Raw genomic sequence first — 72,089 nt, forward strand, 5'->3', positions numbered from 1 at the left:
GTGGCACGTTAGTGGACTCTGTCCAGAAGGCAGAGTTCACAGAGAGGAAGAACAAGACGACATAAGGCATGACATCCCAGATGCTGGCCCTGGGAGGGGTTTTAGGGACCATCTCCTCATTCAGTGTCCTTGTATTACACAGAAACTGGCCACAGAGAGAGGCTCCAGGACTGGCCAAGGCCGCCGGGACCGGTCCCCGGCTCTGCACTCCCAGGGTGCTGTCCCGCTCACAAACCCTCACCGTCCATTCCTTTTTGGAGTGGGTCCTGGTGGCACTCCTATGGGAACGGCATGCAGGGAGGTCTAGGTGTGGCCCGGCCTCCGGTAAGGACACATCCAGGTGACCTGCCTGCTGCATCCCTGCTGTCTGTGACACACCCAAGTCCCTTTGCTTCCCGGAGATGGAGCAAATGACAGAGGCTGGCTTGGGGACACACGGTGTGCGAGCTCTTTCGTCCACCTGGGTCGCCCTCCGCAAAGCCACTGCTCCGGGCTTCCCGCGCCGGTCCCCAGGCAGCCAGGACTGACGCGGAAGGCGAGGAAGGAAGGGGCTGCGGCCGCGTGGTTCCTTCTCCAAGGACACGTGCGCCCTCTCCTGCTGGAACGAGGCAGCGCGGGCCCGGCCCCCCTCAGAGCCTGAGCTTGGAACCCGCAGCGCCCGCGCCCGCTGGAGAAACCGGCTTAGAAACAGCCTGCCGCCGCCGCCGGGAAGGCAACCAGAGGCCTTCCTGTTTCGGGGGTGCTCTGAGGATTCAGGAGGGAGTAGAACCTAGGAGGAGAAGGAAGAGGGGCTGCCTGAACTCTGGGAGGAGAGGGAGGGGATCCTTGCATTTGGGATTTAGGACAAAATACTTACATTTGGGATTTAGGCTCCTTCCCATCCTTTGTCCTCTCCACGAAGTTCCTCTCTCCCCAACCACGGAACTGTGCCCATGAAGTGAATGGCCCGATAAGGAGCCAGTGGGAGCCGCAGTGTCTGGAGATTTTACTCGGCCATCCCTCGAGCCCTGGGAAAAGTTATAAAATGGCAACTTTGAGCTTGGCTGAAAGCGTGGTGTCTCCGCAGGAAGAGTAGAGGACTGGGAATGAGGCTTCCTGGGCTCTGCTTCCATTTCAACCACTCTTTTCCCCTGTGTTAAGTCACGTGTCCTCTCTATGGCTCAGTTTCCTGGCCTATTAAATGGGCCTTTCATGTCCTGGAAAATTCACTGAGGGACCAGATATGCTACAGCATTAGCAAACGGTGGTGCCATTGCCCTGCTCTGGCTGGGTTGTCTTTCCCCAGAAACAGGCAGTGGTGAGAGGAAGGTGGAGACAGAGCCACATGCCATCACTCCTGCTCCTCGCCCCTGCTGGGACTCCCACTGTGCAGTGTCTCCCTCTTGCCTCTGGAAAATCCCACAGACTCCATCCTTAAGTCAAGGCAACCCTGAGGATGTGCAAATAAAAATGCTGTTGGTGGTGGGGGCAACATATTCAGTGAAAATCCACCAGGGACACTGGCTGGGGCTGGAGCAGGATAGGGGTTAGGGGAATCCTGCTCCAGGAAGGCAGGAGGGAGCAGGGACAAGGTCCCTGCCGAGGATCCCAGCATGAGGGTGTGGCGGTGACAGGGAAAGGAAGCCTCTCTCTGATTTTAGAATATCCGTGGAGCCAGCCCTGAGTTGCTTTCCTTGTCAGAGAGATCACAAACATAGGCTTTGGAAAGAACTAGTGAACGAGCTGTAAGGTCAGCTACTGACCCCTTCAGCCTCACTGACCTCATCCAGAAATCGGGGCTGTAAAACCTATCCCAATGCAAGTAAACCGCTTCACCCAGTAAGCAGCATAGAAGTGCACAAAATTATTGTTGTTATTATTACCGTGATCATCATGGTCCCATCAGGCCTAACCCTCTAATTTTCTGCGTGATGTTCCCTTACTTGAATTTCTGTTTCCTCATCAACAATTATGCTTGTCCCTCCTTAGCGCTGGGGGTTGTGGTGGGAAGGAGGAAAAAGGCATCCCAGGTGCATGTGCGGAGGAATGTCCCCGAGGGACCCGAAATGCTATTATTGAAGGCTAAATGTTCCATGGGTAATAGCTGCCGTAGCGATCTTTGCATCCACTTGGTTTGAATGGGCACATTACTGTAATGTCCCAGCGCCGCAGTCAGCACGAGGAAGGTTGAGCTATTTGTCACGAGATGCATGAGCAGCATAAAGATCAAACGGTGGAGGAGGGCGCATGTGGCTCACCTGAGAAAACAAGGCTAGTGGCTTTGAATATGGCTGGAATCCATCCATAGCCACCTGCCTCGGAAACCACTGCCTGGGGCTTCCTGTGGGAAGGACAGGAGAGAGAGGAGCAGGCGGAGAAAGAAGGCAAGCATGAGGAGGAGAGACACAAAGGCAAGCCACTGGACACCGTGAGAGAATCCAGCCGCAATTCCAGCTCCAGGGGCATTACAGATGCTAAGACTCCTGTCCTCCACCTGCAGCTTCGAGAATACCACCTGCCCTCCAGCAAGTTTCCTGCCTCCAAACCCTCAGATCTGGACTGAGCTCCCTGTTCTTGGTGTCAAGCTGTTCAGGTGAACAGGTCCAGGCTATTTATCCCCCTGCTCTCCCATCCATGGGGACAGAGCATACCACGGCTGCAGGTCTCCAAGGTTCCACTTGGAATAGATGTGAGAGGCGACTGTCCCTGGAAGGACTAAGGAGGTGGCAGGAGATGGAAACCAGACAGGCTGGACAAAAACACTTGCAGACCCTGATCAATATGCCCTCCAGGCCACCACCAGCTTTTAACTACGGTAAGGCTTCCCCTGTCGGGCCCCTCTTTGGTCTGGTAGCTCCTCTCCATTGTCCCCCATCAGCTCCTCCGCAGAATTTCACTTGAAATTGATTCCAATATTGGGAGGGGTCTGGGAGGAACATCATTTGGCTGAAATCAACCCCCCACCGCCCCGTGGGATAACCAGACATTCATCCTCCTTTTTCTTTTCCTTCCAACCCCTGGGGAAATCTCTGGGTCTTGGTTTTGTCATCTGCAGATTAAGAGCAGGAGTCCATGCTCTCTAAGGACCCTACTCACTGCTACTCAGTGACCCAAATAACTCACTTCCTCTCCCAATATCATAGGTGGCACGGATTCACACTCATGCTCAACATTCGGTCCCATTTATCAGCCTCGTCTCCACACGTGGTGTCGTTTTGCCCTGCTGGCTAGCAAAGCCAGTGCCTTTCAGCACTGAGAGTCTGATGGCTGCCTCCACCCTCCTCACCCTCCCACTTACCAGAGGAGGAGTTCCTCCCAGCTCCCCTCACCGCACTGGGTGCTTCATGCCACTCTTTTTTATTATTATGGCAAAATATGCTTAACTTAGTTTTTTATCATTTTAACCATTTGTCAGCATACAATTTGGTGCAACTATCACCACTTTTTTATCATCCCCAGCACAAACTCTGTACCCATCCCCAGATAACCTCTAATCTATTTTCCGTCTCTATGAATTTCACTATTTTATGTTTCTCATATAAATGGAATATGCAGTATTTGTCCTTCTGTGTCTGGCGTATTTTGCCTAGCACAATCTTTTCAAAAAGTATGTCCACACTGTAGCATACATAAAAATTTACTTTCTTTTTATGACTAAATAATATTTCATTGTACGGATATACCACAGTTTATTTATCCATTCATCCATCAGTGGACACATGGGTTGCTTCAACCTTTTGGCTATTGTGAATACTGCTGCTATGAACATTAATGTGCAAATATCCCTGCCTTCAATTTTTTTTCAGGATCTACCTAGCAGTAGAATTGCCAGATCTCATGATAATTTTGTATTTACAGTTTTGAAGACCTGCCAAACTATTCACAGAGGTTGCACCATTTTGTATTCCCACCAGCATTGTATGGGGGCTCCAATTTCTCCATGTCTTCACTAACACCTGTTATCTTCTGTTCCTTGATTATAGACCCCCTGTCTATAGCCCCCCTAGTAAGTGTGAAGTGGCTTCATTTCACTCTTCCCTCCACACCCAAGATCTTTGTACTTTTGTCTGTCAACTCTAATCTTAATAGCACATTAGGTACAGATAATGCAGTTGAAGGCTGAAGGCTCCTGGAAGGCAGGAACCATGTGTGGCCTCCTCAAGGTCAGGTTCTCATGTCCTCAGGCCACCAGGTGGGGCCCAAGGGTGGTATGTCAGTGGGAATAGCCATTGTCTCTATGAGCCAGTCTTGGTCACAGTTGTCTGCCTTAGACTGCAAGGTCCTGAGCCCAGCTGTGTCAGTCCTTCTCCTTGGCAGAACACGGAATGCCCAATGACTTAAGAGTAGTGTCAGCCAGGCGTGGTGGCTCAAGCCTGTAATCCCAGCACTTTGGGAGACTGATGCAGGCAAATCACAAGGTCAGGAGCTAGAGACCAGCCTGGCCAGTATGGTGAAACTCCGTCTCTCCTAAAAATACAAAAATTAGCCAGGCGTGGTAGCAGCCACCATAGTTCAGCTACTCAGGAGGCTGAGGTAGGAGAATTGCTTGAATCCAGGAGGCGGAGGTTGTAATTAGCTGAGATTGCACCACTGCACTCCAGCCTGGGCAACAGAACGAGACTCATCTCCAAAAAAAAAAAAAAAAAAAAAAATAGGGAGAATAATAAAGGAAAGTTTAAGTTGGAAGATACTGAAACTAAAAGGACAGGACCCAAAGAGTGAAATGGGAGAGGAGAAAGATTAGAGGAGAGAACTAATTCCAGAATCCAATCTCCAGAGAGGTAAATTCTGCAAGCTTCTTGGCAGTGCCTGATTCTGAGGCCTCGTAGACCTGAGCTGGGAAATTGAAGAGATGGTGCAGCCCAGCTTCACACCACCTTCACTACAAATCAGCTGCAGGAGGCTGAGAGGCACAGCTTTCCCTGGGGCTCTGCTGGACTCCAAGGAGCCTGGGTGCCCCCAAGAATTTCAGTTGGGGCCCCAGCAGACTGTCTAGCCATTGTCAAGACAGCTGTAGCTCTGGGCACCACCAAGGGGGCTTCTCATTGCCTGGCCCTGGAGGGCTGCAGGCTGCCCCAGGAGAGGGGCCCTTGGGGACTTGGCCACAGTGAAACCTGTGTGGTCCTGTTAACCAGTGAGTGGCTTTGTCCCTGCTTCTTCGTGTCCAGACAGCCATGGAAAAAACAAAAGAGATGCTCAGAAGCTCACTAATAAGGCAGGATAAGGGAGATGAATGGAGACAGCCAGAGAGTCCAGAGAGAGGACTGAGAATGGGCACACACTGGGGCAAAGGGGGAATGGGAACACTGATCAAAGGTAAATTCAGTGTGTAGGTCTAAATTGCAACGCTTTCCCCTCTCTGGTGCCTTCTCACTCCCTCTTCCTTCATCTCTCTCCCAGTTATTATCAAAGGAAAATGTATGAAGGGCTCGAGGCATTGGATATTCCCTGTATTTCAATCTAACTTTTTGCAGTCTCCAGTGAACAGCTCCGCTGCCTCTGCCTGTCAGGGAATTTAAATTGCAGATGGGATGGTGAACTCTCGCCCAGAGCAGGAGCAGCCCCTCTGGTGAGCACCAGCATTGCTTAGCAACTAGGGCGGCCCAGAAAAACTTCAGGAAGCAGCAGAAAGTTCCACTCTGGAAAGTGCCCTTGAGTCAGGGCATCGCCTGGGAACAGGGAAGGCATTTCTCAGAAAGGAGCAGCAGCCAGGTAAGAGATCTGCCCATGCCAGGCTCAGGGTTTCGGCCAGGGGGGTACAGTCAGCACCACTCTGTGCGTCACCATTATGTGTCTCCTTCTCTGAGGGACAGAATGCCTGCCGGCCTCCAGGTAGCTTTTGACATTCATTGTTTTGGAGAGAGCTTTCAAATGCATGGTGTCTTCCCTATGTACTCCCCTCGCACCTCACACACCAACAACAAATAGAGACGGGAATAAATAATACCAATGCACGTGCACACACACACTCATATGATTTGGCTGTGTCCCCACCCAAATCTCATCTTGAATTGTAACTCCCACAATTTCCATATGTTATGAGAGGCACCCAGTAGGAGGTCGCTGAATCATGGGGCGGGCCTTTCCCATGCTGTTCTTGTGACAGTGAATGAGTCCCATGTTATCTGATGGTTTTATAAGGGGGCGTTCCCCTGCACAGGCTCTCTTCTCTCGTCTGTCACCACGTGAGAGGTGCCTTTTGCCTTCTGCCACGATTGTGAGGCCTCCCCGGCTACGTGAAACTGTGAGTCCATTAAACTTCTTTCTTTTGTAAATTTCCCGATCTCTCAGGTATGTCTTTATCAGCAGCATGAAAACGGACTAATACACAGACATAATCACAAGCTTAGATAGGTAAGAGCTTATGCTGCTAAAAACAAAATGCCAGCAAATACCCACAGCAGGTCAAAAGGAACAAACTTGTTATATCTGCTCCTTTTTACAGCTCAGTTCTCGGGATGGTGTTTCATTAATTATGGCCTTCCCTCAATAAAGTGTTTGCTACATTTAGCATCCTTGTCTGAAGGGCAAGAATGCCCCAGCTGTGCCTGAGGCCATCATCAAGACATGCTTTTACAGTAGAGCTTGAACAACATGGGTTTAAACTGCACAGTGCCACTTAGACGTGAATTTTCTTCCAACTCTGCCACCCCAAGATAGCAAGAGCAACCCAGTTCCTCAACGTGAAGATAACAAGGATAAAAATGTTATGATAATGAATAGTAAATATATTTTCTCTTCCTTAAGGTTTTCTTAATCATAATGTCTTTCCTCTAGCTTACTTTATTGTAAAAATACCATAGAAAGTACATATAACATACAAAATATGTGTTAATCAGCTCTTTATGTCATTTTTAAGGTTTCCAGTCAACAGTGGACTTTTAGTAGTAAAGGTTTTAGGGAATCAAAAGTTATTTTTGGATTTTCAGCTGTGTGGGGGTGTTCAGCACCCCAAACCCCATATTGTTCAAGGGCTGTTGAGAAATGCTAAGTGTATGATTGCTGCAAAATGCTGAGTGTATGATACAATATATTGTTTACCAGGAAGAGTAGCAGCAAGGAAAACCTAGCCACACAAGTGGAAAACTACTTGGGGCATTCTAAAGTAGCAGAACAGTATACGTATATCATATACCAGTTAAAACAATTCTTTAAGCATGGGATATGTGGCCCTGCCCCCGTGGCACCCTCATGGAGAATACTTTTTAGTTTGTCTGTGATCAGTGGTAAGTGGGCGCCAGCTGCCTACCTGGTTTATTTTTTTGTCATGAGAAAATACTGAACATCTGTTTGTTAATAATCATCACCTGTTTAGAAAGAATAAATATGTGGGTCAGAAGCTGTTCAGGGCCCTCAGCCCAGAATGCAGTCAGCCCTGGAGACTCTCAGCTCGGAAGGCTGCTGGGCCCCTAGATAGTCCCACTTTGCTGTCCTGTCTGAGTGTTTGCTTCTCAATTCCTTCAGCACCACCTGGGTGGAGGTCTGTACAGCTGAGCTAGTCTCAGTAAAGTATCAATTGTACTTAAATAATTGGCTTTGAAAATAAAAATGTGAATAGTAATTCAATGTGAATGTTTGGCAAAGTCTGCATATTCTGGTGTTCTATCAATTTGGAGCTATGGTGTACCTTATACACACTCTCACAGAAAAACACCCCCATGTTAGACACACCCACCAACCCTGGCCTGTGTCTACAAGAAAGCTAATATATTTTCTGCATTCCTGTTTTGAATCATGTCTTACCTAAAAAAGATACATTGAAGTCCTGCTTCCCAGTACAACAGAATGTGAATTTATTTGGAAATACCAGGTATTGATCGACTTACGACCTATTCAACTTACAACCATTCGACTTTACGACCACAATCGCTAGCCATGACTGCTCTGCGTCTGGCAGCGCAAACGTTGCCCAGCTGGGCGTACGACAGTGCAGACCAGCTTCCGGGAGCACTACCATCTCTGCGTGCACCATTTCAGCTGTACATATAGCCTACTCAACTTACAACCAAATCGTGTTACGACCGGTCCACAGTCCCGACCGTGGTTGTAAGTCGAGCACTAGCTCTATGGCTATTGCAGATGTAACTAGTTAAGATAAGGTCATACTGGAGCATACTAATACAGTGGTATTAGTCTGTTCTTACGCAGCTAATAACGACATACCCAAGACTGGGTAATTTATAAAGGAAAGAGGTGTAATTGACTCACAGTTCTGCATGGCTAGGGAGACCTCACAATCATGATGGAAGGCAAGGAGGAGCAAAGCAATGTCCTACATGGCAGCAGGCAAGAGGACATGTGCAGGGGAACTCTCCTTGATAAAACATCAGATCTCATGGGACTTATTCACTATCATGAGAACAGCACGGGAAAACCCTGCCCCCATGATTCAATTACCTCTCACCAGGTCCCTCCCACAACACATGGGGATTATGGGAGCTACAATTCAAAATGAGATTTGGGTGGGGACACAGCCAAACCATATCAACAGTCATGTGAACATACAGGGACACAAGGAGGACTCCATGTGAAGATGAAGGCAAGACTGGAGTCACGTAGCTGCTGAAGCACCAAGGAGTAGCAGCAATGCAGAGCATGGCCCTGCCCACACCATTATTTCAGCCTTTGGCCTCCAGAATTGTGAGGCAACACATTTCTGCTGTTTTAGGCCACCCAGTTTCACCCTAAGAAACACACAGTCCCTTTTTGTTATTCTTTGGGAGGGTCCAGGAAGGTCCTGTCTATAGACGGTGGCAACTTGCTGTGGGTTAGAAATGAGTCTGCAGAGGAAAGAGCTGGTCTTGCAGATTGAGCTTCTGGACGCAGATGCTCAGATGGAGTTTGAAGGATTGAAAATCTTTGTGACTTGGGGCAGATAAATTGATATTGACTTTTTGGTTAAACTGTTATTTTTCATTAAAAGTTTGCTCGATTGACAGTTCATGGCCCTTCAGTGGAACGTGGGGAAGCAGTGCTTTTCGGAGGGCTCAGGTTGATGCAGGGCCCAGCACCTTTGCCCTCATCTTGCTCAGATGCTGCCTGGTGCAGCTGTTAGCTTGTCCTGCCTCTGCAAGGGAAGGAACATCCTCCAGGGCTGGTATCCTCCTATCTCCCTCTCTGTATCCCATAGAGTGCTATGCACTTAGTAAGAACTCAGCAAATGTGTGGCAAATCAGATGCATGGGACATAAGAATATAAAAATCATGATCTGCTCAAACACTCCTCGTGAGGCACCTGTAGAATTAGCACTCAAATCCATTCATTCCTAATTATTATTACTGCTGTATTATTAATTCCCCATTTGACCTAGGAATAATCCCGTTTTTCCTTTTGAGTCATTCAGAGTATTATATTTGCATAAAGCTAACGTACCTGATTTTATCTTCCTGGAAATCTCACGAAGTAGTGTGGTGGGTTTGATTACCCCACAGCTGAGAGACTGAGCCAAATGTGTGATCTGAACACAGACTGACAAGGAAAGCTGCAAGGGGCGTGGGCTGAGAGTTGGAAGAAGATGGTTCTAGACTTGCTCACCAGAGTGCAAGTGACTTCACCCCACAACAGGGTATCAGAGGCACCAACCTGTTAAATGAAGGCATCAACATCTTAGACTTTCTGCATGGGACTCTTTGACCTATCTCCCCACTGTGGTAGAAAAGTACCCCTGAGATCTCCCTTTCTGTGGTCAGTAGAGATCCTCCCATCCCCACCCCACAACTGACAGCTCTTTCAAGGTCAGCTTCAACTGAGCCACATCAGAGGACTGAGAGGGGCACAGGTTTCAGAGGCCTGGTCATTTTGTCCTGATAGGCAATTCACACTCCAAAGCTTCCGAAACTTTTGGGGGTCTGAGTAACAAACTCAATTCAGCTTCTTCCTCTTCTCAGTCCTACCTCCTCCTCTTCCTTTCAGAGGTATTGATCCCTCACAGCATCTCAGAGACCAGACACCATCCCAGCATCTGCATCCAGAAGGCACAACCTGCAACACCAAGTGTATTAGTCCATTCTCACACTGCTAATAAAGACATACCTGAGACTGTAATTTATAAGTAAAAAGAGATTTAATGGACTCACAGTTCCACATGGCTGGGGAGGCCTCACAATCATGGTGGAAGGGGAAGGAGGAGCAAAGGCATGTCTTACCTGGCGGCAGGCAAGAGAGCATGTGCTGGGGAGCTGCCCTTTATAAAACCTTTGGGTCTCATGAGACTTATTGGCTATCATAAGAACAGCCTGGGAAAGAAAAGATCTGCCTCCATGATTCAAATACCTCCCACCAGGTCTTTTCCATGACATGTGGGGATTATGGGAGCTGCAATTCAATATGAGATTTGGGTGGAGACACCACTAAACCATATCCCCAAGTCTCTCCTCTGCAGACTTTTTCAAAAATTGTGATTAAATAGACATAGCATAAAATGTACCATTGTAACCATGTTTAAATGTACAGTTCAGTGGCATCAAGTACATTCCCATTATCCGTCTCCAGAACTTTTTCATCTTCCCAAACAGAAACTCCACACTCACTAAACAACTCCCCATTCTCCCCTCCCTCCAGTCCCTGGTAACTTCTTTTCTACTTTCTGTCTTTATTATTTTGCCCATTCCAGATACCTCATATAAGTGGAAAAATACAGTGTTTGCACTTTTGTGAATAGTTTATAGAGCATGTCTTCAAGATTCATCCATGTTGTAGCATGTGTCACTGTTTCCTTCTTTGTAAAGTCTGAATAACAATTCTGCATGTTTATTGATTCATTCTCCCATCAGTGCATCACTAGACACCTGGGTTTCTTCCACTTTTTAGCTACTGTGAATAATGCTGTGTAGACTTACTTCATCTCACACCAACTTACTGTAGCCTTATACAGATGGGCCTTCCTAGCCTCCTTTAGGAAGAGTAGGAGCTAAAAGGAAAGGCAGGCATAATCAGAGTTTTCCAGTGATGTGATCAAGCGGGGCAATTGTTCCAGCCCCTTATTGCCTCAGTGTGATTAGCTTCACAGTGTCCTCAGACCAGATGTAGGCAAACAGACAAGACAATATTTGCTTTCCGAGGAGAAAAAAAAGGTGCACAAGATGCACAGGTGAATGACAGGAAAGCCATGGGCCAGTCCAGGAAAGATTCATGCTCCTGAATCCTTTCTGGGATCTCTTTCTCCACAACACTGTCTGTGATGTTCCTTGAAAGGGTAAGCAGAAGGTGAGCATCCCACTCTGGGCTTTGCCTTGCCCTGCACCCTACTCTACCCTAGCCAGGGAGAGCCCAGGAAGGTTGATATGTCAGAAATAATAACCCCGACCTGAAAAAAATGATTGAATGCAGTCATGCAACAAAGCTTTTTGGATGCCTAACGTGTGCTAGGCTCAGTGCTAGGCATATACCACCTAGCCATTGAGGCCACCCTTCCAAGAGCTGAGGAGTTCCCAGCGTAGGTCTCCAAATATAATGGGGCAGTCCCAACCAAGCACAGGACAGGTACCCAAGGTTGCTGTCCTCTCTGGGGTGTAGACTCTGCTCCTGCTCTGAAGACCCTCACTCCTTGACTTCCGAGCAATTCCCCATCCATTCATTCCACAGTTGTCTTCTCATCTGCCAAATGTTGTTCTGGTGAAGCAAATGCCTGTCTGAGAATGGTGAAGAATGATGCCCAAATGGATTTTAAAAATGCGCACACGCACACACACATACACACACACACACACACACACACACACACACACACACACACAGTGAGAAATATTGCTCAGGGATGAAGATGTGCCCTCATCTCAAAACTAAAAAATAGAGCCTCTGACCAACTCCAGTAGGAAGAGAAGCACACCTCATGCCCTGCCCATGCTGGGTCAGTGGTCGGCAGTGTAGGAGTGCTAACTCTCGCTGCTCTCTTCGTAGGAGACCTTAGGCCAGTCAGCCGTGAGACAGTCCTTACCTTCAGAGGGCCCCTCAACTGCATCCCTTAGCACCAAGTGGCCCCTGATGAAGACTGGAGACCACCCATCCAAATAGGATCTTAGCCGCCAGTTGTCACTCAGGAAGGAAGGAAAATACCCAAACTGAAGGCATGTGTGCTTTCCTTCTGTGCCAGAGAGCTTGCTGCCTGTCACAATCCAGATATGATGTATAGGAATAATAAGGCCCCTTGAATTACCCATTAAGTGCTGTCAGCAAATCACATGATTTCTTTTTTAATATTGCAAATATCTGGCCCCTGGAAAATGATGATGATGCTATCTCCACTCAGCTAGATGATAAACACAGTTCCTGTGCCAGGGAGCCGCCGCCCCTCCTCCAGAGCTGTCTCAGAAAAGGCAAGGAAGGATGGAGAGAGTCTCCTGCAGCTTTGAGCTTCAAGTCTCATCCTCGTCTGCCACAAACGCCCCTACCTTGCACCTCCCTCCAGCCAATGTTCCCTGGCTTTCCTGACAGCATGGCTGACGCATACATGCCACTTCCTCTGAGTGGTCTTCCGTGACTGCCCCACCTAAAAAGGCACCTTGTGTGATTCTCCCTCCAAGCACCTGTTTTTCATTCCTAGCATTATACCTGTTTGCTTGTTGAATGTATCAGTTAACAAACAAGAAGCCCCGTGAGGGCTGTCTTGTTCATTATACAATCCATGGTGCTAGCAACATTGGTGGGCACACAGTATGATCCCAGTAACCATTTGTTAAGTAAACACGGCTTGATGGAGCCACACTTCCTAGAGCAGTCAGGGCTTCTCAAACTCCATCATGCAACAGAGTAAGCCACAGATTACTAGACCACACCCCCAGTTTCTGGTACAGTAGCTCTGGGTGGGGCCTGTGAATTTACATCTCCAACAATATCCGAGGTGATGACAATGTTTCTGGTACGGGGGCCCCACTTTGAGAATCACATTCCTGAGAACTGTTCATAAATGCAGACACTCACTTCCTGCTCTCTCGCCTTCTGGCCTTAATTGTCAGAGTTGTCCATGTGACTATAAGGGACAGATGCAAAATGCTGGGCTCTTCAGGTCCAGTTTGTCCAAAGTGAATAAAAGTATTCTTATCCCTAATAGTGGGAAGGTAACTTGAGGCCAGTAGATGCAAAGCGAGGTGAGTTGCTCAGCAAGTCCTGGCAGATACGGCACAGGACTCCGCATACAAGATACACAGTTTCCTGTTCCAATCACTGAGCTGCACTTTTCTGACACCAACTGTAGAAATGAGTTGGCTTCTAAGTGGCTTATTAGAGAACAAATTATTCCCTGTTTCGCTACTTTTTCCATGTGAGTTAATCTGCAAGTCTAAAGTCCAAGCAGGTGCCAGAGTTATTCCTGCAACTGGCACCAAATTGCATTCAGAAAGCACAATTAGCACTTCGTTAATGTGCCTCAGAACGGGATAATCTACATTTTACCCAAAAGCAGCCTCCATCCCCACTGCACTTTACCTTAATGTGCCAACATACAGGTTGCCTGGCTAGCGAGGCCTTCGCACATCCCACCATTTGCCAGGCAGCAGTCTTTACCTCTTCACTGGAGCAAGGGAGGAAGGGCCCACACTCTGCAATTCAGGATCCAAGAACCACTCTCTATTCATCTTCTCTTCCTCCTCCACTACTACTACTTCTTCTTCTTTTCTTCTCCTTCTCATTCTCCTCTCTCCCCCTTTTCCTCCTTCTCCTCTCTCCTCCTTCTTTTCTTCATCCTCCTCTTCTTCCTCTTCCTTCTTCTCCTTTCTCTTCTTCTCCCCCTTCCTTCCTCCCCTCCTTCCTGTTTTTTTCCCTGCTTAACTATTCAGTCCACAAACCATTAGGGAGACCTAGAAGAGTGGGCACCTGTGCTAGAGCAGAGGGGAGATGCAGTGGCCCGCAGGGGTGTTGGAGACCAACCGTATATCGAGGCTGAGAGAGACGCATGAGAGAGCAGCCAGGGCTGAACCCAGCATGGCGTGTGGAGGCTCCACTGAGTTGAGGAGCTTGGGCAGCACGAGACGGTGAGCATGGAGTGTGGAGACCTGAGGAGCGGGGAGGGCTTCTGCCTTAGGGCAGAGGACAGCCCAGCACAGGCTAGAGACCAAATTGCATGAGGAGGGCATCCATGCCAGGAAGGAGTGATGGCAGCAGCGGAAGATTGGTTAAATGTAGGGAGATTTATCAATTAAGGAAATATGTTCAAGATGACTAGAGCCAGGATTCCTGGCGGCAGAGAGGAGAGCCACAAATATAAAAAGGGAAAAAAAAAAAAAAAAAACTAAAGTGAATCCTAAGGTGTTTGAATTTGTGGTATCTGTGTGAACTTGGTATTTTTAATAAATAGATAAATAAATACATAAATATGAATGCAATTCTATGTGTATACATACGTATATGTAAACATACACGTATATATTTCTTCACTCTGTCCCCCAAGAGGGCCTGAGGGACACTCCAGCACCAATGAGCACACTTAACCTCCTGGATCTGAGTTTCTAAATATCATTCACCTCTGCAAGGAACCAAGACTCTCACAGCCAGTGCAGGAAAGTGCTAGATGAGCCTGGAATGTCTCACTGTGCCAGAAGTAAGGACGTGCTCAAAGAGTGATGGAAGATGAGAAAAGCATACAGAAGCCAGCTTGGAGGGACTCCTACTGGCCAACTCAGGCAGACAAACCAGAAAAATGAATAATGAGGATCACACGTTGCAATCCATTGAACACGGTATGAAACCATGAGCTCATACTGATAAAAATAGATAAGTGAACAAGGCTGGTCTCCAAGCATCTCCACACACAATTGCTTACAAAGAGGAAAAGAGTAGCTCAATGGTGGAGATGACTGGCAGACACTACAGCAAGCGAGTGATCAAAGTCAGCGTCCCTCATTCCAAGACAAAACAGAATCATGTCCCGCCTGATAAGATGCAATGAGAAGTTTCTGGGAAACTCTTGCCACAGTTGTATGGTCTGAAATTAATCATGAGGAAATGTCCAACAAAGCCAAAGTGAGGGGCATGCATCAAAACAGTTGGCCTGTAGTCTTCAAAAGCATCCAGATCCCAAGCATTAAGGAAAGACTGGGGAACTATTCCAGATGGAAGGACACGATACAGACGTGACAAGTAAATACAGTGTGGGATCTTGGACTGGATCCTTTTGCTATAAAGATTATTCCTGGGGCAACTGGGAAAACTTAAATGCAGGCTGAGGGTTCAATCAATTCTTTTCCTGCCTTTGATGGTTGTCTTCTGGTCAGATAAGAGCATGTCTTTGTTGACAGGATACATAAACTAAAGTATTCATGGATGATAGACATCACTTCAGCAACATACTCAAACTGTTCTGGAAAAACAGCGTTGTTTTACACTGTACTTGCAGCTCTTCTTTATGAATGATGTTTTTTCCAATTTAAGAAGCTATCACTGTGATGCCCAGCCAAAGGCTTCAGCCTCCTTCAGCCCACATTATCTGGCCATGCTTGTGATGAGGTCAGTCTGCTTAAGAGACGCTGAGTCAGCCTCACACCACAGTACTGAGGTCATCACGGTCGTGCCTGTCATCTAAAATATCCTGCATGGGAGGGGGAATTGAGGGGGAAATTGGTGGACTCCGTGCCCTTCTGGAGCCCTGCATTGATTTCAGGAAGGATTCAGGCCACAAGAATTGGGAAGATAGATGTCTCTGTCACATGGGCATTGGGTCGGTGGTCACAAGAGCAATGTCCCGACTTCCGGTCTCATGTCCAGCCCTGGCAGGTGCTCTGCTCTCAGGGGTACACCCTGGGTAGCTTCTGCCTCCTCCTCTTCCATGTCAGGAATGCTGGCAGAGCCAAGCTGTCTACCCTGAAGCATGGGTTGAATGGTGGGGGCATGTTCCTCTCAGGGCGTGGAGCTCCTGCCTAGGACAAGAAGCCCTTCCAAGGATAAGAAGACTTCCTGTGTAGTTGTGAGTCTACATCTGTCACCATAGTGCAAACACAGCAAAGAGAGACTCATGTGTACCCAGGAAAACGTGGCCAGGGTGGCGAAGTCTCTGAAAACCATGTCATGAGAAGTGAAATCAGGTGAGATGGACCATCTGCCTTCAAGCATGTGAGGGGGTGACCCATGAGAGACACAAGACCTGTCTTGTATAGCTCCAGAGTATGAACTAAAACCAACAGTGGGCGATGGAAGGAAGTGGAGTTCAGCCCCACATAAGGAAGGAACTTTCCAACACTGACTCTCCAAAACATCCCAGGTAGCCCACACAGCCTTTTAATTTCTGGGAACTCTGCTTACTCTACTTAGGTATTGTTTCTGCTGCACTGCATGCTGCATGGTACTGCCCACTGATAACCCCGCTCTGTGGCATCATCTGCCCATGGTGGAAAAGCCAGCAAACATGCCCTGGCCAAAAGCAGGCACAAGCAAACAGAGTGCTAGCCTGGCCGTGCCAAGCCTTGGCATCCATGTTGGCTCTGTGGCTAACTCACTAGGAACCTCAGGAATATCCCCTTCAACTTCTCTGCCTCTGGAATCCTATCTGTTCTATTTACTTCACAGAGTAATGGAAAAGAAACATCAAGATAATGGACATGAAAGTGCTCAGGAAAATAAGAAGTGCCTTCAGCCTATAAAGGTAAGCCTCTGTCATTAGGATCAGGTTTAGAAAACAATGTGTGAACACAGGGCTGTAAAGCAGACAGGTTCTGAGACACACCTCACCTAGCTCCATTCCTCATTTTACAAGTGAGAGCACCATGGGATTCACATCACAGCGACTCACAGGACAGCAGCGGGGCCAGCCAGGTTTGATTGGGACACTAGAAGCCCCAGCTCATACTTAGATGACCACCCAGTGGCCATCTAGCTGCCGCTTGATTACCTTTGTAGACAAGGAGCTCACCTCCTCAAAGGCAGCCCCTTTCACCTTTGATAGGCTTAGGTGCTTAGGAAACTTCACCAAAACATGAGGAAGGGGAAGAAATCATGGTGGCCTTTCCTCTTCCAATCATTGGTGTCATTGATGCTAAAAGAGCTCCTTAGACTGCATCTACCTCCTTTCCTATACAATGTGCATTCAGTTGGCATGTGTTCTCTACGACACTTTCTTCTCCAGCCTGTGCATCCCTACTTTCTTGGTCCACGCCTCACTTGAGTCTGTGCTGGTTACCCTGCAATCAGCATACTTGAATTTTTCCAGAACTGGCTCCCAGCTCCCCACCCAGGTGGCCATCTTGTCTTTGGCAGTTGAACACGTGTATGTTTAGGACATCACCTGTCACCTTCCTTTTGAGCAGCTTCCTGTCCACAGCTCTTTAACTCAGCAGTAAGCCTGGGTGTCAGGCCTGGACGAGGAGAGCTCCACCTGCTCCTCATGTACGGTTGATCCTTAACAGAAGACAACAACCTTGAAATGACCCAGGAAGGTGGACCCAGAGTCTGAGGCTTGACTGGGACACTGGCCAGGGACCCCCACTCCAGCAAGGAAGCCCCCTGCATGTGTGAAAGGCATAAAGAGAGGCCCATTGCCATGGTGACTGTCAGGCAACCTAGCCTGCCTGAAACCCATGAGGAAAAGCCTCCGGGAAGGATCGTGAGATGCAGGAATTCACCCACAACCACTGTCAACCCTCCAGGGGCATTTACTGAATCAAGCAGTGCCTGGGCTGTTTCAGCTGTGGCCCAGAGAGGAGGATGGGGCAGGGCTAGCATGATCCATCCCACAGGGGGAAAGGAGTCCTTCGAGGGTGTGTGTGTGTGCATGTTTGTGTGCATGTGTGTATGCTTGTGTATGCATGTGTGTGCACCTCTGCATGTGTGTATGTGTGCTGACACATTGAACTGACACAGAATCCTTGTCTCCTTGGCCAAAGCCTCTTTCTTCAGGTGCCACGGTGATGTGAAGCATCTTAGAGCAGCTGGGGGGATATGAGTGAGGCTGAGGGAGACATTCCTCCTCCATGCCCCCAGAGTGCTCTGCCCACGCTTCCATTAGCACTAATTACATTGTGCTCTAATTCTCTGTTTACACATCTGGCTCTTCCACCAGAGCAGCTCCAGCACAGGGGCTGTGTCTTGTTTTTATATCCCTGATTCCTAGGACCATTCTTGACATATAGTAGGTGTTCATTAAGGGTTGCCTGAATAAACAAATGAATCTCTGCCAAGGACAAAATCAGAGTGTCTGACTTAAAATGGCAGCGTGCAAGGTCGAGGTTCAAGTCTCACAACAGCTCTGTGCAGCTCCTGCCATGTGTAGGGTACTGTGCTGGGCATATGGCCTCATCTTCAGGGAAGTCACATCCAGTGACAGGGACAAGGCAGAGGGACATCCTGCAGACCTGGTCACAAACTTATCAGCCAGAGATGGGTGATGAGTGCCACTCAATGACAGAGCTGTGAGAGGAACCCAGAAGACCCACCACCAGGGTGCCTACTGGATAGGTTACCAAGGAAAGGCCTGGACTTATTTCATGATTATTTAGTTGTTTTTCGTGTACATGGTCCAACTACTCTTTTTGATGCATAGGTTCACACATTTTTGACAAATGCATAGAGTTGTGTAACTGCAAAGAAGATAGAAAACATTTCCATCATTGGCCAGTTTTTTTGTTGTTGTTTGTTGTTTTTATGTATTTATTTATTTTAGATGGAGTTTCTGTCACCCAGGCTGGAGTACGGTGGCATGATCTCTGCTCACTGCAATCTCTGCTGCCCAGGTTCAAGCGATTCTCCTCCCTCAGCCTCCCAAGTAGCCAGGACTACAGGCATGCGCCACCACACCCGGCTAATTCTTGTATTTTTTAGTAGAGACAAGGTTTCACCATGTTGGCCAGGATGGTCTTGAACCTCTGACCTCATGACCCACCCACCTCAGCCTTCCAAAGTGCTGGGATTACAGGCGCGAGCCAACACGCCTGACCTTGTTTGTTGTTTTTAAATAATCACTTTTATCTTATCTGGTTCCTTTTTTACTTCATATCCACTTTAGTGGAGACATGCAACTGAAAACTGAGTCCATTTGTTATAATAACCTCATCAGATTTATCTGGCCTTTAAGTCCTATTTGATGTTTCAAAGCAAGAGAAGAAGGGAAAGGAAGCAGTAAGGTGAGATTTGGCACCAGGTCACGTTGAGAGAAGGGCAGTGTTTTGCTCCAGATTCCCCATCTCTGAGCAGAAAAACATACTACCCAGGGAGGGAATCCTGTGAGGATAAACCTTGCCATGTACCCCAGGTGCACTCCTGGAGAATAATGTTTAATTCCAATTCTATCAAAGAGCCTGTCCATCACTGTTTCTGCTGGTCACCAGTCCTCGCCTCCTCTACTCCCACCCATGCATTTCCTAAAGTTTCAAGTAAGCAGAAAATTGACCAAACCATTTTTAAATAAACTTAAATGTAATGGACAAATTATTATTATTTAGGGAACCTTGAAAAATGTTTTTATATGAATAAATATCTTTCCAAAAGAATGGTTTTAAACCATAATGGACGGAATTTGTACATTCACGTGAGGTTGCTCTTTGAAACATTTCTGTGGGATGTTGTTGGCTTATTCCAACTTTGAGGCTATTACCCGGAACACTGTTGGAACTTTGCTTCTGAAATTGCCTCCAGAATCAGTATACAAGACATACAAGAAAACTGGCCTCATTTTTCAAGTCACATATATATTTTACCCTTCCCGGATACTTGTGAGAGCTGCTCTCCACTGATTTTCATTAACTTAATGTCCAACCTGAAGGTCAGGAATAGAACAGCCAAACATCATTAATTTGGAATTCACTATTTTGGAATAAGAAATAGTTCAAACAAGTAAACTTCAACCATACAATTGCTTTCTTTGAAAGAAGTATTTGTCAACCAAACTAATCATATATGCAAATCAAAAGGCAACTATTTAAAGCTACTCAAAAGAGAATAAACTGATTAAGCATTCTCAAGTGCATACACCCTATATTAAGGTATCCTTTACCCAACATATATGTAGGCTCATTACAAACTGTCTTTATTAACCAGTCATTCCTTCGTGGGCCTGCAGAAAGCCTTTCTTCATTGACCTGTTTCCTGTCACTGTCAATACTTGAATGTAATGACATTATATCTCTTTTAAAAGATTTCATAATTGAAAATTGTCACTAATTTATACCAAGCTTCCACAAATTAGTCTGAATTAAAGAAGTCTGATTGTACTAGGTTGACCCTTGCACATCATTGGTAGGAATGCAAAATGGTGCAACTGCTATGAAGAACAGTATAGAGGTTCCTCAATAAATTAAAAATATAACTACCATATGGTTTAGCAATCCCACTTCTGATTATCTATCCAAAAGAATTAAAATCAAAATCTCAAAAATGTATTAGCACTCTCATGCTCATTATAGCATTATTCTCAATAATCAAGATGTGGAAACAGCCTAAATGTTCATCGACAGATAAATGGATGAAGAAACTATGATATATACAGAGAATGAAATACTATTCAGCCTTTAAAAAGAAGGAACTCTGCAATATGTGACTGTAGCCTGCAATATGGGTGAACCTTAAGGACATTATGCTACACAAACTAAGCCAGTTGCAGAAAGCACACAAATGATGTGTGTTTCCACTTACTCAAAGTATCTGAAATAGTCAAATTCACAGAATCAGAGAGTGCAGTGGTGGTTGCCAGGGACTGAGGCGGAGAGGGGAGGGAAAGGGGGGTTACTATTAACAGGCATAACATTTCAATTGAGCAAAATGAATAAGCTCTACAGATCTGCTGTACGACATTGCACCTATAGTCAACAGACTGTTTTGTATACTTAAAAATGTGTAAAGAGGGTAGATCTTGTGTTGTGTTCTTACCACATGAAACAAAATTGTAAAAAGCACACACACAACTGCTGCAAACTGGGCATAAAAGAGCACTATATCCAGACTAAATAGAACTTAAAAGAATACTGCTGCTTCCCCATCATCTACATTCGTGCCCTCTGCTTTAGACCTGTTTGCCCTGAGAAGTCAGTTGGGCAATCTAAAACTCACTTCGGGGACAAAATACATCCTTCCTGTCCATAAGTGTAATCCACTCGAACCCAAGAGATTCTGACTGTGTGAGGAAAAATTCCAGCCTAAGACTTCCGAAAGGACTGGGGATGAGAGGAGGGCAAATTCAAGTTTAATAGAATGAAACCTCGGAAAATGGACAAATGCAAATTAGGAGAGAGAAGCAGAAATTCTTCACATTTTAAAAGGCTCCTCATTAACTTATGTGATAGCATTCTGAGAATTTGTTTGAGGAATGCAGGGATGTGTAGACTCGAGAGTGCAAGAATGACTCTTCTCTGCTTCTGGGCAAGAAAACAGATTTGCACTGTAGCTAGAAGTATTACTGATGAGTATTAAAAACTTCCTGGATCGTGAAGGAGCAGGATAGCATCACACCATGAAATTTCTTTGTCTGGAGGTATTATAGTAGAGGAGCCCACTTTGAGAAATCAGGATTAATTCTGTCTTTATTCGACATTGTCCTCCTTTGCCAGAGTCTCCTGTGGCTGGATGGTAGATTAGTCCCCATGGCCACACTGGGCCTCTTTGAAGTAGCTGTGGCCACTGGGACGAATGAAGATGAGCATCAGACAGTAGATTGTCCTGCAGAGCTGGGGAGCTCCAACCAGCCAAGAAGACATTTCTCCCAGAAAGACCCCTTTTACGGGAGCCATGTGGTGTCACTGCTTGCAAGCTCTTCCGACACATATACTTCCTGAAACAGGGGGAGGAAGAGCTACCTGAGAAGGTCTCCTCTGCAGTGTGAGGTGGAGGGATGTAGGGGGAGTGATGTACACTTAGTTTATTTTTAAGCAAGTGACATACAGACATGGAGAATGAAAATGCAAGATAGGTTTGAAGCTGCAACCTTTCTCAGCGGAGCTGCTAGGAGAGGAGCTGTCCACAGAGCAGCTCCATTTCCCTGTGCCCTGTGTTACAGCGGGGAGCACTTCCCACTCCTGTAAAGCCAGACAAACCTGCCACTTGAATCCCCATCTCCCGGTGACGTGGGCACATAGTGGCAGTATATGGCAATAGAATTAATGTGGCTCTAAAGTAATTTGAAAATGCCAAGAGTAGCGAATTATCACATGAAAATGCAAATTGTTCCTTATCTGGACTGTTCCACAGATGCTATGATTCATCATTGAGCATTCAGCTGTATTTCCAAGTAAGATCTCAGCAAGAGGGTAGAAAGGCAGGGCTGAGGCACGTTCTGCCTGGAGAGATTTATAGCTCCTTTTATCCAGATGTAAAGCACATGAAGTTGGGAGAGAATATTAAACCTATAAAATCTCAATCTATCATGGAGTCCTTATTTGAGGAAGGCCAAAGGACACACAAGCACACACTTAAATCCTCCAAAATTTCCTCTCTTCAGACATGCATATACCTTGTAGACAATTCACCCTTCACTTTACCTTCTTTCCTGCGCCAAGGCAAATTCTTCTAGCCATCCACCCACCTACATATCCATCCATCTATCTACCCACCCATCCATCTATCCAGAGTTTCTCTCATATATTTACTCATTTTTAGTGGGTGTATTGGCAAATCCATTAAGCCCTTACTGCTGGCCACAGACACAGTTTCTGATTAAGAAAAGAAATCCAAATGGGCTTTTTTTTTACTTTCTCTTTTGCTAGCATTTGTAGCAGATGCTTGTTAAAGGGGAGATGCTAAACTTGAGAACTGAATCGGAGCCCAATGTGTGAATGAAAAGCAATTGTCTAAAAGCTGGAACCCAGGGGAAGACATCCCTTAGCCGGGTCAGGAGGTAATACTGACATAGTTCTCTCTGGGTGCCAGCACCGTTCTAAGTGTTTTATGAATACTATTTTATTTACTGGGATCAGAAGATGAGTGTCACCCTGAGTGAAAATCACTGGTGGCTCACACTTCTACTTTTGGCAAGTATTAATATCATGGAGAAAAATCCTTTAAGCTCAGGATATGTCCTGGGGGGGCCAAATCTAGGGTCTTTTGCAGAGCCTCTGCACATCCTAGTATCAGTCAAAGTTGGCTCCAGGAGGCTGCCACAGAATGGGTGGCTTGCCTGAACTCCCCATGTTCCCAGATACCCTTGTATCTCTTCCTTGCAATCTGGGAAGCCTGACCAGCAAGCGACCATGCAAAAGGCTGCTCCACAAATGACTTCCCTGAGCAACAGTGTTGCTGAAACAAAGAGTTCCTGCAGGGGAATGGTGGGCAGCAACCCTGCAAAGGGAGCCTGGGGCCTCTGTCAACTGGAGCCTTTAGAGCAGGGTTCCCCACCCCCAGGATGCAGACTGGGGTAGGAACCACTCTGTACAGCAGGAGGTGAGTGAGCATGACCTCCCAAGCTCTGCCTCCTGTCAGATCAGCGGCAGCATTAGATTCTCACAGGAAGGTGAGCTCTTTTGTGAACTTAGCTTCTCAGATTGCAAAGAAGGATATCTGGGAGCATGGGAAAGTCAGGGAAGCCACCCATTCCATGGCAGTCTCCTGGAGCCTACTTTAACCAACACTAGAGGTCAAAACATTACCTGTTCCAGGCCTCTCTCCTAGCTTCTGGTAGACTCCTAGCTTGTGGAAGCTGAACTCCAATCTTCTCACCTGACTCTAGCTTGACTTCATCTTAACGAACCACATCTGCAAGCACCCCATTTCCAACTAAGGTGCCAGTCTCAAGTGCTGGGGCTTAGGACTTCTACCTATCAATGCGGACACCATGCAATCCCATAACACAAGCTAAGGGATTTGGACTTTATAGCAAACTGTCACAGGGCTGCAGCCTCCAATTACAAGCGCCTGCATATAAAACTTGGTCTTTCAAAAGCCCTCTGCCACCAATGTCTAAAAACAATAACGAGGGACTATGTCAGAGGCCTCCCACCCCTGCTTCCTGTGCACATTTCAGCAGAGAAGACACCATAACTGGTATTCCCAAAGCTCAGGTGCCACTGTCAGAGCTGCTTTAAGAATCCTTGTCATACTTCCCACCCTTTGGTGCCTTTGATATGTAGTTTCAAGAGAAACACGGAAATTGCTCCTTTTCCTAAACACTCTGGCTGTCCTCCCAGAAGAAGCTGCACGGAGGGGTTCTGAGTGTTTGACCATCCTTCTCATGCAGACAGACACAACCTCCCAGACTTCTGCATGTTCCACTTTGGCCCCCCACCCACCAGGACTGCCCTGCAGATATCAGTAGTTTTCTGCAACACGAGAAGCAGAGAGCTGGGACTAACCATCTCTAGAAAGCCACCTAGGACTTAACAGCATCTAAACCAAGCAGAGGAGGCATCTGGTTCAGATAGTATTAAAGATAAATTACACCTTTAATGAGATGTAATTTACATAAATAAAGTTCACCAAATTTTGGCATATAACTCAGTACATTTTGACAAATATACATGGATACGTAACCACCACTACAGTCATGACACAGAGTATTTCTATTCCTTGTGCTTCTTTTCGGCCAATCCTCTCCTCCTCCCTCCCTGGCACTGATATGCTTTCTGCTGCCATAGTCTTGGCTTTTCAGAAGGTCACATAAATGAAATGATTACCTATGGAGACTTTTGTGCCTGCCTTCCTTCACTTAGCATCACGTTTTTGAGATTTTTCACCTTGCTTATGCCAGTAGCTCATTCCTTTTCACTGCCGAATAGTATTTCATTATGTTCATTTGTCACAGTTTATCCATTTACTCATCATTAGGCATAAGGGTTATTTCCAACTGGAGTCCAGTAAGAATACAATTGCTATGAGCATTTGAGTATGTCTTTGTGCTGACCTATGTTTTCATTCCTCGCAGATAAATACCTAAGAGTGGGATTTCTGGGTAGAATAGCAAAACTAAATTTAACTTTTTAAGAAACTGCCACAAGATGCGGTAACTTACACCTGTAATCCTAGCATTCTCGGAGACCAAGGCCAGCAGATCACCTGAGATCAGGAGTTCCAGACCAGCCTGGCCAACATAGTGAGACTCTGTTTCTACTAAAAATACAAATATTAGCTGGGCATGGTGGCCAGCACCTGTAATACCAGCTACTTGGGAGGCTGGGGCAGGAGAATCACTTGAACCCGGGAGGCAGAGGCTGCAGTGAGTGGAGATCATGCCACTGCACTCCAACCTGGGTGACAGAGTGAGACTCCATCTCAAAAAAAAAAAAAAAAATGAAAGAAAGAAAGAAAAAGAAACTGTCAAAGTGTTTCCCAAAGTGGCTGCACTAAGTGCTGCAGTCTCAGCAGCAAGGTATGACAGTTCACATTGCTGCACATCCTCATCAAACCTTAAAATTATCAGTTCTTTAAATGCTAGTGATAGTGGTAGCTCATTGCAGCATTAATTTGCATTTCCTTAATGACTAATAATGCTGATCATCTTATCATGTGCTCACTTGCTATTTATATATCTTCTTCGGTGACATGACTGTTTAAATCTTTGCCCATTTTTTATCATGGTGTTTGTCTTATTAATCAGTTTTAAGGATTCTGATCCATGAACATAATACATATCTCCATTTATTTAAATCTTTCTTAATTTCCGTTAGCAATGTTTTATATTTTTCAGTGTGAAGGACTTGCACATTATTTCTTGCACTTGAGAAGAATATCCAGTCTGCTCTTGTTTGGTAAAACGTTTTATAAATATTAATGAGATCAAGTTTGCTAATAGTGTTTATGACCTCTAGATACTTGCAGATTTTTTTTGTAGAATGGTTTTATAAATTTTTTGAGAGAGGACTACTTAAGTCTCCAACTGTAATTGTGGGTTTTTCCATGTCTTCTTTCAGTTCTATCAGTTTTGCTTTGTGTATTTTGAACCTTTATGTTTAGGTATATATGCATTAAGGAATTTATTTTATGTCCTCTTCGTAAACTGACCCCTTTTATCATTATATAATGCCCTTCTTTTTTTTTTTTTTTTTTTTTTGAGACGGAGTTTCGCTCTTGCTACCCAGGCTGGAGTGCAATGGCAGGATCTCGGCTCACCGCAACCTCCACCTCCTAGGTTCAGGCAATTCTCCTGCCTCAGCCTCCTGAGTAGCTGGAATTACAGGCACGCGCCACCATGCCCAGCTGATTTTTTGTATTTTTAGTAGAGACAGGGTTTCACCATGTTGACCAGGATGGTCTCGATCTCTTGACCTCGTGATCCACCCGCCTCGGCCTCCCAAAGTGCTGGGATTACAGGCGTAAGCCACCGCACCCGGCCAATGCCCTTCTTTATCTATGGTAATTTTTCTTATCGTGAAGTCTGACTTGTCTCATATTAATAAAGCCACATAAGGTTTCTTTGTCTTAGTGTTAGCAAAGCATAAACATACTTTTGCTTTTGGCCTATCTTTGTATTTGAAGTGGGTTTCTTATAGGTAATATGTAGTGGGTTTTGCTTTTTTATATCCAATCTGACAATTCTTTTATTTGGAATGTTTAGACCATTTACATTTAATGTAATTATTTACAGGATTAAATTTAAAACTACCATCTTATTATTAGTTTTCTATTTATACGTTCTTTTTCTTCTTGTTTTTCCATTGTTTTCTTGCTGTATTGTGAGGATACCATTTTACCTCCAATATTAGCTACACCTTCTTTGTTTCATCTTTTTAGTGATTACTCTAGGGTTTGTTAAGTTATCCCAGGCTGCCCTCCAACGATATGATCCTCCTTACATATAACGTAAGAACCTTACAGTAGTATATTTCCATTTCTTTCTACTATTCCTTTTTGCTGTTGCCATACATTTATTTCACCCAATGCTATAAACCATGTTACATTGTTATTATTTGTATGTAAAACAATTGTTTATTAAATCATGCATTTAAAAATGAGAAGGAATTTGTTTTCTATCCATCCACATATTTAGTATTCGGAGAACTCTTCGTTCCTCTGTTTAGATCTAAATTTTCATCTGTTCTCATATTTATTCCACCTAAAGAACTTACTTTTATTCCAATTCTGGTGTACTGTGACATATTCTCTCGCCTTTTGTTTTTCTGAAAGTTTTCATTTCACCTTCATTTTAAAAGATAATTTTAACACTAATGAAAACGAGACTGTCTCAAAAAAAAAAAAAAAAAAACTAACGAGCAATGGTAAGTCTTCTGCTCTTATCTGATGTATCTGGGGAAAACAAATACATAAATAAATAAAATATATTTTTGCTAGAGAGAGAATTCTAGGTGGAGAATTGCTTTTTTTTTCTATCACAACTTAAAGTGTTGCTCCATTATATTCTGGTTTGTTTAGTTGATGACAAGAAGTCTGCTATACTTTTATCTTTGCCCCTATGTACAAAGCATGCTTTTGGCTACTTTTACAATTTCCTGATTATCTCTGGCTTTTAGCAATTTGATTACAATGTGCCTGGATGTAATTTTCTTTATGCTTTTTTGACTGGTTTTGTTGATAATATTGGATCTATAGGTTCATATTTATCATCAAATTTAGAAAATATTTGGCAGTTATTTCTGGAAATATTTTTCTGTCCTACCCTTTTCTCCTCTCCTTCTGTAACTACAATTACATGCAATAGGCCACTTAATTATATACCACTGATCACACACAATTCTGTGTTATTTTTTTGAAGTGTTTTTTCTTCTGTGCCTAATTTTGAATTATTTTTATGTTATTTCTTTAAGTTCACTGATATTTACTTCTGTAGCATCTTATCCACTGTCAGTTCCACTCAGTGTATTTTTCATTTCCGTTGTGTTTTTCATCTCTAAAAGTTTCACTTGGCCCTTTATTTTTTATATGTTCTATTTCTCTCCTCCCATTCATAAGTTTCTATACTTCCTTGGATATACAGAATATTTTTATAATAATTATTTTAATGTCTTTGTCTGCTAATTCCATCATCTTTGTAATGTCAGAGTCTATTTCTACAAATTGATTTTTCCCTCAGTTATTCATCTTATTTCCTTGCTTCTTTCAACGCCTTATAATTATATGTGTGTTGCATGTTGCTCTCATACACAGTTAAGTAACTCAAAGTCAGTTCAATATTTTTGAGGCTTGCTTTTAAATTTTGTTAGGGCAGGTCCAGTACGACCATCAGTCTAGAGATGTTTTGGCTCTACTACTGAGGAGGGCTCTTCTGAGGATTCTACCCCATGCCTTATTAATTAGGAGATCCACTCTAGCTGGTGGGAATATAAATTATTCCCACCCTTCTGTGAGCTCTAGCAATTGTTTAATCTACTGCTTTCTACTGAGTTTTCCCCTGCCATGGTGAGTTTCCATTCATGCATGTGCTGATCAGTACTCAACCCAAGCTTCAAGGAGACAACTCTACAGATCGCTAGAGATTGCTCTCTGGGCAAGTCCATTCCATCCTCTGTGCTACTCTGCCATGCCAATTCAAGTTCCCTTGTCCTTCCCAAATTGTGATACCTGTCTGCTCAAATGAACAAGATTACCGGGCCACATTTTGCTCCCCTAACCGTCACCTCACACCGTGGCTAAGAAACTGCCTCCAGGATCAAGCTGGCACAATCCTAGGGCTCATCTCTTTTGTTTTCTTCTTCTCAGAGCTCACACTCCTGTGCTACATGCTGTCTAATGTCTATAAACCATTGTTTCATGCATTTTGTTTTGATTTTTCAGTTGTTTCAAGTGAGAGCATCAATCTGATCCCAGTTACTCTTATCAACATGCTGTTGATAAGAGGCTATTGGTGGAAGTCAGTATCTATATAAAGGATAGATTTCCCACATTTCCCACACTGATGTATGCTATTATTATCCCATTTAACCTCACTGTTACCCCTTCTGAACCACCATATGTTAGATCTCCTGGAAGGGGCTCAACACTGATACAGTGTTCAGGATACTGCTAGGGCTTTACCAGCCTCAAGCATACACTCTTCAGGCAGCAGAAGAATAGAAACTCAGCTGGCCTTAATACAATGGTCCCTTAATTTCTTATCACAGAACAACATTTATTTGGCCAAATGACCTAAGCCTAATCAGTTGGGGATGCCAAACAGAGCCCAGTACTAGAAGGAACCTAAATTCTAGTTCCATTCTGCTGCTTAGTGACAATGTTCGTTTGGGCATGTCACTGCGTTTTCAGTTTTCTCATCTGGATGACTTTGAAGTCTCCTTCTAATTTTAAGAGTTTATGCTCCTAGAACTTGATCATAGTCTCTTTCCATCAGCTTTTCTACCTGGGTAAGTTACGCACGCATTCTTCTCTGTTCCCCGATTCTGAACATTGCCACCCACCTGTTCTCATTATGGCTGCAGAGGGTCTTCTGGGTTGAGGGGGCCCCCAATGGGACTTTCTTTTGCCATGTTCTAATATGACCTCAGTGCTGGGCCATTATCTTCCTAGGCTCACCTCTTTATTTCTTCAAAAGGACATATATGTATCATCACATTTGCCAGATTCTTCTTTCCCATTAGCCATCATATATAAATGCATGTTCCAAATCCCTGGTAACTCCAACCCCGACAACTGCAGTCTTCCCTCCCCTCCCGAAATGTCACAGGCATCATTTCTTCCCCACTCTATCTGTTCCTACCTTGACAACTACCTGCTGGATGCTATGATAGTCACAGAACAACAGCTCTGGGCCTGGCATCAGGAGAAGAGGGATAAAGTAGGGTCCAACAAGGGCTGATAAAATTGCTGTAAAATAACAACCCCTATATCAAATGTGTCCATGGTCCAGTAATCAAGCCCAGAGAACTCATTCCATTTCCAGTGGAAATTTAGTGAAAAAACCCTTAGGATACAGATATTCATCTCTGATTCTGATCACTCCATCCCTGGGTAACCTTCCTTCCCTAGACTTTGTTTCTTTCCTATCTAAAACAGGGTGCACCATTGCTGGGCCCTCCATGAACTCACCATTGTTGATAGGACCAATAAGATCACAATGGGGAGGACAGAGGTTGCCGGATGCAAGGAGGCAACAACAGGGCTGAGATGATTAGCTTCTCTGTACTGATGAGCTGCAAATGCACAGGAGCTTTCTTTTCAAGCTTTCAGGCTGTTAAAAGATACTGTGATTTCCCAGTTCACCCCTAGAGTTTCTTTGTGTTGTCCTGAAGAAAAAGAGAGGGAAGGTGGTGGGGGGGCAGGTTTACTCCACAGTTGCTATTTTCGTATCCTGAAGAGTCAGCCTTGTTGATTACAGAGAGATTGTTATCTCTTTCAGGGCTCAGTGAAGGTCACCTTCAAATCTTTTTTGCTTAACCAGAGGCTCCCTTTTCCCTTGTGCTCAGTCGGTGCAAAACCTGGGACAGTGGAGTCAAGAGGGGGTGGAAGGGGTGCTGTGCAGCAGATGCCCTGAGAGCTAAGAGAAGAACTTGGTTCTCTTGGTAGGAGAGAGGGAAGAAAAGGAACAGGTGAGAGGGCTGTTTAATGCCACTCCCCACAGCACAATATAATAGATATCTGGGAGTAATCTAACTGAGAAGTCATTTTTAATAATGCAGATAAGGACATAATTAATGCCCTTATCTGCATTGGATCTCTCCCAGGAAGACACCAGGATAACTGGGAGGGAAAGGCTATAGATCTGGAGTCATAGCTCTTCTATGGGTGCCTTTGATTAGGACACAGTCACTGCCTAGGGGGCCAGGGCTAAGGAGGGGAAGGGAGCCATCAGAAGGATTCTCAAAGATGTGACATTGGTTGTAGGAGTTACATCTATTAAAGGAGTTAATAGATGTAATCCACTTAGCATAGAGTCTAGCACATCCTCAACACTGCAGGAGCAGAAGAGAAAGGGCTGTTCAAACACTGATTCAGCCCCTTATAGCTGTAGCAGGAGGGGCAGGGGGTGTATCACACAAGGGATACACAGAGATGGCCCCACAGAGGAAAGGCTTCCTGAGACAAGAGTCATCATCAGCCACCCTAGAATCCAGACCCTCATTCCAACACTTTTGTGAAATAAGAGGCCAGAGTGATGCTATCTCCAAGGGCAATCTAAGCCAGGCTGCTCCTTATAATCTGGTCTCATCCCTGCCCTTTACCCCCTCTCCTCATGTCTCTCTGTTCTTCCTTCCCCAGGTTCCCTGGGTGTCCCACTTCTGCACCAAGAAATAATCCCACAGAGCCAGGCTCTCCTGAAAAGGCTTTTACAGACTGCTGCTGGGCTCCCAGCAAGTGCTGCATCTCTGTGAGTCACTGAGCATGCAGGGAGCCCCCAAAGAGACAGCTTTGAAATGGGATCATTTTCTTCCTGGAAGCAAAAGGGTGTTTCCTCAAGACCCTATTTCTACATTAAAGTATGAGAAAGTCCATCTTTGAAGCTCCCAGTGGGGCCAGAGATCGAGTTGGGGTGGGGACGGGATGTTGATAAGAGTCAAATCTAGAACACTGTGCTCTTACCCCCTCATTTCACCCGGTGTCTCTGGGCCAGGCGTCTGGGAGCTATTTGTGATGTGTGGAATGTGTGCATGTGCTGGAAAGTATTCATGTATGAGTTCAAATTTATGTGCTCACTTTGCCCCTTGGGGTATTACTGGCCTTCAAGTTTGATGCCTTTGGAAGCTGAGTCCTCTCCCATCCTTTCAATCAAACTCAACCCTTGCTGCAGTAATCTGTCTTTAACAACTCCCACTGCAAGTCAATAAAATGTCAATTTAGTTCTCCTTTTGTTAAATCTGTGTAACGCCTCCCCTTTCCTTTGCTTGTTAAGGACAGCTCATGTTTACCTCCCCCAGTGTCTCCCAGTCTCCTCAGCAGGGGCACCTGCCCTTGAACACAGGAGCAGACATGCTCACTCAGATGGGAGTCGGTAGAGGGGTCATAGAGACAGGGAGACCTGAAAAATGGAACCACCAGATGTCTCTAGTTTTCTTCTATTCTTGGAAACCCCGAGCAAACCAGCCTTCTTTAGGATCACTAAGGTCCTTGATTTTCCCAACCTTGCTTTTCAAGTGGACAGTACTGCAGAGACATTAGGAATGAGAATTTGACTCGAAACCCATCACCACCATTTACTAGCTATATGACCTGAGATAATTAACTTTTCTGGATCTCTGCTTTCTTATCTGTCTAATGGGGTAACAATATCCTCATTGCCTACATAGGCTGATAAAAGGAGTTAATAGATGTAATGCACTCAGCGCAGAGTCTAGCACATTCTCAGTGCTGTATACCTATTTGCCATGATTTATTATTTTCTGGTTTCCTACCCTCTGTCTTCTCTTCAGCAATTCAGCTTCCTCCATTGGAACTACGTTTTCTCCATTGGATACAGCCTGGGGGATAAGTAGTTAGAACCTCTCCCTTTTCCAGGCAATGAAAGGGTGCCTAATGCAAGCAATGCCATAGGAATCACCTCTCCGGAATTTGAGTCTTGAGCATAGGCATAGACACTGAAAACAATGGGCTGCAGCTGCATCTTGACCAGGCTCATCCTAATTGGCCACCACTATGTGGTACCGCTGGATGCAGCCTTTGTTCTTGCCTGTCCCCAATCCCATTTCCCCCTTCCATGCTGGGAGCTCCCTTTAGGAGAATTAACCAGTTTGCTTTGCTTGCAGTCAAAGAATCTTGACCCATATGGAAGGAGTTCAGGGTTCACGTGTCTTTACGAAGCAGGGATTCTATCTTACCATCTCCTGCTTCCTTCCCTTTGCCCTTTTGCTCCACCTGCTTTCTGACCCCGTCTCTAACGTGCCACAAGGAAAAGAGAAGCTGAAGGAGAAGAAGAGGGAATCCCAAGAAGTCTGGGCAAAGGGGAGAAACGTCAAGAGCACGAAACTGTGTTTCTTTCCTTGGGCTTGGTGTGCCAGCCCTCCACCCGGCTCCACCCCACCCTGGTTCCATTTCCCCTTCAGCAGCCTCCCTCCTCTCAGTGAAGAACTCCTTTGTGTTGACAGCCACAAACGCGACAGAAAAAGAAGCGGGTAAAGGACAAGACAGCTCCGGCATCAGCCGCAAACTGCAGGGCTCGGCGTCCAGCAATATCATGCTGAAAGCAAGCTGCTCCCTGCTTCTGCCCTTCATGCTGCCTGAGCTGAGCATCTCACAAAACCTGCATTCCAATCAGCCCAGTCCACCTAGAGGATTCCTCTGGGAGGCAGGATCACTTGCCAAAAGTAACTTGCCCAAGATTTGATTGATGGGAAGCCAAATCGCCGTTTGGCAACATGAAATTGATGAATGGACTTTCTGTGAATTGACTTTTGGTGAATTTTCCCAGAGCCCATGTGCCCAGAACCACATTCAGAGAATCATCACTTAAAAAAGAAATTCAGGGTGTCCCAAGAGTCTATTCTAAAGGCAAGGCCGAAGAGGTAGATAGGGAGGTCACCTAACATTTAGGAATCACCTACTCTGTTCCAGGAGACTTATGGACACGATTTCATTTCACCCTCCACACCCAGCCCATGAGTTAGGAACCATTCACTTTATATGTGGGAAACCTGAAGCTGGAGAAGTAAGTGGCTTTCTCACCGTTTCTGCCTCCAGAGGTCCAGAACTTTCTTTATGTCTTGCAGTCTCCTTCTTAACCACTTCTTTCCCCACCTCAGGCCAGGCCAGGGTGAGTGGTCCAGCCAGAGAACCCACTCTAGAGACCCACAGAGGCATGCAGAAGCCAGCATTTGGACTGTAATCCTGCAACTCACCTATATCCAGTCCAAGCCTCCATCTCTTCCATTTGGCAACCAAACAGTGAAGAAGAAAACTCATGTTCTGGGAGGCTCTGCTGGGTGACACGCATTGTCACACATACTTGTTTACATAATCTCCTCTCTTTGAGGCCAGGGCTCCCAGCAGTGCATCACTCTCCCAGGGTTACATGACGCCCAAGTGGCAGTGACATGTTGCCCCAGCAGTAATATCACTCGCTTTCCTGCCAATTGCATTTGTGCCCCATCTTAAGACTTGTTTAGGTCTGCACCTCCATGTTACAAGTAAATAAATGAAGGCTCAAAGAGGAGCAGTCCATGGTTGGCGTGGTGTCCCAACAAAGCAAGCATTTGAGTCCCCTGATGGAGCATGGGACCTTTGAGGCTTTGGTCTTCTCTGCCCAAGATGTGGTCTTTATCCCTGAAATCCTAAGAACTGTGGGCTTGCCTGTTACCAAATTATCCTCTAGGACCATGGCTCCTCTAAGCCCACTACAGAATCCAACTGAAGCTTTCAATTATGTCAGCCTGTGGAAGGAACTAAGGTGACTGACGGATGGGCTGCTGTCAGAGAAAGCAGAATGGACCAAGCTCAAAGATCTGAGAGGCAGCCGCACCACACTTTCCTGAAATGCAAACCCCACCACCACGCCACCAGCCTCCAGATTTCAGCAGCATTACCACCCATCAAGGGCTGTTTAATTTTCCTTCAATATCCGAAGGCTGTCAGCAGGAAGGGCACTGCCAATTAGTCCATCAGTAAGAATCAGATCTAAGGTTGTAATTGCCCTGGGACCCATATAAAAATATCAACATTCTGTAGGAGGGTGAGAGATCCAAGAGTTTGGAGCTAAAGAGAGATTCTGACTCTAAAAGAAATGGCAGTCACAAGCTGAGAAGAGTAAATACATAATTATTTTAGCTCCTGGAGGTCCTAGTGTTAAGGAAACTGGGTCCTATGAATTCCCTCTCTTCAATACCTCCCAAATTCCTTATCTCCTTCCCTTTTCCACAGCCACCCCTGAGTTCTTGTCTACTCTGGTGATAATGCAGAGCAGGTGAGCCCCAAATGGGGCTTAGACTGGAGGGTTCCTGGCTTTGCCCAGGAAATAATTCACAGCTTTACTGAAGAGGTGTTACAGCTGTGGTGGTGTTACAGTTCCGTGACTGCTCCTGCACAGCAGCGTGACCCCACAGGCGGAAAGCAGCAGCTCAGGGCAGTTTTCCAGTCATATTTATACCTACTTTTAATTACATGTCTATTAAGGGGCAGTTTATGCAGAAATTTCTAGGGAAGGGGTAGTAATATTTGAGTCATTGGGTCGTTGCCATGGAAAGGGGCAATAACTCCAGGTGTTGCCATGGCAATGGTAAACCTACATGGCACACTGGGGTTGTGTCTTATGGAAAGCTGCTCCTGCCTCAGCCCTGCTTTAGCTAATCTTCAATTTGGTCTACTATTTGAGCCCCACCTCCAGAGTCAAGTCCTACTTCCTACCTCAGCAGGAGTATATCATCAGCCTCCTAAAGGCTCTTTCTGCCTTGACTACGGCCCCTTTCAGTTCATCTTTCACATGCCAACAGGGTGATCTGTCTAAAATTAACTCCGCCTAAAATGTCATCCACTTAGGGCACAGGTCTCTAAATTAGCATGCATATACTCAAGAATACACAAGACGCATTGGGATGTGGGAAGAAAAAAGACAATTTATATTTTCGTTCATTTGTCGAAAAACTAATCAAAAAGAAATTGAGTTTTCCTAATACATATATGCATCTTGACATTGGCAACCCCACTCAGCCCAGGAGGTGCCATGAGGGGAAAATGGGGACCCCACAACAAACGGGTTAACAGCAGTGTCCTCATTCAACTTTTTGGGGTCAGGTTTTTCCTCTCAGTGGACCTCAGTGGCACAGAATCAGGTTAATCAGAATTCTTGATGCATAACATGACTTCTCATGGGTCATTTATTCATTTATGAATGTATCTACTTTTCACTATCTGATAAGCACTTGTAAATCTACCATCCAACCTGAAGACTAAGACTTTGGCAAAAACTTTCATTTCACTATGTAGCCATCCTCCTGCCCAGCCTCCTATTTCCCCCACCCAAGGCAGCCACCATCCTGAACCACAAGTCCATTGTTCCCTTACGTCCTTTGAATATACTGTTCACTCATATGTATGTATTCCTTTAAAGAAAATATTTTTATTTTAGTTGTTTTTGCCATTATAAAAAGGGCTTATGCTGCATGTAATATTGAGTCTTTTCTTTCCCCACTTAATACAACTTTGCCAAGATTCATTCATAATGCTACCTTGCATAGTTTCATTCATTTTTACTGCTATGTAATATTCCTTTGTGTGACTTTACCACAATTTATTCATCCAGTCTTCTGTTCATAAGCATTTGGATGGTTTTTATTAATAGATAAAAATAAAAATTTATTTTAAAATTTAAATGGAACTGCAAAGACCCAAAAATAGCCAAGACAATCTTAAAATATATGTATATTCTCCAAAAAGACTCATATACATAATTAATAAAGAACATCAAAATTAAATAAGGATAAGACAAATAATTCAACAGAAAATAAGAAAGACTCAAACTTCATGAAAAAAAAATCTGAGGCCAATAAATACACAAAAAAATGCTCAACCTCATTAATCTTCAAAGGAATATAAAATAATACCATAGCAAGATATGACCTCACACCTAACACAATGGCAAAAATTAGAATGATGAATAATACTAAGTGTTGGTGAGGATGTGGAGAAACTAGAACTCTCAAACTTGCTGGTGAGAGTATAAATTGGTAAGACCACTTTGGAAAACTGGCATTATCTATCAAAGTTGAACGTACACATTGTAGTCCCTCCTTACCCAAGGGTTGGGTTTTCCACAGTTTCACTTTCCACAATTTTAGTTACCCATGGTCAGACAAAGACTGAAAATAGCTGAGTATGGCACAATACTATAAGATATTTTGAGGAAGAAATACCACACTCAGATAACTTTTATTACAGCATAGTGTTATAAATGTTCTTTTTCTTATTAGTTGTTGTTAATCTCTTACTATGACTAATTTATATATTAAACTTTATCATGAGTATGTAGATATAGGAAAAAACATATGCAGGGCTGGCTCTGGATGGTTTCAGCCATCCACTGGGGGTCTTGGAACATACCCTCCACAGATAAGAAGGGACTATTGCTGTATACTCTATATCCAGCAATTTTACTGCTAGATATATAGCCAAAGGAAATGTATACACATACATAACTAAAAGAGACATGTGTAAGAATGTTTATAGAAGTACTATTTATCATAGTTTAGTGCCAGCAATAAATTCAGCCCAAGGACATACTATCTATCTATCTATATATATATACACACACACATATATGTATATATATACTATATGTGTATATATATACATATATATATGTATATATACTATATATACATATTATGTGTATATATACTATACACATATTTGTATATGTGTGTGTATGTATATAGCATCCATAATATATACATACACACACATATATATATAGTATATAGAATATATACTATACACACACACACACACACACACACACACACACACACTCTCTCTTCAGCATACCTACATCAGGATGTAAGAGAGGCTGGACTTCACCCCTCTTCAACAAGGTTTATGGCAAGAGTATTTCTAAGTACAGTGGGCTATAGAGAGACACTCGTGTCCCCTATAGAAAAAAAGTGATTGTGTTTCTAGAACTTCTACTTGGTGACCCAGTGCTAGATACTCACTCATCACCAGAATTTTCTTTAAATGAAAAAAATCTGTATTTTGGATTTTAGATATTGAGCATTGGATTAATCAAAATCCTAGTTACAACTCAATGCCAACATTGTTTCACATATGGCCAACTTTTACACTCACTTATTCAACATTCACTTATTCATGCATTCATTCATTTTTATTCATCATCTGTTTTAGTCCATTTGTGTTGCTAAAAGGAATGTTTGAGGCTGGATAATTTACAAAGAAAAGAGGTTGATCTGCCTTGCAGTTCTGCGGGCTGTACAAGAAGCATGGAGCCAGCATCTGCTTCTGGTGAGGGCCCCAGGCTGCTTCCACTCAGTGGAAGGGAAAGAGGAAGGGGAGCTGGCTTGCCCAGGGATCACATGGCAAGAGGGGAAGCAAGAGAGAGCGAGGGGGGGAGGTGTCAGGCTCTTTTTAACAACCAGCTGTCATGGGAACGAATGGAGCAAGAGCTCACTCACCCCCATTTCCAGGAGGATACTAATCTACTGGCGAGGGATCCACCCCATAACACCAACACCTCCCGTTAGGCCCCACCTCCAACACTGGGATCAAATTTCAACATGAGGTTTGGGGGGACGCACAGCCAAGCTATAGCACCATCCATCTCAAAATCTAGAACAATATGAGCAGCACGTCTGCATGTTCCTCTGCTCTTTGGGCCCTCTGTCTTGGCTCTCACCACCTCTGCCAGAGGGAATCATTATGCTAAACCTTTTCCTTTCTTTCCTTTGCCTTATTTTTCAGTTGTATCACCTATATATGTCTCCCTACCTCGCCTATTTTTTAGTTTTAATTTTAAAGTTTGATGTGAGTCCCCTTCTAGGACTTGCTTTTTCCCACTCACTATATTCTAAGATTCACCCCCATGTTGCTACAGGGCTTGGAACAGAGCCTGGCACAAGGGAGGCACTCTGTGAGTACTGGCTGTCAGTATTCTCTCAACTCTGCAAGACTTACCAGTTTACTCTTCTCCATTTCCTATGCTGTAAAATATTCCATTTGGTAAAGATGTCATTGTATATTTATTTATTCTTCTCTCCATGGACTTTAGGGTTGTTTCCAAACAGTGCTGCTATGCAGTCTTGTTCGAGTCCTAACCCTTCTCCCTTCTCACACTGGTTGTTACAGCTACATTAGGTTTGGGGGCATGGATTTTTGGAAAGGTGGTAAAAATACTCATCATCACTGTGGATGGTGATAGGTGATATTGGTCTGAAATGTTACCTGTTACAAGGCACTTATATCAACATTATCTAATTGGAAAGGCTCCAAGCATAGGCAGGCCTATCACAGCGTTAGGAAACAACAAACGTCCTTTAGATCTTCTTTAATGCATTATTCTGTCCCACTCTGGAACCTTAGACTTGATTGGCATTCCTCTCACTGCAAAGCCTAGTTTAATTGCAATACGCAATTAAAACTGGGTGGGACATTTGAGGAAACTGAGGCCATCAGAAATACCCAAAGTTTTTTTCCTAGTCTCCAGCCAAAAGCCAAAACCTCCATGACCTGTGTGAGGCCAAGGGCTGCCCAAGAGATAGAAGTCCCCCCAGTATCATCCACCACTGGTCCTCCCAGGATGAGGGCCAGTCATCTATGACTCTTGCAGTCTGTCTGCCTCTCTCAGTTCCCATGTTACCCCTGGCGAAGCCAGGCTCCCTTGGTGGCACAATGCCAGCATTCTCTACTCCCCATCCCTATCACTGAATAATGAATACCAGCTAAGTGTTGAGCAGGTGCCAGCGACCTTCCAGCAAATATTCCCCCTGGAGCTTGGATCAATAACACTTAGCTGATCCTTTTCAGCTGGGAAAGGGGGCAGCAGGAAACCCAGCCTGAACCTTTCCCTCAGGGACATGCTGTCTGACAACCCCAAGCCCACCCTCATGGGCTCTTAATTTCCCAGTGCAGGAGTGAAGACTTGTGTCGACATGAGACCAATTACCCTCCTTCCTCAGTCCATGTTCCCCCAACATTCCCTTAGAATGTGACTGTTAAGCTCCATCTTCAAGAAAGGGCTCTTTCCCTGGGAGCTCTGGGTTGGGGAGTCTATAAAAGCCAAGGGGACACTGTGTTCTGGATTCAGGGGTGGCCACCAGCCATCTCATAACCTTGAGCTGCATGGTTCGGGATTAGAGAGGAAAAGAAGGAAAAACAAGGTGTTTTACACATGCACATCAACTCAGTGGCCTTGGCCATGCTCCATATCTAGAATCACATCTTTTTTGTTCCTAGAAGTCTTGCAGAGTTAAGAGAATAATCACAACCAGCATTCACAAAGTGCCTCCTTTGTGCCATGCTCTGTTCCAAGCCCTTGGCTCTAGCTCATTGCATCCCATAGAAACCCATAAGGTATGTGCTATCATCTCCACTTTAGAGATAAGGACATTGAGACATGAAGAGGTGAAGTGACTTGTCCAGAGTTACAAGGCCAGGAAGCATGGAGCCAGGGGCTGATCCCAGGCCACCTAGATCTAGAACACATTGTCTGGACCACTCTACCAAGCCACTTCCATGACACTTTACCCCTGGGCTAGAAAGGGAGCTCTGGCAGCAGATGTTCATGGCTGTGAATCCAGCTGTTATTTATAAATGATGTGATAGGTTTCTCAACCTCTCTACTTTTCTGAGTCTCCCCTTCCTTATGTGAAAAATGGAGATAATACTTAGCTCAAAGTGTTGTCGTAAAAATAAAAATTCAGTAAACTACAGAGCTGGTGTTCAATAGGTATTTATGCCCCACCTGCCATTTTGTGCAACTGCACGGTGCCCCCACAATGGAAACCATCGAGGGGACACAGGTGGAAAAGATGAGTAAAGATACCTGCCGTGCACAAGAAGCTTACATCACACATGGCACAGAACAAGTGCACAAAATAATAACTCACAAGTTAGACTGTGATTGTTAATTCCTAGAAAACATGAGACTATTCATAGCAGAGGAGGGGAAGGTTTCACTCCTTTGTTCTGAGTAGATGTGACTTAAAAGCAGAACCCTGGTATTCCTTCTCCCTTATCTGATTAATCTGCAGAAAGAGGGAATCACAGTCAAGCCAGCATCTGCTACTGGTGATCATAGGGTCAAAGGTCTGTGTCAGGGACCCCAGATGATTTGCAGTTCATTTACTGAGTCCTCACTGGGAGTGTGTCCATGAAGACCTGGATCAGCTGGAGACTATGTGCCTGGTGACTGCCGGCCTTCTCCAAGCAGATGTGGCCTTCTGATTGGCCTGGTGCTATGCTAGGGTCCTAAAATACAGCTCTGAGTCCTGCCTTGGAGTCCTGGGTAGGGCTGCCTCTCCTCCCTTATCATGTATTCCCCAGGCTACAAACCAGAATAGCCAGTCCTCTTTGGCCAGTTTCCCCATCACCCTCCTCCTAAGTGAAAACTCATCTGACCTAAGCTTTAAAGACAAAAGGGGAGAAGAGCTCATCCTGTAATGTTACCTCCTCTTCCTCAGAATCTTTGAAACTGACTGAAAGTTCCTGCGTCCCTGCCCTACTAGAGAGTGGGGGAATTCCTCTAGCCCCAGCTGGCCCCACCTCCCAGTCACCTCATCCATCAACTTGACAGGTGGGCCCTAGAGAGAAGCTATAAGCAGGACAGGGGTAATTAGGATCCATTAAGGAGATGAGGCTGAGCTGCAGGGGGCACCATTCATTCCACAGCGCCTTCTTCTAAATGGGGCTGTCAGCCATGCAAAGCTTGCTCCTGGGGAGGCCGCGGCAACGGGGTAAAGGAGCATCTTGAGAACACCAAGGCCTGGAGATGAGGCAGAGGCCATCGGCCAGCCTTCCTACAGAGAAGGCAGAGGGCAGAGAAGGGGAAAACAGCAGCCACCCCCAACCTTCACCAGCAGAGTCTCATGTAGGGGCTTGTTTGTGAGCCAAGTCCTCAGCTTATGACTCTATACTCTGCAGTGCAGGTTGCTTTCCACGGCCTCCCCACACAGCCCAGCCCTGGGCAAGACTACATCTCAAACAAACAAACAAACAAAAAAGCATTGCACCTAAGATGGGAGCACTCCTCTTGCTTTCGGGAACACCAGGCCCTGGCCTATGGCGTGACCATCCCTTTGTTTCTTTACCTTTCTAATAAACTTGCTTTCACTTTATTCTGCAGACTTGCCCCAAAATCTTTCTCGCATGAGATCCAAGAATCATCTCTTGGGGCCTGGATTGGGACCGCGTTCCAGGAACATTTGGAGTATAGCTTACTCTACTTAATGTAGGCACAAATGTGATCTGAAATTCATTGGTTGGGTCTTTAGTAGGATTTTCTATTTCTTTCTTTCTTTTTTGAAAGGGCTGGGGATACCCAGTTCCATTATGTCTGACCAGGTCGTTTCTGAAAGGAACTAAAAGACATCGTGATTCGCAGCCCCACAGACAGCAGCCCAGGACCCTTGAGGAAGGCACCTATCCACTTCACTTTTCCATGGCCCCTGCAGAGCAGAGCCCAGTGAAGCTCCAGTCGTCGGCGCCTTCCCTCTGGCCGTCCGACTGCAGAGTCTGCACTCCCTTTGCCTTCATTGCTATTGTTTTCAGTCAAGGCAGCAGTGAAACCCATGTTAAGACCAGAAGGCCCATGTTAAGAGAGGCCAATTACTAATGTGTTGAGGGAAAAAAAAAAAAACATAAATAATTGTACTGAGGCTTGATGTTAAATATAAGGAAGACTAATAATTCAGACAGGCAGAAACTCCTGAATCTACCACAAAACTCCCCAAGGCAGAATGGCAGCGAATGGCCACACATTTGCATAATAGCTTTCTTGTTGTTCTCTTTGTTCTTTTTGTTGCTTCAACTAATTTCTTTTAAGCACCCTGTTATTTCCCTCATTCCTCGGAAAGGAGCCAGCCACACTGATCCATAAAATGGTAACTTTCACTGGCACAATACCGTTGTTAAACATTTGTAAATGGAGGGATCTGAAAAGAGACAACGTTCTAGATCAAAATAGCCCCAGGAGCCTCTCCTTCTTGTATTCAATTGGTTGTGGATGCTTTTCTCCAGGGCTGGATTCACAGGTGGGCCACCTGCAGCCCTACGCAGCTGTCCCATGCTTGCCGGCACCCTGTGGTTAGAAAGGCCACACTAAATGTCCATCAACAATACACTGGATAAAGAAAATGTGCCACATATACACCATGGAATACTATGCAGCCATAAAAAACAATGGGTTCGTGTCCTTCATGGGTACGTGGATGAATCTGTAAGCCATCATTCTCAGCAAACTGATATAAGAACAGAAAATCAAACACCACATGGTATCGCTCATAGGCAGGTGTTGAACAATTAGAACATATGGCCACAGGGAGGGGAGCATCACATACTGCGGTCAGTTGGGGGGACTAGGGGAGGGACAGCAGGGGGTGGGGAGGGATAACGTGGGGAGAAATACCAGATATAGGAGACTGGGTGAGGAAGGTAGCAAATCACCTTGCCATGTATGTACCTATGCAACAATCCTGCATGATCTGCACATGTACCCCGGAACCTAAAGTACAATAAAAAGATGCTTATTAGGAAAAAAAAAAAAAAAAAAAGAAAGTCCACACATGATGTCTGGACACCACATGATGTCTACTTTGCCATTGGAGTTAGGCACTATCCCAGCCAGACCTGACTCAGAGTGAGAAGCACACATAATTTGCAAGGCCAATGCTAAATGAAAATGTGGGGCCCCTTGTTAAAAAGTACTGAACAATTCTAGATGGTGACAGCCAAGCATTAAACCAAGCAAGGAGTGCAAATTATGTATGCTGCTCATGCTGAGTCAGGTCTGGCTGGGATACTGCCTGACTCCAATGGCAAAGTAGACATCACGTGGTGAAGTCTCCCAGGAGTCCAGCAATCATCACACGTCTGCCTCCTCTAGTACTCATTTATATAAGCCACCTGGCACCCTTGATGGCCATGAATCATGGAAAAGGGGACAAATTCATTTCCCCAGGATACAATCTCACACCAAACTTCCTGAGCTCCTCCTTCCTACCAAGAAGGAATAGCTACTCCTTCTTCCTACCAACCCACGCCTGGCTCACTTGATCGTCAGAGTCTAGCTTGAAGTAGACTTCTACCAGAAGTCCTCCCCTGACCGCTGCCCTCGGCCACTCCACCCAGCTGCCTCTATTCTATGCTGTACCCACCGGGGACTCAAGTGTTTCCAGGACACTCTGTGTTCTTCAGTTACTATAATGAATGTAGGTGTCTTAGCTTGATAGGAGGTTCTAACAGACCTGAAGTCTGTTTGCTCCGTTCCTTTAGGACTGTGCCTGATGCAGCAAGCACAGTTTGTTGCCCACACAAATCTATTGGCCTGTTCCTGACCAGTGGAAACCAATTTTGTTTCCATATTAACACTTTTCTCTGAGGCCTTCTGCTGAGAAAGGGTGACTTTAGCCACTTCCCAGGAGGGTAAGGCGTGGATATTGATTGGTCTAGGGTGATCCCATTCTCTTTCCTACCATTGGTTTAAGAAGGGTCATGAGACCTCGTCTTGATCAGTGATACATGAGAGAAATGATGAGATCATGTCTACAGAAAAGATTTCTAATCGATAGAAAGAGACTCAGGGGAGGAAAGGGTTCCTTCTCTTCAGTTGGGTAAGTGTCATGTCCACATGGGACACCTAGAACTATGGCAGCCACCTTGTGACCAGGAGGGACAATATCAACAGGGTGAAGCTGACAGTGAACAATGATGAAAATAATCTGTGTTCTTGATGAGGTGATTAGATAGACACTAACCAACCTGGACCCACCCCACCTACTTCCAGGAGTCTGGCCACATAACTTTAATATTTTTATCACTTAATACACATTTATTTAGGTTTTCTGTTCTTTGTAGCTGAAAGCTTTCTAAATTATACAGTTTTGCCTGCAATAGGTGTGCTTTGTGGATTTTGTCTAATTAAATGTTGGGAACAGGGTGTGCAGGGTCTGCCCTTGGAACAGGCTAACCAGACTGCCTGTAAGAAATGTGAGTGGTCTAAAAGAAAAAGAATATACGCATCTCAATGTTTCTGAGGTCCAGTTTTGATTCTATATCTGACTGTGACTTTGATAGTTGGGAATGTGGAAAATTAAAACATTAAGGAGTAAAGTCTTGACTTTGGTTGCATGCATCACAAACGAAATAAACTCAATCTAGAATACGGACTTGGTGTAGAAGTAAAATTCTAAGTAGATCTCCGTCTGCTTCCTCTGGCTGGGGGCACTTGCTTCTTTCTGCAAGTGATCAAATCTAAACAAAATGTTGTTTCTTAGGTCTAAAAATCTGCTGTTACCCAAGTCACTGAGCTCTGTAATTAAGACCTGATCTTTCCCCTGGGGAGTGCATGAGTGATGGACGTAGCTGCTGTACATACCTTTTCCTCACCCAGTACCCAGTCCTCAAATTTAGCCAGCTTGGGCTGCTCTCTACACAATGAAATTTTAGGAATATCATTGTAGCCTAAAATTATATTATCTAGGGCCAATAAAATCTGGAATTCCATCATTAGACATTCATTCTTTTAACTATATGTCTATAAAAGTCACTAAAATTCAACTATCCTGATTTAGGAGTAGCCTCTTCTCTTGAGCACAAAATAGGGTATAGAAAATGAGGCAGGGGACAAATTCCTGGGATGAGCTTATTGTTAGAGCTGAGCAGATTTATAAAGAAGAACCTTGATGCACTGATGACAAACTTTTCTTATGTCTCAATTTTACTTGGAAATAATGACAATCTTTGGGGAAGGAGCAGCACATGCATTTGCCCACTGTAACATGGATCCGTTCACGCCTGTGAAGACAGAAGGATAAGAAGATCAGAAATAAGCAAGTGGCCTCAGCCAGAGGAAGTAAATGGAGGTCTGAAGTCCTGGAGAGAATTCTCTGACAGGGCTTGAAGAACTGACAGGCTTTAAAGGGCACAGTGGCTCACACCTGTAATCCCAGCACTTTGGGAGGCTGAGACGGGTGGATCGCTTGAACCCAGGAGTTCAAGACCAGGCTGGGCAACATGGCAAAACCTCATCTCTACTTTTAAAAATACAAAAAATTAGCCAGGTGTGGTGGTGAACACCTATGGTCCCAGCTACCCAGAAGGCTGAGGTGGGAGGTTAGCTTGAGCCCAGTAGGTTGACGCTGCGGTGAGCCACTACACTCCAGCCTGGGCTACAGGAGGGAGACCCTTTAAAAAAAAAAGCCTATGTGAAAGACTGTTATTCCAATGGCCAAGGCTTCTGTACTGTTTATGGTAAAACAGGTTGTTACTGCATATATTGAAAGCCACCAGTTGCAGCCTGAAAACTTCTGGAGTGGTCATTGGAGTCAAGAGCAGAAGTCTACCATCAGATAACCTACAGCCCAGGGAGTCAGAGTGCTTAAAGTTCAGGTTCAGTATTAGGAAGACAGCAAAGCTCCATTGGTCAGTCAGAAAGTTGTACAGGATTCACTGTTTCAAATGAAGTCCAAACCGTAAAGGAGTTTATTAAAATCAGAGAATGCAGGAAAGGAGTATCAGACAGCAATTAGTAAAAACTATCAAACAATGTCAGATGCCACATTCCAGGCCTTGCACCAGCAGCAACCAGTTACCTGCACCAAAATTGATGGGAACAAGATACTCGGCTACAAGACTGGCAAAGAAATGCAGAGAACTTAAAGGCTGAATGTGGGATTCTTCCATACATGGAAAGACAAAGATTCGACATGTGGATGTATGATAAATAAGTGATTTACAAACAAGAGTGATATTTTGCTAGGGCTTTCAAAGTTCATGGATTTTCTAGTCCCGTGGAATACTGCTGAACCCCTAGCATTCTCTGCATTCTTTTAAGTCCTCTGTCTTGTAATTTTCTGCTAACTATATCCATGTGTGAATCTTTTTTTGGTGTTGTTAATTCGACTACATTTAATGCTGAAAAGAGACATCTAATCTAGAGTCACTTAGTGTTTAGAAAATTTTCCTAGCCATGAAGCCCTGTTACTGATTTAGATAAGGTGTGATGTTCATTACTTTTCTACCGCCATTCTTCCAAGAAATTCTGGTACTTCAGTGGTTTTTACAGCTCCATCAATGGCTAAAGAGGCATTGCCACGAGCTATAGCTAAATGGAAGACACACTCATCCCTCCCCTTCTGCTTTCATCTTCATTTATAGCATCTCATAACTGTTGTTTGCCAAAATTTGGATTGGGACCTTTCAGGTCCTTTTTGGAGGGCAAAGGAAATTTTCTGGAAATTCCATTACAGCCAGCTTCTCTGGGGAACTTGTTTTTAAATCCAAAGACTTGAACCACCTTCCCTGCAAATGGACATGTCCACTTTCTTCCCCTCTGTCATTGTCTCCTCCCCATCTAGTACCACTATAGTTATATTCTCTTCTAAGAATGCTTCTAAGAAGCACAGTAGTCACTGACTCACTACGGTCAAATCACTGCCAGGCTTTGGGCTCTCCACCTTTAAAATGCATTCCACAAGCTAAATTGAGTCTACATACAGCATGAATACCACTTTGGGGACAGGCCACTGAGATGAATTGGGTGGAAATTTTGTATGGGAAAGTCTCCACAAAGGGACCTGTCTGTGGGCTGCCTGGATGGGGGGTGGAACGGGCCACTCCTGCTGCCTGCACTTTCTCTCTGCCTTTCCTTCTCCTATGAAAAACAGTGGACAGAGGAGGCTGTGTCTCCCCTCACTGTCCTTTGGTCTCCTCGGCAACAGTCATGCCCCTTCAGCGAGCCCTCTCCCAGGTCTTTTGTGGCTAGACTTTCTTGGCAGAAAGCCATGAGTGAGACATGGAAATGCAGAAGAAATACAACCCACAGCCAAAGGCTTTCTTCTTTTTCGGCAGCTAGAGGGATGCTGAAGAAGGCTGCTACATTTGTGAACTTCTCCATCCTTCTGAGCAGCTCACAGTGTTTTGGCCACTCCATTGCATTAGTCAAAGTGATTTTGTTGGTGGTGGTATTCTTCCTCTTTCTGGGAGAAGAGAAGAAATTGGAATTTTCTTTTTTTGAGATGGAGTCTTGCTCTGTTGTCCAGGCTGAAATGCAGTGGCACGATCTTGGCTTACTGCAACGTCCACCTCCTGGGTTCAAGTGATTCTTGTGCCTCAGCCTCCCGAGTAGCTGGGATTACAGGCACCTGACACCACACCCAGCTAACTTTTGCATTTTTTTTTTAAGAGATGGAGTTTCGCCACATTGGCCAGGCTGGTCTTGAACTCCTGACCCCAAGTGATCCGCCCTTCTCGGCTTCCCAAAGTGCTGGGATTACAGGCGTGAGCCACCGTGCCCAGCAAGAAATGGGTCCTATTCACTGCCAGGCTCAGGCTTGCAGGCCTCCTTACACCCTCTCTTTCCCCTTCACCAACTCAGGACCTTTTAATTGGGCAAACAGAAATATACAGTGGACAGTAGAGTCAGCCAAAATCTGTCTTAGGGCAGACAACAGGCAAAGGGTCATGACAACTGAGAAAGGTAAAACATTCATGGCCTAGTAAGGCAAGAATGAGGCCTGTCTTCCAGCAGGAGAAATTGGCAGCTACTGACACAGTGAGAATTCCTTATCTTTAGAACAAAATATGTTCCTATTGGAGTACCTGACACAGAAGATAGTGTGGTATGGATGAATATTGTGAATGACAAATAATGTAAATATATTTGAAATAAACAAACTGCTTACACAGCTCAATGAGTTATTTGGAAACACACTCTGGCTTGACTGTGTTACTGAGCAAAACCTAAGTTGAAACAAAAATACCCTTCTCTTTTGACATGCATTTGAAGATAGGTAGGAAGACAATACTTTTTTTTTTTTTAACTGACCTTCCCTTAAGGCTTGGTCATAGAAGTGTAAACAATGTAAATGAATTCACCGTTGCCAGTTTTTATGCCATATCTATGTTACCCATGTATTCTGAGATCATACATGTACCTGCCAAAATACCTGGGAAGGATTGCTGTATCACAGTTACATTTGAGTTCTTGGCAGGCAGAACTGAGGAAGAGTAATTTAGAACGCTTTACATCCTATTTGAAAGAAATCACTAGTATTTACTTAAATAACAGGTTACAATAGAAAGATACTACCTGGAAGCAACCTTTTTCACTTTAGTTCATTTTTATTTTTTGTGTATAATTTATATAGTTGTTTGATTATTTTGCTTATAGTGCAATCCTGCCACAAGTATTAAAGCAGGAGATACCCATTATGCCTTCAACATCTGCATTTTCCAAGCTTTATACTTCCTTTTTTTTTTTTTTTTTTAGACAGAGTTTCGCTCTTGTTGCCCAGGCTGGAGTGCAATGGCGTGATCTCGGCTCACCGCAACCACCTCCTGGGTTCAGGCAATTGTCCTGCCTCAGCCTCCTGAGTAGCTGGGACTACAGGTATGTGCCATCATGCCCAGCTGATTTTTTGTATTTTTAGTAGAGACGGGGTTTCACCATGTTGACCAGGATGGTCTCGATCTCTTGACCTCGTGATCCACCTGCCTCGGCCTCCCAAAGTGCTGGGATTACAGGCATGAGCCACCGCGCCCGGCCCCCAAGTTTTATACTTCTACATCCACAGTATGTCAGTAGTTCTTGAAATTTAAAAAAAAGATAATAAAACTCCGTCTCAAAAAAAAAAAAAAAGAAAAGAAAAACAATGCTGTCCGATAGAACTCTCTGTGCAGATGGAAGTGTTCCCTATCTATGCTGTCCAATACAAAGCCACCAGCCACATGTGGCCATGGAGCATTTACAATGTGGCTAGTGCCACTGAGAAACTGAATTCTTAACTTTATTGAATTTTCGTTAATTAAAATTTAAACTCACAGAGCTGCATGGGGCCAGTGGCTAAGGCACTGGACAAAGCAGGGAAAGAAAAGGTCTCCCACAGGTGGTATCCATGGATACCAAGCAATAGGGGATAATATGATCTCCCCTCCCTGCCAGCCCCTCCTTGAGAGGAAAACACTGAAGGAAGACGGCGCTTCTCGGGGGAAATCAGAAGTCCCTCTCCACTACATGTCCTTTTCCTGCTAAAAGTTCCATGCATCAGAGAGCTATACAAACTCAGAAATGTGTGGAGAAAGCAATGCCTACACACCTGTGTCAGCACGACAGACAGGAAGGGGGCCACAGGGCTGAGGGAACCCTCTCCGCAGGCCTGGAGAGCTGAGAGCCTAGAACCCCAGCATTTTCCAGTAAAGTATTACAGAGATTTGATGCTGTAGGAGGGATGAAGGTAACAGTTAAACTCCAGTGTGTACATACTTTGGCATGTATATGAACTGAAACTGTTTTGGGGAGCCCTGCTGTGGGGCCATCTCCCAGGTTGAAACTTCATAGTAATGAATTTTGCTGCTGTTTTGTAAGTGCCTGGGCTGGGGTCTGAGTCTGACTTTCCTTTTGTCACACCATGTTAAGGTAGAGAGAGGAACCTGCATATTCATGTTTAGGCAGTTCTGTCATCTTGAGAGCAAATAGAGCCACCAGCTTCTCATTTTCACTGAGCTCAGGTCATCACCTTTACGATTTTAGGAGACTGTTCTAGGAAGAAGCTGGGGCATTTGGCAGACAGCAAATGTGAGGCGTACAATCCAGGTGACCAGAGCTGCGAGGAGGTGGCATGATTGGGCTCATCACTTCTCCACCCTGAACCTGTTCCTTGTTTGTACTCCTTGTCTCTACAAGTTAACCTACTATCCACTCACTCTAAAGGGAAACCTGGCAGGGATCACCACAGACACCTCCTGGACAGCCCCTTTTCCCTTATTTCAGATCAGATTATTCACCAAGCCCTGTTGATTCTACACTAGAAATGTCTCCGAATTCCCCTCATCCTGGCCTTCACTGCCACCATGGGGACCCTTGCTGCTTCTCACCTAGGGACCCACCTGTGTCTGATCCCCATATCTCCCCACTCAGTCTATCCTCCATCACCGGCCAGAAGCACCAGGCTAAAAATCAAGCTGTATGGTGCCTATCACTCCTCTGCTAAATCTGGGTTCCATTTAGCCTAAAGGATAATGTCAGCACTACTCTGTGTGACAGGAAATGATTCTAAGGGGCTGTCCCCAGGGTCTCTGTCCAGTCTCACCTCAAACAGGTCTGCCTGCGTAGACTCACACTGCATTCCACTGCTCCCCCACCCCTTCTGCGTCCTCTGCCTGCTCAAGCCTGGTCTTGGCACATACCATCCCCTCTGTGCAGGGGCTCTTCTCTTCCCAACAAATTCCCATTCAGCCTTCAACAAGTAGCTCTAGCACCCTCTCCACCATGAAGTGTGTTTTGGATGCTCCCTCCTTTCTGCTCTGCAAACCTCTAGTGTAGATCGTGCTATGTTTGTTTTTTTGTTCCAAAGTCTGTCTCCATTTTAGACTGTGAGCTCCAAGCTCCACAACGCCTATGACTGTGGCATCTAAGTCATTTCTATCCCCCTGTTGCTCTGCACATGCCTAGGATATAAAGGATACTGGATGGGTGGATGCAAGAATAGATGGGTGGATGGATGGATGGATGGATGGATGGATGGATGAGTGGATGCATGGGGAGTTGAGGAGGTGGAGGGATGTATGGATGGATGGATAAATGGGTGGATGAGTGGATGCATAGGGGGCTGGGGGGTAGATAGAGAAAGGATGAATGGACGGATGGACAAACAAATGAACAAAAAGTAGGTTCAACAGACTAAAAGCAGGCAGGATAGTCTAAAGGTTAACTTGTATTAGGAGCAGGGCATGGGAAAGCCAGGACTGTGGTCAAGAAGCTGAGGCAGATTCCTGGAGTCTCAAGTGACTAAGGGAGAGCCCACAGGGAGATACAAGTCCTCAGCCTGACTCAGGCAAAGAGAAGACATGGCACGAGAAGAAATTCTCCTGAGAGGGTAAAAAGGAAGGGTATGGGAAGAAAATGGCAGTCAAACAATAAACTGTGATGCTGAAGAGTCAGCTATGGGATCCCTTAACCCAAGAGGGTCTGTATGCCAAGAAGTTCAAGAACTGTATAGATTGGAGGCAACCAAGATCCCTGCCCATCCCCACAGAATCCTAAACCAAATCCTAGAGAGTCCAGGCCCTGTGTGCACCCCAAAACCATTCAGAGGAGAGAATTTTGCCAGAGTCCCCAGGAAAGAAAAGTGCTGAGGAGAGAGGGTGGTGACAGAGTGAAGGAACACCTGAGGAAAAATATCTGAGGGTGGAAGTTGTCGAGTAGCAGGATACTTACATGATTTCAGTGTATCTCCCCAACAAGTTACTTGTCAATTACAAAAGAAAAGAAAACTGTAAGAGCAGAGTAACCTGGCAGATGCCAGTTTAACCAAGGGATTGAAGCTGATGTCTTCAACGATGAGACAAACCCCCATCTTTGCTTCCTGATGTGAGGCTTCCCCATGGCACAGCATTTCTAACCCAGCAGAAATCTCAGACAGGTCCAAACCCATGGACATTATGCAAATTAACTGGCCTGTACTCTTCAAAAATGTCAAGGTCATGAAACACAAGAAAAGGTTGAGGAACTATTTTAAATTAAAGGAAAATAAAGAAATACCATTACAACAGCAATGTGTGATCCTGGATTGGATTCTGAACACCCCCCAAAATTGCTATAATGGACATTATTGGAACCACTGGTGAAGCTGGACTGTGGACTTTAGACTAGCTGACAATAATCACATCAGTGTGAAATGCCTTGATTTCAATACTTGTAATGAGGTTCTGGAAGATCATGTCCTTGCTCTTAGGAAATACATACTAAATTATTGAAGGGTAAAGGGACTTTACGGAGGGAAGTTACTCTCAAAGGGTTCAGAAGACTAATGATATCTTTAGGGAAAGAATAATACAGCAAATGAGGCGAAATACTAACAATGATTGAATCTGGACAGGTAACATAAGGGAATTCTTTGTACTTTTAAAAACCTTTAAGTTTGAAATTCTTTCAAAATAAAAAGTGAAAACAAAAAAGGATCTGAAGGAAGGGCATTTGACCTTGAGGGGGAATTGTAAAGGACCAACCCAAATTCCTCTTGCAGTAACTGGGATCAAGACTTTAGTTTAGGCTCTCAACAAGGGATGACAAAAGAACAAAGCTGTTTTTCCTAAACTCCACTTCCTCCGGAATCTGAAAAACACTTGTTTTTACCTCTTTGCCTGCCCCCTCCACATATTCCAGAATCTCCCCCAGAGCCAGTTTCCATTTAGAAAGGAAGCCAGTACTGAAATCTGTATTCCTGCAAGTCACTCGATGAGGCCCTGCGATGTAAAGATGAAAAAGAAACTGACCGTTCTGCAAGATTCAGATGTCTGGTGGAAAAGAAGACAATGTGAGTAGCTAGTCTCATAAAATGCTGAGACAGCTGCATGCGGCACCATGGGGAAACAGAGGCACAAACTCTGGAAAGGAGACTCCAGGAAGATGCATGAGGGCTGAAAGTGGGAGGAGTTTGCCAGTTAGGGGGAGAGAAAGGAGGCTAAGGGGCATCAATATCTCTAAACGTTCAAGATGAGAAAAACTTCAAAAGGATTCCAGGGACAGGCTTGTTCTAGGAATACCCAGTATCCAGTGGAAATGTAGGGTATAAATAGCAGGAATAGTAAAACCATAGGTAGGGGCCAAACCACAAAGGTTTAACTATATGCCAGTGCCCAGGCAAAGGACAGCCCATTATGCAAGAGAATAATGTGATCAGATGTGATTTGTTCTAGAAAATTCCAGTTGCCATATGAAAAATGTACTGGGTGGAGGCAAGACAGGAGACAGGGAACATAGTTAGGAGGTGGTGACAGTGATGAGGCTTGCGAGGAGGAGGCAGGCCAGGACTCACACAATCTCTGGGTGTGAGTGTCTCCATAAATTTTACACCCTAGGAACCTTATTAACCTCATCCCAGTTCAGCCCTGGGGAGCAGAGGAGCCATTTATGCAAGTTGTAGAATGCTCAGGATGCAGTGATTATGGGTATGGGGATGACATGGAGGAAGGGAGAAAGAGGATAGTTTGGGAGACTTCCTGGTCCTGGGGACAGGGGTTTGCACAGTGCGGAATACAAAGGAGATATAACAATGTTCAATTAATATCAGAGTGGGAGCGACACCACCTTCCTCTGGGCAAAGGCCCAGACTAGAACTCCTGAGCTATCTGGACTCCCCCACTAATGAGGATGCTAACCAGGGGCACCTCTCCCTCCCGGTAGGGGTCAGCCTAGTTGGCCTGCCTGGAGAAGTATCTGTCAGTTGGCCAATTATTGTTGAATAAGGAGAAACTTCCAGCAGTGTGATTCTCTGGGCCCCTCCTGTCCTTGTCGGACAGCAGTCAAGAAGTGCTCCCAAGCTCCCTGGGAGATTGGCCCTAATCCTGGTCCAATGACCAGCCCCAACCACAGCCCTTAGCTTTCAGTGTAAGCACAACTATTGTGAGAGGCCCAAATCTCCCTTCCCCCAGGGCTAGAGAGGTGGTGATAATCTTTTTTGTTCCACAGATGGAACCCCAGAAAATAAAGGGATGTCTTAGTCTGTTCTGCTGCTGTAACAAAATACTGTAAACTGGGTGTTTTATAAACAAAAGAAATCTATTGCTCACAGTTCCAGAGGCTGAGAAGTCCAAGATCAAAGAATATTCAGCATCTGGTGAGGGCTTGTCTTCTGGCTCATAGAGGGTACCTTTTTGCTGGGTCCTACATGACAGAAGGAGTGAATGAGCTCTCTGGCGCCTCTTTTATATGGGCACTAATTCCATTCATGAGGGTTTCACCCTAAAGGCCTAATCACCTCCCAAAGGCCCCACCTTCTGATACCATTGCCTTGGGGTTAGGATTTCAACAAATCCTTTCTGGGAGGGGGGGCACATAAATATCCAGCCCACTGTAAGAACTCACCCCAGGTCCTATAGGACATTTTCCTTCTGATTTTTTGTTTCTAGTACTTAAGCTTTGACCATAGAGTGGCTTGTTCCATTAGTTAATATTTTTAAGCTATCTTATGTCTTATAATCTCATGTACCTTATTTCTCTGATCAGGATGCCTGTCCTTCTAAATTAGGGACACCACTGTCATTATTTATCCTTAACTCTATATCACAGGGAAGACAGGAAGGGCTTCTAGAGGCTCTGATTGAACGCAAGTTACTTGAAATGTTTTTTTCTGACATATTATTTCACATAAGACTATGTGCTTGTAACATTGAAGAAGACATTCGGGTCCCTAAATGTTGCATGGATTATCCAACTTCTCATAATTTTCAAGTTCAGGGCCTGGGTCTGTTAATTTCTACTCAAGGGCTCTTCCCATCACACCAGGGACCGTGGGGAGGCACACAGAGCCCCTGGGAAGTACAGGGACCCTGGCTTCAAGCTACCTGTTTTGCTTGCCCAGCTTTGTGACCTCAGGCAGGTAGCTGAAGCTCTCCAAGCCTCAGTTTCCTACATCTCATCCAAAGCAGGGAAAGTGATGACATTTGCCTCAGAAAGCTATTTGGGAATAAGTGGATAGAGGAGCTAATACAGCACTCACTAGCATCTGTGTTCCCTGGGCACACAGCTGAACGGGTGCTTCTCAATTTTTTTTTTTTTTTTGAGATGGAGTGTCACTCCATTGCCCAAACTGGAATGCAGTGGTGTGATCTCAGCTTACTGCAACCTTTGCCTCCTGGGTTCAAATGATTCTCTTGACTCAGCCTCCCGAGTAACAGGGATGCATCACCACAGCTAGCTAATTTTTGTATTTTTAGTAGAGATGGGGTTTTGCCATGCTGGCCAGGCTGGTCTTGAGCTCCTGACCTCAGGTGATCACTCACCTTGGCCTCCCAAAGTGCTGGGATTACAGGCATGAGCCACCACGCCCAGCCTCTCAAACCTTCATGTGTCCATGAGTCACCTGGGTATCTTGTTAAAATGCACATTCCCTCTCAGTGGATTGGGGAGGGGGCCTGAGGTTCTGCATTTCTATCAAGCTCCCAGATGATGTTGATGCTGCTGGTTGGGGGACCACGCTTTGAGTGCCGAGGACATAGAGCTCCTGCAGGGAGCAAAAATAACAGAAAAACTTGCCCATCCTTCAGCCATATAACAGAACACATTTCTGCTACTTAAAATGATGCTCCATTTGTTGACGTGGAAGTATGATAACTGAGCAGATATAGAAAAGACGTAGAATAGAATTTCATATTGTTTAAATATAACTAGATAAATAGAATAATAGGGATTTATCAGATGGGAGAAAGAGAAAGGGAGGGAGAACGAGACGGGGGAAGGAGAGGGAGAGAGGAGAGGGAGGAAGGAGAGGAGAATGAAAATCACATAAAAGGTATTGACTGGTTATCTCTGGGGGATGGAATTGCAGCACTTATTTTTTTTTCCTTATAAGTATTTGAATTTTCCCATTTTCTACTATAATCATGCATTTCTTTTATAATGTAAAAAAAGTTATTTTCATCTTTAAATGAACTCCTCTATTTGCCTCAAATGCATTTCCTTATATCACTTCCTATAACCAGCTCCAGTTGAGGGGTTGTAGAGTCCCCCATAGGGAGTTAGTCATTGGCCCGAAAGATGCTCCGAGCATCCAGGGCCATGTGAGCTGCCCACCCTAACCACTGGCTGTACAGCGTGTGGGCCGCTGGTGACAGGACAAGAGGAAACCCTGGGTCCTGGGATGTGGCCAAACACTGCAGCTGAGATAACCACGTGACTTGGGGAAGGAAGCAGCACCTGCCGACATCCCTGACTGACAGGCCCTTTAATCTGATCTGTGTTCCTGCCATGTCCCCTGGCATCTCCCCAGGGCTCTTTCTCTCTGCACTACATTGTTTCACTCTCTCTCCTCTAAACAAAATTTTGGTCCTTAAGACACTGTCCTTAATAAATCCTCCCTTCTTATTCCACAGGGACACACAGCACCCTGATTACTTTAGCTCTTCAAATGGGAAAACAAGTAGAGCAGAATAGGGCCCCACAGAGGGCCCCACAGCAGACAGCGTCAGAGTCAGACTAACGGGGTCTGGTTTACAGGAAGGAATTCCCTAACCTTATTTCTCTTATGCCTTTGAGAACTAGAACCCAGTTCCTGCTGCAAGGGTCTTGTAAAACAGGAGTCTAAAGAAGCAAAACACGCGTCCAAGAGCATACGAGCTCTCTGCCCAATCCTGCAGCATGGCTCCATGAACACACAGCCTTCCATTGTGAGTCCAGGGCCACCAACCAGGCCCATGGTCACACGGTGAGTATCAGTTGGGGGAGGCACAGCTTTAGGAACAAACAGACATGAGGCATTCAGTGGCCTGAAGAATAAGAAGTCTATTTCCCTCTGATGGTCTAGATGGGTTTCCAAGTTGAAAGCACAGCTCTGCTCCATGTGGTCATTCAGAGCTCAAACCACCAGCTGTTCTGCTATCTTCAGTATTTGAGTTCTAAGCCTTCCCTGGAAATGGGCATTTCAACTAGCCAGAGGGAAAAAGGACACGGAGGAGACAGGGGGAGGTTTTAACAGGCCAGATGTATAAGGTGGCTCATCATTTCTGTTTGTGTCCTATGATTAGATCTCAGACCCCTGGCCTGATCTAACATCAGAGGAGGGAAGTTATTCTAGGTTGTGCCCTGGAATAAGAGGACATGAGTTTTGATGGACAGGCAGCAGTCTCCACCAAATTTTACTACCTTGAGTCAGACTCCAAATTTCAGGGTCATAAACAATTAGTGAGCATCTACTTTGTGCCAGGCACCATACAAGGCACTGGAGACCCAAAAATGAATAAGGCACAGTCCCTGCCCTTGAGAGATTCATATGCAGGAGAGGTCCTCACTGGAGACAGTGACCGAAACCTATATCACAGGATTTGGGAATGAGAAAATATAGCCAACCCAGCCCCCTCCTAAACTCTGCATTTTCAACAGAGAAAATAATAAGGGATTTGTGCTCCATGGGCATGCAAACAGGAACTAATGAAGTCCACAGGTGATAAACTGGTGCACAGCTATGCAAGTAGAGTGCCCCAGACCAGGGATGCATGTGTTTGAATGTTTGCATGCGCATGTGTCTGTGAGCGCATATGCATGTGCTGGAGTATACAGGTATGTGTGAAAGAAAGAGAGAGAAGTAAATAATATTTAGGATTAGCCAACATCTTCAACTAATGTGATCATTTCCTCTCTATTCTGAATTCCAAAGGACTGCATTATCCTGGTCTAGAAGTTTAAGTACAGTGGCTGCAAATGAACTTTATTTGTCCTTTTATAATAATATTCTTTCTTATTCTTAGATTTTTTTCCTCAGGGTGATTTGATTCCATTCCACAAAGTTTGATAAAAACATCTCCCATCACCCACTAACCCAAGGTCTCAGCCTCTCCTTGTCCCTCAATTCTTCCACACAGTGGCCTAAGAGGAGCACAGTGACCAGTCATCCAGGTACAGGAAGAATGTCCCGGCCTCCAAGGGAGCTGAAAGGAGAGCCCTGTGGCCTAGTGTATTCTCAAAGACCCAGACACAAAGCCCTCCCTAGCAAAGGGTTCCCAGCCCACAGCAGAACTGGCTGGGATGGAACCATTTCCACAGGGCAGGCAAACAGACAGCAGTGGGTAGTTTTCTGTCCAGAAACAGAAGATGCTAAGGTGTAGGAAAATAGGAAGGAAAGGACCAAGCAAATGGAGAATATTGCACACCTGAGCAAAGTCAGGGGAGTTGGACATCCTGAGATGAGGCAAAGGCAGCAGACCTGGGCTGGAGGAGCAGCCTGCAGAGGAACAACCAAGGGGTGGTTAGAGGCTGATGGGTCTATGCGCTTCCAGCATTTTAGGAAGACAGCAAGATCTGAGGCATGGTTCCAAAGCTGGAGTGGAGCCTACTGCAAATCAGGAGGAGCGCTTCCCACGGCAGGCCTCCCAGGGAGATGTGGTCACCATCTCCTACAGTCACCTGCAGGTAGCTCCACTCTGTCCCTGCGAGAAGAGGATTACTGCCTAGGCTCCAGCCTGCGAAAGCTAGAGTGGCCGCCACTTACCCCTTCTGCAAGGGAGAGCCCTGCTGACCAGCATCACACCAACCCGCAGCCCTCCTCCTGCTCCCAGGCTGAGGATCAGAGTAGTAAAGGGAAAAGGGCACAGCCAGTCTTCAGGGGTCAGCCACATGGGGCCAAACTTGCCCTGAGTCTTGCTTCAGTGGGAGAAAGAAGGAAATCCATAGTCATATTAAGGACAATATATAAGCAATCGTAATGATTCTCCCACCTGCTCAGAGCTTTGTATTTAGCAAGGCCCCTTCCTTTCTGTTGTCACCACCTATGGCCCTGGGTGGAGACACTGGGAAGGCAGAAAGAGCCCCCTGCTCCATCCCTTATCTGGGGGACCACACCCTCTCGCAGATGGAAATGGGCAGCCCCTGTTTCCACAACTTGCACTGGTGGACGTTGGGCAGCTGCGTCCTTCCCATTTGCTGGCATGAGCACTATCCATGATGGCCCCTGACCTGAGAGGATATACTGTCAAGGCTCCCTGGTGCCAGAGGCATCCTCAGAGGACATTCAGCCACTGCCACTGCCTCTGGGAAAGACAGGCAGACCCGGAGTCATTGCGGGCAGATGGGAGCCTGTCCTATTTTTTCAAAATATTCACAAGACATGGCACCATCTGCTTAGGTAGTCAGATGTGTATGATGATCTGACAAGGCCAAGTAGGAAACTGTTACAGCACCATTTATGGCTAGGATCAGCAATCTGTGTGAATCAAACAATTCCTTTTATCTGAACAGCACTTTTTAGTTTACAAGGTGCTTTCTGAAGAGCTTTCTAGTTTTCCAGACTTACCTGTGACACTTTTTTTTTTTTTTTTTTTTTTTTGAGATGGCGTTTGGCTCTTGTTGTCCAGGCCGAAGTGCAATGGTGCCATCTCGGCTCACTGCAACCTCCACCTCCCAACTTCAAGCGATTCTCCTGCCTCAGCCTCCTGAGTAACTGGGATTACAGTCATGCACCACCACACCCGGCTAACTGTATTTTTAGTAGAGACGGGTTTTCTCTGTGTTGGTCAGGCTAGTCTCAAACTCCCAGCCTCAGGTGATCTGCCCGCCTCAGCCTCCCAAAGTGCTGGGATTACAGGTGTGAGCCACCGTGCCCAACAGCCTGTGACACTTCTTAAGGGAGCACTACTTTTCAAATGTGGGTCTTATCTCCAAGAATGAGCGAGTAGTCTTGAATGTGACCTGGGCGTTTGTAGTTTTAAAAAGGCCCACAGTGTAATCCCAGCACTCTGGGAGGCTGAGGTGGGTGGATCGCCTGAGGTCAGGAGTTCGAAACCAGCCTGGCCAACATGGTGAAACCCTGTCTCTACTAAAAATACAAAAAAATTAGCTGGGCACAGTGGTGGGCGCCTGTAATCCAGCTGCTTGGGAGGCTGAGGCAGGAGAATGGCTTGAAACCAGGAGGCAGAGGTTGCAGTGAGCCAAGATTAGCCATTACACTCCAGCCTGGGTAACAGGGTGAAACTCTGTCTCAAAAAAAAAAAAAAAAAAAAAAAGGCCCGCAGGTGATTCTGATGCACAGCCAGAAAGCGATCTCTGGTGGGTACCATCTCCCTACTCCTCATGGCTGCCCTGAAAGATAGAACGAACATGCCCTTGTAGGCCTGATTTGCTGATGAGAAAACTGAGGCTTAGGACACTGAAGTCTCTTGTCCAGGGAAACACCATTAGCTGAGACCCCAGTCCAGGTCTTCTGAGCACTGGTCAGTGCTTTGTCATCTCTTACTGTCCATCAGCAACAGGATGGAAGGAAGCTCCCCTGTTCAAAAATATACCTCCAAGGGGGGTGGGACCTCTGAGTCATCCATGTGCCAATTACTTTAACGTGCTCTCATGGTGCTCTGTCAAGCGTCAAGCTTCTACATCGTTGTGGCAAAAGAAAGGAGGTAACCCGCTTAAACCATGAGCAGCGTCAACAGAAGACCAGCCCCATCCAAGCGATGCATGCATGTTGAAGCTGTTTAAGGCAGTTTCCAGACTTTCTTGGTAATAAAAACCACCTGAGACACTCAAACTGCAAATTCTTTTCTTAAAAATAGTTTTAGAGATTGGTTTTAAAAGACTGGATCAGGATCTCCAGCAGAGGGGATGAAGAAATTACAGCTCTAACAGGTGACTTGATGATTCTTGTCCTCACAGAAGTTTGGGGGAACTTGCCCCAGGACAGTGGTCCTCAACAGGAGAAGTTGGATGCTCAAGCATGGCAGGGCTCCAACTCAACACTTTCTTCTTAAAAGCCGTCCTTGAGTCCTTTCTGGGTGGTGAGAAGTTCCATCTAAAGTAGAGTTTCTCAACCTCAGCACCGCTGACAGTTGGGCAGGTGAATTCCTTGTCATGGGGGTCTGTCCTGTGCATTGCAGGGTATGTAGCTGCAGCCCTGGCCTCTCTCATCAGATGCCAGCAGCACTGCCTATCCAGTTGTGACAACCAAAAATATTTTCAGATGTTGCCACATGGCCTGGTGGGCAAAGTCATCCCCTGTGGAAAACAGGTGGAATCTAACAGATGAAGACCTAGGTGTAGAGAGCCATGGTGGTCTCAGGTCAGTTCTGCTATGACCCTCCTTGTGTGATGAGTCTGTACACATGACTCCCTAAGGCCTCAATTCCTTCATCTGCAAAATAGGGACAAAGTCTGTCTCGCAGCAATGTTGTGAAGATAGATTCTGATGCAGAATGCAAGGGTTCTAATTTTCTTAGTAAGAGGCACTTAGTAAAAGGTAGGGACAATTAGCCACAGTTTCCCTGAAGCTCCTGGGATTAATTCAACAATTAACACCATAGAGGCTGCTTCCTTGACTGCCACCAAAGCAGACGCCCACCTGAGCAACCATTCTGGAGTCAGATCATGGCACTGACTTTCTCTGCCACTTTGTGGGTCATCTCTACTGGCCCTCATTTCCCTCTACTCTTCCCTGCAAAGAGGAAGATGGGGAGAGCAGGAGAGAACCACACAGCCCTTCATAAACAAGTCACTAGAGGTTAGGGCATCCTCCACAACCAGATTGGCATATGCATCTTGAAGTGGTTTGAAGCGGTCTGTGCATGTTGAAGTGTCTGTGAGTGTTGAAGTGGTATGCACATGTAGAAGTGGTATGCACATGCAGAAGTGGTATGCACATGTAGAAGCGGCATGGACATGTAGAAGTGGTATGGATATGTAGAAGTGGTATGCACATGCGGAAGTGGTATGCACATGCGGAAGTGGTATGCACATGCGGAAGTGGTGTGCACATGCAGAAGTGGTGTGCACATGCAGAAGTGGTATGCACATGCGGAAGTGGTGTGCACATGTAGAAGTGGTGTGCACATGCGGAAGTGGTATGCACATGTGGAAGTGGTATGGACATGTGGAAGTGGTATGCACATGTGGAAGTGGTATGCACATGCGGAAGTGGTCTGTGCATGTTGAAATGGCCATGCATGTTGAAGTGGTCTGATATGTTGGAGTGGTATGTGCATGTTGAAGTGCTCATGCATGTTGAAGTGCTCTGTGCATGTTGAAGTGGTTTCAGGTGTTATGTGCATGTTGACGTGGTCTGACATGTTGAAGTGGTCTGTGCATGTTGAAGTGGTTGGAAGTGGTGTGTGCACGTTGAAGTGGTTATGCATGTTGACGTGGTCTGACATGTTGAAGCGGTGTGTGCATGTTGAAGTGGTCTGCATATGTTGAAGTGGTTTGAAGTGGTATGTGCATGTTGAAGTAGTTATGCATGTTGAAGTGGTATGCACGTGTTGAAGTGGTCTATGCATTCACTCACTTTCATCTCCAAAGCCCTTTCATGGAGCTTAACAGCAGCACACAGGGTAAACCTTGAACAAAAATTCTTTGTAAACATATGTTTTCAGCTCCAGGTAATAATACCCTCCATGCTTGTATCGGAGTGATAAAAAGGCATCTAGACAAAGGTGTGCTTTCCTGGCATTAAATAGTCAGCACTTCAATAGAGCCTGGTTAGAGGTTTGATCTTTTTCTGGAGAGGGCACCTGGGGACCAGGCTTTCCTTAATAGGTTAAGAGCTACATACTACACAAGTGACCCTCAATTGATACAGGGTGTATAAAGACAGAGCTTGTCCTAATAATAGCTTTAACTTACACCAGTCACGCCATGGGCCAGGCTCAGGTTTGAGTGTTTCACACACTTACTTCTCACAATGACGCTATGAAATCAGTACTATTGTTATCGCCATTGTAGATGAGGAAACAGGCAGAGAGGGTGAGCATAAGAGAAGGATATGTCCATAACCAGTGAGTGGCTAAACAAGGAGTCAAAGCCAAGGAGTCTCGACATCTGGAGAGGAGCAACTGAGTCATGTTACTTTGAGTTTCGGCCCCTCTCCACTCCTACTAAACTGAACACACAGAATGTACCCACTCATGTTACTCCAGCGTTCCCAAAACGAGAAGTTCTATGGACGAGTGAAAAGAACGTGAGTTTGGAAGTCAAGCCAATTCCTCCATCTGTGTGACCCTGCGTAAATTACTTATTTATTAAGCCCTAGTTTCTTCAATTGTAAAAATGTGAACACACCTCACACAATTATTTTAAGGAGAAGAAAATGAGGCGGTGTTCATCATATAACACCTGGCACAGAGCTGGCCACTTGGCAGTTCCTTGGTAAATGTTTCTTCTCTTTCCTCTTCCTTGCTTCTCGTTGAAGACCTTGTCACTCACTCCTGGACAGAGAGAAATCCTTCTCTCATGCCAGAAATCATCCCCCAATCCAGCTGTTTAGTGGAAGACAAACTGGTCAAATTCAGGTTGACTGACACGCACAAGGGGCTTATTATCCTCTGTGTTAAATTTGGCCCCACATCATTCTTTTAACCTATATTTGAGCATCTTCCATATGCCAGAATGTTCTAAGCCATGGGATACATCAGTGAACAAAACAAAACCTTACAGGGCATACTTTCTGAACATGGACACTGGTTACTGTCTACAGGGTCAGATTTACATGTGTTCTATCCCAAGGACGATTCGGGTCATACGGTGTGATTGGAGGGGACTTGATAACTACCCTCCTAAGCCTGATTACCACCCTGAGAGTAATTCTCTTGGTTTGGGGATGGCATTCTATGGTGTTGCCTCAAGTTAAGCCATCATCAGTCATTAACCTGTGGGAGCAAATTTTTCCAAAGGATCCGGCTCACACTGTGTCTCCCCAGCCCCGTCCTTTCAGATTCTAGATCTAGTGATTCTCTGAGCCCTGTGGTGTGGCTTCTGTACAGCAAAGTCCCTGTTTCACCATTTCTCTCATATGAGGCGAGGAGAAGGTCAGGAATGAGGAAAGAAACCAAAGACTTCTGCATTCCTACTTTGAAACAGGTCCATGTCTTGCCTCAGTCTCACTCCTATTCCTGAGACTGTGCAAGAGCTTGGGAAGAGGAGTCATCCTATTGCTGTGAAACAGAAATTAAGTTTCAGAAACCAGCCTTCTTTGGAAAACTCCATGCCTCACCCTGCTGTCTCCGGATGTCATGGATACAGAGAGGAGTCATTATTTGCCTTGGGGAGAGAGAGAGAAATTGAATCTAGAGACATCACATGGACCATCTTAGCAGCATCTACTATATTAAAAAAGAAAGAAAAAACACCCCACCAAAGAGTCAGCAGCCAAATTAATTGTTTTCCTGATTAACAAAACACAATTAAGCCCCAAATGCCGCCGCTTGGGGGAAGGTTATTTGCAGTTTTTTTCCAGGGACTGTTCTGGCCAAGGAGCAATGACAACTTCATTCTGATCCCTGCAAGAGGGGCCGAGAGAGAAATAACGCCACAAACTCATTATGACCATGCTGTCTAATTCCTCTCCAGGGAAGCCAGACCCCACATCAGCCAGAGTGCGGGACAAAAAGGCAGACAGGAGTGTTGTTACTAAACAGCAGTGACAGCGGCTTCAAGGGACTGTGTGCAAATGAGGGTGGTGAGGGGAGTGGGCGAGGGTAGCAGAGAACATGGGGAAGACTGTTGGCTCTTGCAGGGCAGGGGTCCCAAAAGTCCAGTGGCCTAGAACTGCTCCTTATGGAAACAAGCTAGCCTCTCAATACACGGTTGCGGAATTGGGAAGGAAAGAAGAGGGATGGGAGCAGGCGGAGGGGAAGGAAGGAAGTTTATGATTGAGGTGACTTTATAAAACTGCATACTGGAGACCCTGAAGCATAATCCCCTGTTGGTTGGTTGGTTGGTTGGTTGGTTTTTGAGACGGGGGTCTCACTCTCATCACCCAGGCTGAAATGCAGTGGTGTGATCATAACTCACTGCAGGTTCAACCTACCAGGCTCAGGTGATCCTCCCATCTCAGCCTCTCCAGTAGTTAAGACTACAGGCATGCACCACCATACCTGGCTAAGTGTTTGTATTCTTAGTAGAGATGGGGTTTTACCATGTTGACCAGATTGGTCTTGAACTCCTGGACTCAGTGATATCCACCCACCTCGGTCTCCCAAAGTGCTGAGTTTACAGGCATGAGCCACCATGCCCAGTCCGTAATTCCCAGTTTTGTGTTTTTTGGCTTTTTTGTTTGTTTGTTTGTTTTTTGTTTTTAACAGAGTCTTGCTGTGTCACCAGCCTGGAGTGCAGTGGCACAAACTCGGCTCATTGCAGCCTCCACCTCCCAGGTTCAAGCAATGCTCATGCCTCAGCCTCCCCAGTAGCTGCGACTAGAGGCATGCACCATCACACCTGGCTAATTTTTGTATTTTTTTAGTAGAAACAGGGTTTCACTGTGTTGGCCAGGCTGGTCTCGAACTCTGGGCCTCAAGTGATCTGCCCACCTTCGCCTCCTAAAGGGCTGGGATTACAGGTATAAGTCACTACACCAGGCCTAATTCCCAGTTTTGAAGATACAGTAATAAGAGTAAGAATGCTCCCATGGTCACAAGCCTACTGTATTCCAGGCCCTCGGCTGAATGCTTGCCATCCACAGCCTCATTTCACCTTCCCAACAATCCTGCCCATTTTACATGTGACCAGACTCATGAAAGTTGAGTAACTTGTCCTAGATCACAGCCGATAAGTAGATTTGCACCCACATCTCTCCAACTCATATTGTCCAACACAAAGTCTTAGAGGCAACTTCCTCCGAAGCCACTCACCTAGGCCAGCACTAACAGTCACCGAGGCAGGGCTGAAGGCAGCGTGGCCTGTCACTCCCTTCTGCATCACCAGCCCCTCTCTGCCAGTCAAGGGCTTCCAAGGAGACACGTTAAAGCAACGGTGGAATCCTAACCTTAGGATAAAATGTCCTGAAGAGTCGCCTCGCTGTCCACTCTCATGTCTCTAACGCTGAAGGCACCTGCCTACCCATAGCATGGAGCTGTGGGGTACAAGGCAGGAGGGATGGGGGAGGGATGACAGTGGCAGACGGAGCTCAGGTCTTCAATCAGAGACAACCAGACAGTGCCTCAGCCCCGTGAGCTTGGACAAGCCCTGACCTTTCTACCACCATTCCTCATTGGTAAACCTCTCTCGGTCACTGTGAAGATTAGGGATAAGTTATATAAAGCACTTGGCACCTACAGCCTCTCAAGAAGAGAGGGTTAGGATGAAGACTAGATGAAGATGCAAACAAAAGTGCAAGATATGTCTGGAACAACGTGCCTTCATCCAGAAGGAGGGGGTGGAGGCAAAGCCCAAGCTACACCAACAATAGGAACCTGCTTCCTTCTGGTGTCTTCCCTCTCTCCCCACCTCCTGCACAGACAGCTGCCATTCAAGGGAAATCCAAGAAAGGCCAAAGGGTCTTACCAAGGGGTCTTGTAATATCCCACACTTCCATAGACTCTGTGGCCTGGGAGTCATTTTGTATAGTGTCACTGACATGGTTTGGCTGTGTCAAGATGAGACCCAAATCTCACCTTGAATTGTAGACCCCACAATTCCCACGTGTTGTGGGAGGGACTCAGTCAGAGTTAACTGAATTATGGGAGTGGTTTTTCCCATACTGTTCTCACGGTAGTGAATAAGTCTCATGAGATCTGATGGTTTTATAAGGGGTTTCTTCTTTTGGTGGCTCTGATTCTCTCTAGCCTGCCACCATGTAAGACATGCCTTTTGCCTTCCACCATGATTGTGAGGCCTCCCCAGCTATGTGGAACTGTGAGTCTATTAAACTTCATTTTTTTTTAATCAATTACCCAGTCTCAGGTATGTCTTTATCAGCAGCATGAAAATGAACTAATAATAGTGACCAATCTATTTCTTTGCCACATATGGAGGAGGCTAGGCATTGTTTAGTTGAGATCCCAGGAAACACTGTGCTGGATGAACATCTTGACATTTTCTTCCTTGGTGCCTCAGTCTACCCTCATGAAAAGTAAAGATCATAAGTGAAGATCGTGGCCAGGCACGGTGGCTTATGCCTATAATCCCAGCACTTTGGGAAGCTGAGGCGGGTGGATCGCCTGAGGTCAGGAGGTAAAGACCAGCCTGGCTAACATGGCGAAACCCTGTTTCTACTAAAAATACAAAAATAAGCCGGGCATGGTGGCGTGTGCCTGTAATTCCAGCTACCTGGGAAGCTGAGACAGGAGAATTGCTTGAACCTAGGAGGTGGAGGTTGCAGTGAGCCGAGATTGCACCATTTAACTACAGCTTGGGCAACAAGAACAAAACTCCATCTCAAAAAAAAAAAAAAAGAGAGAGAGAGAAAGAAAGAAAAGTGAAGATCATTATCTCCACCCATTTCTCCCCATTCATTGACATTGTGAATATACAGGAGAAGGCTCTGGAAGTATTCCAAGAACCACTAGAAAGCTGGTAGGCTCCTAGGAAGTCTTGGAGAAACATTCCCCTCCTTGGAGGAGGAGGAGGAGAATCTCTGTTCCTAGGGCTCAGTCAGGGAGATCCCAGCCTCGAGTTCCCTCTGTATCATTGCATCAGTACACTACATAGCACCAATTTTTCCCCAAATCTCAACCAGCCTGTCTACTGAATAAACCAGGTGAGTGAGTACAAACACACTCTAGAAACAGGCTGCCGACTGGTGTATCATTATCACTGTCAATCCCACCCAGGATCCCGAGCAGAGGGGAAGGAGCACCACAGTGGGATGTGCACCACAGTGGGATGTGCAGGCATTTCCTGCCACACGGGAATGCAGGCCACTGTGGCCTCCTATCATCAGCCATGCTCTGCCTTTATTACTGTCTGGTGTCTTGTGTCTTAGAGGGGTGCTTTTTGCAAGTAGGAGGCCAACGTGGGCTATGTCTAGAAGCTGCGAACTCAAGGAATCCAGGTCAAGGAAGGACTCAACAAAGGGAGGTGAATGGCCCCAAACCATGCATCAGCCTTGCAGAGGTAAAATGACATGAGAAAGGGGACCACCTGTCCATGGGTACCCTGGGAGCCACAAGATGGGAGGGCCAGGCCTGACCTCCATTAGTGTCTTAGCGGCCTGGGCAACAGGGATTTTTCTGCCAGGCAGGCCCTTCTTTCTCAGCAGCCAGGCTAAGGGCTTCTCAGCTGAGACTGGATTCTTCATGAGTCAAGGCCGCCTTGTTTGGAATCTTTACTGTGCTCACTCCCTTCTCCCTAGGGCTCGGTGTTGACCAGACATCATGTTCCACCCCCTCGCTCTGCCCCCTCTGCTCGCCCTGCTTGACTGTAAAGCGAGGCCCTCCTCCCGGTGACCTGTAACCTACTCGCAGGGAGCATGCTCACAATTCGTGCTCTGAGATGACGTGCCACAGTTACTTCTCAGGGGAGGAGACACAGGTTACACTCCAGAAATAATAGGTCGTCATGTCCGTGGAGGTCTAAGTACTTTACAGAGTACATTTCACATCCACTCTCTCATTTAATTTGTGCATTCAATTAGCGGATATTTATTGAGGGCATATGACATGCTGAGTGCTGCCCTAGGCAATGAGAATGCAGGGGAGAGCATGATGGATGAAGACTCCATTCTCACAGGGCTTAGGCTGGGAGACAGGAATCAAACAAGGAAAGGAACAAGATACTTTTAGATCATGATAAGAGAGCTCAAGAAGCCAGTTACGGTAAAGGCAAAGCATGGGTTTTTGTGAATCTATTGTGGGGAGGCAAGTCGCACCTCTGTAGTTATGGTGGTCAAGACCTCTCTAAGCAGGACACCTTCATGAGCAGAGCCCTAAATGATGAAAGGAGCCAGCTCTGATGCTCTGGGAAACGATGCAGATGGGAAACAGCAAGGGTCAAGATTCTGGGGCAGAAATGAACTTGGAATGTTTGCAGGACAATGACAGGCTGCTGTGGGTGAGAATGCAGGGAGAGAGGGGAGGGGCCAGCGGGGCTCAGAGCCTGTGGGTTTGGGAAGCAGGCAGAGCAGATCTCACCCCCTGTGGCTGTGTCTGTTTTGCAGGTGAGAAATGTGAAAGAGGTCAAGTCATTTGTCGGCCGTATGAATTTGACATTGGAGCTTCCACTTGCACAGTTCTCCAGATTCTGGGTCTTGTGCTCTCTCCTGAACTAGCAGCCTCCATGGAGCATGGCTGTCAGGAAGGAGCTCATCTGTCTCCACCCTTTTGAGGCAGAAGCCACTCCCTCCACGTTCCTACCACTGAGTACTATCTATCCCTCTGGCCTCTGAGGATTTGCATTCATTCATTCACTCAACAAATATTTGTTGAAGACCCACTATGTGTCAGGGCTCTTTCTAGGAACTGGAGATACAGCAGTGAATAAAATAAGCAAAATCCCTCTCCCAGCAATGGAGCTAATATTTAAGTAAGGGGAAATAGAAACCAAGTAAATAAATATTTGTAAAATATGTTAAATGGTGAAAAGTGCTATGGAGAAAAACAGGAAGGAAAAGGAAGATCAAAAACACAGGGTGTCGGGGTTCAACTAAATACGAGAAGACCTCACGGAGGTGATGTCTGCACAAAGAGCTGAAGAAAGGGAGAAGGGAGCCACACAGCTACCTAGGGGAAGAACATTCCCAGAAGAGGAAACAGCAAATGCAATGTCCTGAGTAGGGAGACTATTGAGGAGTTTGAGGAGCTCTGATGGTCTGAGATAGACAGACAGACAGACAGATAATAGATGGTTGGATAGGCAGACAGACAGATGGCTGGGCAGACTGACAGATAGATAGATAGATAGATAGATAGATAGATAGATAGATGATAGACAGATAGATAATAGATAGATGATAGATAGATAATAGATAGATAGATAGATAGATAGATAGATAGATAGATAGATAGATAGACAGACAGACAGACAGACAGACAGATAGTTTACATTCATGTTTCCTGGATCAACTCTTATAGCCCTTGTTATAATATTGGGCACTTTAAGCCTCAGAAGCAGGTCTTAGAAAAGAAAATGGAATCTCTCTCTCTCACACACACACACACACACACACACACACACACACACACGCACACACCACCTTCTCCTGTACCCTTTCACCTGCTCCTTCTTCTCCCCATGGCTGGAATCTTCCTCCACCTTTCTGTCTTGGAGCTGGCAATAAGAAATTCTCTGACCTACCTTGTCTGATTGCAGGTCATAAGACCTTCATTTCAGAAGTGGTCCTGCCCCATATCCTGAGGCTAAGAGGAATCTGGACAGGCCTCACTGGGTTTCCCCACTCAGTCTATTTGTATTAGATCATACCCTTTTTGTCCACTCACATTTCTATATGTTTGTGAATCATGCCTATCCAATGAAGTCTATATAAAGGCCTAAGAGGACAGGGTTGGGGAAGCTTTCCAATAGCTGAACACATGGAATTTCTTGGAGGCTGGCACACCCAGAGAGAGCATGGAAGTTCTATGCACCTTCCCCTACATTTCACTCTGTGTATCTCTTCATCTACATCCTTTCCAATATCCTTTATAACAAACTGGTAAACGTGTTTCCCTAAGTTTTGTGAGCTGCTCTAGCAAATTAACCAAACCCAAGTAGGAGGATCCCTGATTTATAGCTGGTCAGTGAAAAGCACAGGTAAAACAGTCGGGGGGCTTGCAATTCACACTGAAAGCTGTCGGGGGAGCAGTCTTGGGGACTGAGCTCTCACCCCATAGGATCTGATGCCATCTCCAGGTAGACAGCAGCAGAATGGAATTGGATTGGAGGACACCCAGCTGGTGCCACTGCAGGATTGATCGCTTGCTTGTTGAGGGGAAGAAATCCCCACACACTTGGTCACAGGAGGCTTCTGTTGATTGTTTGTTGGGTAAAAGAAAGGGAAAAAATCCCTTGGAGGGTGCTTCTTCCACACAAAGAAACATGGCAAGGAGGCAGTGTAGCTGGGGAGGAATGAGCAAGCAAAGAGGCGCTGAGGACCTGAAGCGTGCCACACCACGTCCCAGCCAGCCAAGCTCCAGTCCCATGGAAGAAGGACCCTGCTGACTTCACTGACCCCATATGCTCCTCACTGACCCGGGGTTCACTATCCAAAGACCTCCACTGCACAGAGAACCTCTGAGAGCCAGATTTGAAGCAGGCAATGTTCCCAGGGAAGAAAACAGGTTTTGATATAAAGCGAAGGAACTCCAGACGCTCTAGCTCAGCTAAAGGTGCGTGGAAAAGCACCACAGGCCCCTCAGCTCCATCTTAGCTCTCCAGATATTTTATGTGTTAAATAACAGCCAGAACTGAACGAAAGCTAGTTACATAAATTTGGAGAAAACAGCAACAAAAGCACTTCTCATAACACAAGACATCAGCTCTTTTATCGTTTCATTGCTCTTGGCATGAAAGTGAGTTACTGAGAGCAGGTCCTTCAGGAGGATGCATAATCTGGGTATTTTTCACCTTACCATCAGGAGTACTAACTCAAAAGCTCATTTGCTCTTAACAAAAAAAGACCCATTTCCAATCTCCTTTTTTCCCAGTTGCCTTTTTTTAAAACTAATTCAACATTCATCAACTGACAGGGTGATGCTCACCTTTACCCAACGCTGTTGAAAACAGACTGCTGCTAGATTCTAGACCCTTGGAGATACCACCTAGAAAGTTGTGCAAGGCTTTGTGCAGTGCAGAAGAAGGTCAAAATCCATCATAATGAAGTCCAAGGAGATGTAGCCATATGTGGTGAGGGCACAGTGGAGTAGCACAGCCTTGTGCTACTGGGGGGAAAGCCTATGGTCAAAACCTATAGCCTGGAGTCGGACATTTTGGACTCAAATCCCAGTTCTACCAAAACTTACAGTTTTGGTTTCAGGCAAGCAAAAGCATCTGAGGCCAAGAGACTTCATTCTAGCTCTTCAGAGATTTTATGCATCAAAGTACAGCCAGATTGCAATGAAAGTTGTCAACCTAGGACAAGCATCTTAACCCACGCCTCAGTTTTCTCATCCACAAAATGGGTATAGCAATGTTATCTGCCTCAAAGAAGTGTTGAGATGTTAAACAAAAGAACCATTGGGAAAAAAAATTTTGCATGGAAACCTGCTCTGTAAAAGGAAGTTACCACCATTTGATTTTTATTAAAATACTGGGAATGAACGGGCTAATTAGTTAGAATTGGGCATGTTTGTTGTTATAATGAAATCCAGGCACATGATCAGTGAACCAAGCATCATCACAAATGTTATAAAATTGGCTTCTGCACCTGGGCCTCCTACGGCATCACTTATCAAGAGCTGCCTCAGTCATTATCTTGCCCTGAGTTCCTTCCCAACCCCTCCTCTGTGAAACGGGTTAGATTCCATGCCCTATGAGGTCCTTTCCAGCTTTGATGCATGTCTCTAAACAGGGCTGGAACCACAAGGGGGAAAGGTTGATTCCAGGAGGGCCTACACT

The 72,089-nt window shown here is 45.5% G+C and overlaps 1 long non-coding RNA gene and 1 pseudogene across 1 annotated transcript; one reads left to right on the top strand and one right to left on the bottom strand.

The window, feature by feature from the left end:
* Window positions 1-18,688: 18,688 nt before the first annotated feature.
* On the bottom strand, window positions 18,689-41,585 carry LOC116550004. The gene is made up of 4 exons (XR_004268198.1): window positions 41,446-41,585; window positions 38,311-38,321; window positions 32,095-32,097; window positions 18,689-18,701 (listed from the first exon to the last, which is right to left on the bottom strand). It is a non-coding gene; the product is annotated as an uncharacterized LOC116550004 (long non-coding RNA).
* Window positions 41,586-45,084: 3,499 nt separating this feature from the next.
* LOC116550051 lies at window positions 45,085-46,012 on the top strand (annotated as a pseudogene).
* The last annotated feature ends 26,077 nt before the right edge of the window (window positions 46,013-72,089 follow it).

Source organism: Sapajus apella, unplaced genomic scaffold (genome assembly GCF_009761245.1).
Source record: "Sapajus apella isolate SASKATOON/1434 unplaced genomic scaffold, GSC_monkey_1.0 scaffold7, whole genome shotgun sequence".
NCBI classification, from domain to species: domain Eukaryota; kingdom Metazoa; phylum Chordata; class Mammalia; order Primates; family Cebidae; genus Sapajus; species Sapajus apella.